The sequence below is a fragment of the Quercus robur genome, chromosome 11 (assembly GCF_932294415.1).
Source record: "Quercus robur chromosome 11, dhQueRobu3.1, whole genome shotgun sequence".
NCBI lineage: Eukaryota > Viridiplantae > Streptophyta > Magnoliopsida > Fagales > Fagaceae > Quercus > Quercus robur.
This window is the reverse complement of record NC_065544.1, coordinates 6,236,459-6,308,547: the sequence shown is the minus strand read 5'-3', so window position 1 is coordinate 6,308,547 and position 72,089 is coordinate 6,236,459. Positions and strand designations below refer to the sequence as shown.

Below are 72,089 nucleotides of genomic sequence, written 5' to 3'. Positions count from 1 at the left end.
TTTTTTTTACAAAATAATGTTGAAAACTAAAGCCCTGTTCACGTGGGTCCCAATGTTGTCCAATTGCTCGCCTTGAGCTTGGACCAACACAGCCATGTCCAAGAACACCTGGTGTAACTCTTTGAGATTTTTCTCTATATCTTTCACAGCATCATGTCTCTTTTGAATCTCTTGTATCGTGTCCAACACCCTACCTCGACCTTGCTCTTGAATGGCTTTTTGCAAAAATGTCTCATTCTCACCTGTATTCATAAGGCATTTCTCTTAATATTACTATCTAAAGATCTGAAAATAACATGTATACATATAAAATATAAGAGGTTAATACTCACTAATATTTGTCCACAAACCCACATATATATATATATATATATATATATATATATATATAAAACAACAACAACATCAACAACAACAACAACAAAAATACACTTTACAAATTAATGCCAAGTGCATGTTCTTCCCAAATGATCTCTTAGGCAACCCCTTTTATGTTGACCATAGACTAACCCAATTTCCTAAATCAAAACCAATCCACCACAATATTAAAACCTAAGTCATATTTAAAATCCAAATTTTAAAAAGGAAAAACAAAAACCTTACTAGTGGATGTATATAGTGGGTTGTATATAGAAATGGACCCAAATTAGGGTTTCAACCACTATAAAAACCAATTCTAATTCAAAACTAAATCTACCACAATTACATACAATGCATTTAGTGAGTCATTGTGGTGGAATGTGTGGACTTGTTTGATAAAATATGTCAAAGTATCTGTGTGGGATTGGGGGAAGGAGAAATAAATTGAAAGCAATGGGATAATGTTGCTATATTATTTTCTTGGACACCTGTCATGCTTGGTTAGTTAACAGTCAATAGCATTTTTTTTTTTTTTTTTTTTTGTTTTAATGTAGGATGAGAGCACGGGTGGTGTTTCAGTGTGTTGGCAATTCCTATGACAACCAAAACCAAGAGACACAAACCATGAAGTTGACTTAAAATAATACGAGAGTATAACTATCAAATTCTAAATAAATATAAAATATAAAATATAAAAAAATAAAATCAAGAGGGAGTGAGATAATGCAACGTGTGGCTTTTTGAAAGGCCACACATTTATTAACAGCTGTTACTTATCAATACAAAAGGTAGGGAAAGAAACAATTTTATGGTATAAAAACACAAGTCCTCAAGCAAAGCCTAAAGCCTCTTGGCTGGTAATTTCTAACAAAATGGAACAACCTCAACATGCATAAAAAAATTCAACACCTAAAATAATAGAGCAATCGTTAGTCAACTCAACAAATCAACCAAGCCTTAATTGTAATTGTAAGCTAACTTCATAGATGTAAAGATTACAAACAAAAAAATAAAATAATTTATGCTAGTACAATTTATGCAATACTAATGTATAATAAATTATGAAAAGGCAACAAACAACAAAATTAAAACTTCCAATGTTCAAAACCTTACATGACATAGAAGCATTAACTCGATTTCTTTTCACTTTGCTGCAAAATATGAAACAGCAAATACCAAACCACATAACTATTTATACCAAAAAAATTACAAACTTGTTTTTCCATAAAAATTAAAAATAAATTTGGGCATCCCAAATTCACCAACAACACGAAATTTAAACTCTAATCAACCACCAATCTATCCAAACCTACTGTATCTGAAATTTCAACTGCTACATACAATCTAGAAGAAACCAATACCGAAAAAACTCATTCTTTGCTTCATCTCTATGTAGGGTTGTAGGTGTCTTCAATTGTGCAATTCTTTTCATTTTTCTTCATCATTCAACCTTAATCAAAACCAATAACCCAAATACCTAAATCAAAGACAATCAATCCAAAAAAAAAAAAAAAAATACTAAAATATTCTTGGTGGTAGACTAAAATAAAAATTTCAGCTTATAGAGATTTACAAACGATGTGAACTTTACATTAGAAGCTTTGTTTTCCCCAAAAGAAAATAGATCTTTTCTAAGCACAACTCATTTTGGCATAAAAGTAAACCACAATCAAGTGAACAATCAGAAGTTCTCAAAGCTTTAAATCAAGGCAGTTAAAAACTAAAAACAGAGTTCAGAAAATATCATGTCCCAAATCATTTCATTAAGCAAAACATTGAAGCCAACCACACAAACACAAAAACCTAGTCACAGAATACAAAACCGATAGAACAATATGAAACACATTGCATTAATTTCAGCGAAGCTTAAATACATACATAGTATGTACACATATACACACAAACAGAACACAAATATACATACAGATCAAACGAACTCAAAAGCAAAATCTATTCAACAGATCAAATGAGTAGTGAAGACCAAATGGTTCATCGAAAAAATCCAACAACAAAAAAAATTATCAAATCAGAATCAAGCTGAACAGTAACCGAACAAAATTTACAAAACCCAATTTAAATTTCTAGTCCACTGAAAATCCATAGAGATTATACTCAAATCAACAAATAGTTTTACAAATTTGAACACACACACACACAAAAGTCGAAGTACTCAGCATTAATCGATTGCTAATTAATCGAATCAAACCCTAGGTTTGATAAAGAAAAAAAAAAATCAACTTTATGCAATTTTGATCGAAAATCTCAAAAATAAGAAGAAGAAAATGAACCCTAATTTTCTGAAACAAAGTTCTAATTCAACCATCTAATGCAATCTGTATATTTTTTAATAAAAAAAAAAGCAGAAAATTTTATATCCAATGTGAAATCGTATAGATTACCTGAAAATACACCGAAATCGATGAAGAGCGAGCAAAGCAAGCTGAGATAAAGCTTTAAACAGAGCAAATGAGCGATTGGGGATGGCTTCTAAGGGAGAGGTTTGAGGAATAAAGAGACAAAGCAGAGAGAGAGAGGAGAAATTATAAAGTCCTCTGGTGGACCACGTCACTTGTCCACCATTCCACTAAAAAACTTCCACTTGTTTAAAATTGCTAAGTCAATAATTAATTTCTGTTTAAAAAAATTTTCTAACTAACAATTTTAAACAGGTGAAAGTTTTTTAATGGAATTGTGGACCACGTCACTTGTCCATCATGTGGACCTTATAATTTCTCGAGAGAGAGCTCAAAGGTTAGGGTTTCGAGTTTTAAGAATGCGTCAATGCGTATAGGTTAAAGAGAGCGAGTTGCATAAAAGATTGGGGAAAAAAATAGAAATTTAAAAAATAGAAAAATAAATAAATAAATTCTGATGTGGAAAATTGTGAGAGTTTCAGAGGCTTCGATTTTATATATATATATATATATATATATATTGATAAAAAAAATTCAATCCATCTCCTTCTATACTCTTCTGATAAAGTTTAAAATTTGAAATTTAAGAAAATAAGAGTATCCGCATCAGTCTCAACAAACTAGTCTGAGATTAAAAATGTAACTAAAAACCCACAAAAAGACTAGACATCAATCTAAAAAACTACCCAAAAAAAATTTTTAATTTAATTTTACATTGCTACAACTAGTGGGACACCATTCTTCACTACGCTACTACTAATGAAATCATTTTTTTTTTTAATAATCTTCTCTCTCTCTCTCTCTCTCACTCATGAACCTATCAACATCAATTAGTAATTGGCGATGATGGATGGGTCCGATTTGGGTTTTGGTTGGGTTTGATAGTGGCTAGGTTTTGGCTAGGTGGTTGGTTGGATCGGTTGCATGAGGTTTTAGGTTTTTGTGTGGTGGTTGCTAGGTTTAGATAAGTATGGATGGGTCAGTTTCATAAGGTTTTTGGGTTTTTGTGGGAGGGGTGCTGGGTTTTGTGGGTTGATGCAGCAGCGGTGGTGTTGTGGTGGTTAGGATGGGCAATTGCATGGTGCTTTTGGGTTTTTGTGGAAGTGTTTGCTAGTTGTGGTGTAGTGGTGGTTGGTTGTGGTACAGTGGTGGCTAACTAATTGGTTTGGTGGTGGCTGGTGGTGGTGTGGTGGTGGCTAACTGATTGGTTCGTTGGTGGCTAGTTGTGGTGTGGTGGTGGTTATATATGCTAAGATGAGAGAAATTAGTCAGGAGAGAGGAAAAATAAATATTTAAATGAAGTAAGAGATACTGTATTAAGTCTAATGTGTGTGCCTAGGAAGCACATACACTTTATTTGGGATGTCATACCTATGTTGTAACAGTGTCTTATCTACCGTATTATGTTATATTTTTTAATAATTGCTTGTGTCATCATATCGTACCTTTAATTGTGTTCGTGTATCTTAGGCATGTACATAAAAAAGATGGATAGAAAACTAGAAGAATTAGAATTTTTTTAGGTTAATTTAGCTAAAAAATTGAGAAGGCTGATGTGAATACACTGATAAAACTAAACCCAAAGATCAGGACACGTATATCCTTTATTAGAAGATTTTACAATCGGATACAAGTTGTCTCTAGTCCCTATATGATACATCCTTATAATGTCATGGGCAAAGTAAATTTTGAGAACCAAAAATTAAAATAACAAAAGCGATAGTTAATGATCTTTGAATCAAAACAGCGTCGGGCTTAAAAGGGAATCTATAGATTGAGATCCATGCAATAGGCAACAGCGCTTTTGCACTGTGTAATTGTCTTTCAAATGCTGAAATTGAAAATTATATATATATATATATATATATATATATATATTATGTTTAATCTCAAGTGTTAGATCATTTTTTTTTACTTCTTATTATTTTATTTTATATTCATATCTTTTTAACTTTTCCCTCGTTCAAATATTCCAATAGTCCAATCCAAGCTATAACAAAAAGTTATTCTAAGACCACAACCAATTTCATACCCATTTCATAACTATTCTTTGTGACTAATTGTATGTCACTTTCACATGAAACTATCACTCATTGTCAACAACATCAGATAAATGTGAAAATGGGTGTTAAATTAGTTGTGGTCCTAAAATTTTTCACCTAGGAAATTGAGACTAAACTAATCAGGAGAATAAATAAAGAGAAGTGATATATCCACAAAATTTTCACAATACTTTTACAATAAATCATGGTGCTAAGTTGTTACTGGTTCTAATTGGAAGAATTCACCACTTCAATTATTTTTTTGCCCATCTATGACAACCAATAACAACTTATCACTTAAAATTTATTGTAAAAGTATCGTGAAGATGTTGTTTATGTTACATTTCCCATAAGTATAAAATAATAAGAACAACCACCGCATGTAAGAGTTTTCAAACTATCATATTTATGTCCACCAACTATATACACAATCTTCATTTTTTTCTCCTTTTTTTTTCTTCTCCTTCCCACCCCCATTTGACCAAAATAGAGTATTATACCAACCCCAGCAAGCTTGCAAACTTCTGTACGTGGTTCATGGGTCAAGGAAAACTCTTTCCCAGGTAATATAAAAAATATGCACGACACACCATGTCCACTAGCTCTAACATGAATATCCCTACAAAGGAGCCATTGCATGCATAACATAAGATAAATCAAACAGTGCTTCTATTTCAATCTTCCTACTGGAACCAGGACAATACTAACAAAAGAGCTGACTTTGTAGTGGAAAGCAATTTTTTCTCAGCAGCATCATCCAAAACGGATCACAATGCAAGATATATCATCTTTACTATTTTTCGCCAATGCTTCAGTTGTCAATCGCTTTGCTGCTGCTTGAGGATCTTTTATGTGTTTCACCAAATCAACTGCCTCTTGATTTTTAATAACCTGCCAGCCAGAGCGCTTCAACTATCAAGAGAAAACATTAAGGGACAAACATGGTAACTGAAAAAACAGAATAGTCTCTTTTGTATTATTTATATACATTCTCCCAAATAGATTCAGTATTGATACCACAGTGAAAGTAAAAGCAGTTTAAACATTCAGTGAAACGGATGGGAAATGAAGACATACACTTAAAAGAGAAAGAAAAGGAAATCAAGTTCTACCCTTAAGCTGTTAGTCCTTCTATACTATACGTGCAATATGAAGAAATAGACATAGTAGATACATGGAACATTAGTATAGGTCATTTATTTCATCTGGTTGTGAGATAATCCTCAGTGCTACATAATTTAACAATGGCAGGTAAACAGCCATTATTTACTTAGTCTGCCAGAGTAGGGAGGCAAAAAAGAGGAAGCCTCTTTCCCCAACGATTCATGAACTAATACTGTGATCAAGGTATTGCACTAGCCCATGACTCAGTAAGCAGGCTCCTTTAACTACCAGCCTTAGGCTGTAGAGGAATGCAGAAATTTCACAAGTCCTAAAGAACCTTAGTTCCACATGTGTTACACGTTCAAGGTGGCGATCACTTTACAAAGAAGATAATAAATTACTAGATGAACTAACATCATCCAACTTTTAAAGGTTGCCAATGTCTTGTTTATATACAATCAGAACCCTTCAATGCAATTGAGAGCCTGTGAATAAACTCTTCTTTGAACCATGGTATAAGAATATTGTTCAGGAGGTCATACCATTTCCAAATTTTGATTTTTTACCATCTAGTCTTTAGTTTTACATGATGCAGATTGGGGAGTAATCACTTTACAACACTATAGAGGGCACTTCTTCCCACCATGACATTTGCTTTGGACAGATCCTAACAGTAGAATAAGAACTAGGGAGTTCTTGAGGTGGCTAGGAGCCAGTCTAATTGTGCGTTACCTCTTTTTGAAAGAAGATAAAAAAAAGGGGGGGGGGGGGGGGTGTTGTTCCTGGAAAAGCCCCTAGAGAAGCTCTTTAAAGGGTCCTTGAAACTGAAAAGGTTTAAGGCTAAAAGCAGAAATATGGAGCTTTTAGAGGAAAAAAACCTCTGCAATTCAGTGTTCATGTTTTATAAATCCAGAACTTTAAAGCACTATTCACTATAATTTGCCAAAAACTCAAAATAGTAAAGAGCTTTTCAATTTAAAAGCTCTACGTCCTACAACAATGCCAAACAGGCACTAGGTCAGCCAATGAGGATGACAACTTTCAAGCCTAAAGAAACACTGTTATTTACAGCTTTGCAGAGTACGCTTTTAACTTGGGGTCTGGAAATGATATATGGGAGGTCCTCTGTATTTGGTTCTATACCTTTAATTTCTTTCAATCCTGGGTCTTAGAAATGATACATGAGGAAGTTTCAATTTTTGATAAGTAAAACTAAGAGAGAAAATGTGCTCCAAAATATTTTCATTTTCTTCATTTAGATGGCCTTAGTAAGGAAACTCTTAAAAAAAAAGACACAAGTGGATTGCATGTCAATAAAGGATTTCTGCAAATTCTATTTGAATAAGTTTACTACAAAATAAATTTATTTGAAAGTGAACACTTTTTCATCATCATTTACTTGAATGTATGAATTCATTATTTACAATACAGTCAATATAAAATCAGTCACCACAACTTGATATAATATCTTGATATCTTGTTTGGCACAATCTAAATCAAAATCATATTATAGACATTGCAAAAACACACAATTTGGTTTATGTGATGTTAACAAAAGAAAGTCATTTCAAATACTATTAAAAACTGAAATGATTTTTTTATGTGTAAAATTGAAAATTGAAATATTAGAAGCGCACACCATTTGGTAAGATTAAACATTTAAACCTAAGCAAACCAATGTTTTGACATATTATGGGATATGATGAGGAAGATGAAGAAAATGAAGACAAAAAACAGAGAATGGCAGAACAATTTGTCATCCATAAACTACTATAATAACTGACCTTCCATAATCCATCACTTGCCAATATAACAAACTCAATGGTTGAGTTTACGGGCACATGTCTTACATCAGGCTCTGAACTTAAATGAGCTTTGAGGCTTTGATCCCCAAAAGCACGTGCAACTGCAAGTTGGCCATTAACCCTGGGTACATCTCCTGGAAAAAGTTGTAGTTTTTCAGTATTGCAGAATCCTCATAATAAACAACCCTATAACCAAAGCCAAGATCCCCAAAGAAGAAAAGCCTATAATAAAGAGTAATAAGGTTATATTGATTTTATATTGTAGGACAAAATATATCACCAGGCAGAGTAGTCACAAAGCCACCCTGCTTCTCGATCCTTCTTCGTTCACTATGAGGTTCGTGATCTACTGTAATTTGATTAGCAGCGCCCCTCTCACACACAACAGCTCTTGAGTCACCAATGTTTGCCACCCATAAGTCTTTGCCATCAATGACTATTGCAGTTACTGCAGTTGAGCCACCAGGCCCTAATTGCAAGGAGTTATCCAATATTAACTTATCTGTGGAGCGGTAAGCATTCCTTATTGCCGACTCAGGATTGTTCCAGAAAGTTGGCTGCATTATACAGTCAAAGCAGTAACTAAAACAGTTAATTGTATATGTATTGCTTCTACAAAGAATGAGAGCCTAAGTATACAACATACTGAAGTTTTTTAAGTAGTAGTTGACTGCCATTATTGAATAAATAAGGACACACAAACATCGAAGTTATGCTTTGGTTTAACTTTTAGGATCACACTTGGAACATAAAGACCTCATGATTATCTATCTAGGTTGACGTTTGATTATCAGTCAACTATAAATAACAGGCAAAATTCTAATCTTCCAAACAAATGAAGAATACATAACAAAATGCTTCCGGAAAGAAAAACAAAGTTGGAATGGTCAGGAAGGGATACCTCATCAAGTATTCTGTTGAAAAGGTTATCTCTCAAATAACTTGGCACACGATCACCTAGGTGGCCGTCAAATATGGCAAATAATCCAAGCACGTGATTCTTCTTTTTTCTGTATTCAGCAACATGGTAGTCCTCCATATCATGACCAGATTTACCTTCAACTAAGTGGAATCCATGAGACACTGTATTAGTCGATGACTTGCTTTTCCCCTTCCCAGAATCAGCCGATGAAGATTTAAGGCAAGTAGCATTCTGCAATGCTAATATTAGTTAAAAGAGCCGATTTGCCTAGCTCAACTGGCACCTCTCCCTTGTAAAAGCAAGGTGAAGGTGAGGCCGTAGGTTCAAGACTCACTAGGCATGTGTGCAAGTACCAATAAAAAAATAAGTTTAAAAAAAAAAAAATACATGAAGACTATCATCATCTCAGAATCCTAAATGATCTCAGATTGATAACTAAGAAGAATTCCAGTCCTCTATTAGCTTTCTACTATTTGGAGTCCAGTATATGAAAATTTAAAAATCCCAAAACGGATTTTTATTTTTATTTTGTTTTAAATTTAACATAATTTGAAATCCAATGGTTCATAAGGATCACAAACAAGGTATTTATAATTGGGGTTTAATCCACGCCTACACAAAAAAACCACTTAGTGTCTTGATCTGATAATAAAAAAAAATCATCATGAGGGAACTTCATGAAGTTATCTCTAAAAAAAAAATTAACAGGGGACCCGATTAAACTTGTAATCCTGCAATTGAAATTAAGCTAAATTACTTTTTTCTTTTTTCTTTTTTGAGAATCAATTAAGCCAATTACTAGTAATTCAAATTAGAAGTCTAATAGTATGGTGTATACAAGAAAAGACAGGAAGGGATTGGTGCATGATTCATTTGGTTCAAATTTAACAGCCACCAAATAAAAAAGTCAATTCCCAAAACACATCAGAAGAAAATTCAAACCACGTGTTTTAATTTTTAATCAAAGAAACTGAATTTCCAAAACCAAAAATAGAATTGAATCCAAGAAATATGAAAAGGAAGAGACAAACCTTGATTTTTTCAAAGAAGCTGGGGGATTTTGCTGTGTTAGAAGCACTTGCAACTGCCTGATTACTCATATCTCAAATTCCTGAATCATGTATCCACTATTACCCACCTTAACAACTTAACCAAAATCCAAACCAACTTCTGTCTCTCTATCTATCTGCCTCTTCTTCTTTCTTCTGTATCTGATAAATCCAAAAGGGTATATGTATCACCAAAAAAATTAGTGCTTTTTTTGGTTGCTTACCATATGGGTCTGGCCGTCACCAGAAGATAAACTGGTTGGGGTTGTTGGTCTGAACAAGAACCTATATAATAATAGTCAAAATAAAAACTTTGGGCTGATCTTTTTATTGGTTTGGTACTGTATATTGAAAAATATAAAGGGGTAGAATAAATTTGGTATAATAGTGAGCACCTGCACTGCATATAGTTTATCAAAGATATTGAATGATAAGAGATGATGGTGGATGTGGATGGAATTTTCTGGTTTTTGACCATCAAAATGACGACCGTACGCGTTTTTGGAATTTTCTATATTGCTTCTCTTGTGGGGTTCATTCATTCATTGAGCTGGAAAGAAAGTATGAACTAAAGTTTGCTCTTATATTCAATATTAGTACCATATGTCAGAACTGTACAACAGTAACAACACCACAAATATACTGTGTTTGTGAGTGTGTTTTTCTTTTCATTTTCTGGAAGAGAAAAAAAAATATACATATATATCAGAGAGAAAGTCTTGAGTTTGAAACGTTGAATATCAATAGTGGTCGAAAATGTACTAATGAAGATTTTAGACCAATTTCCGTGTGGGGTCCACCAAAAAAAAAAAGCAAAAACAAAACCAACACCGGCACAACTCAGACAACCAAACCCAATGTGCTTCTTCTTCCTCGAAGGTTCCGAGGTTCTTGTGGACTTTTGTGGGGCCCACCCATTCACGAAATACACAGAAACACTGTTCGAAAGTCTAAAAACTAGTACAACAAAAAAACCCGTAACCAATAACCATTAACCACACGCGTAGGATAGGAATAGGACATGAATATATATGAATATGAGAATATCTCTCACCTTCTTTTCTTGTTTCTTTTAAAGTCAATTTTATAAAAAGACAAAGAATTGGACCAAGTCAAATCCATATATACAGCTATTTCGTTTTTCATATTCTATTATTTGTAGATCCGTGCAATCTAGGTAAGAGTTTAATAAAGCAATATAAGTATAGGACGCATCAAATTGCACACCCCCCATTAATGTGTGAAGTTTTTGATTGGTGTATAATAAGCTGATTGCACGTAATAGATTATATGAAAGCGTTGTTATTCACATCATAGTGTGAAATTGGATGTACCTGTTTGTAGGAGAGTATTGTTAATAAAAATATTGTACATGTGTTACCTGCGTGGTAGATTTTTCTTTTTCCTCTTTTTGCCTAATCCATCATTTTATTTAAAATTACTAACGGTTTAGATGTGTAAAATGTTTTGAATGTTTTAGTACTTATAAAATATGCAATATGAAGCTAGGTATGTTTAAGATATTTCATTTGACAACATTACCACTTATCTTTTTATTTTATTTCAAATTGTAGTTTGCAAAATTCTATTTTTTTTCCTTAATTTATATTTTTGGGAAAAATAAATTTCAATTAAATGATAAGGATAATTGAGAAAATAGTGAAAAGTAAACAGTAAAAATTTTTATTCTAATTGTAGGGTCAAAAATACAAACTGAAAGAAGCAGGGCTAGAGCTCTTGATCAACACAATTAATTTCTAAGAAATGGTAAAAGAAATTCACAATGAAAAGATTAAACAAACAATTGAAGGACAAAGATGGAAGATTAAGATAGTTTGATTGAAAAAAACTAATTCCCGAGGTACAATATATAAATCAAAGATGAATACAAATTCTTGCTCTCTAAACGCAAGTTCTTGCACTTTCTTTCTCTTTCTAGCTCTTCTTTCCCAATTTTTCAGGATCCTTCATTTTGTTGGCTATCTCCTCCTTTTATCCTCCCCACATTCTTCCTTTCTAGCTATGTATCTCTTAGTTGAATTTATGGAGTTACTTGTCCCATAAGGTAGACTTTTGTGGTGTCTCTACTATTTAGGCAAGTCATTTATCATTTAGTGAGGCTAACATTAGGTAGGAACACCTAATTAATGTGAAGGTGACCATTACGTTGGGCTTTGCGTAGTCTTCTTCGCGCTCCTCGAGAATGGAGACTGAAGTTGTGTCCTTGGTGAATCCGTTGATTTCTTCTCGGTTAGGCTATCATATCTCGGGATAAATCTGTTCCTCGACAGCCAGTCCAAATGGTCTATATTTTCTTGGGCTTGAGCTTTTCTATGTTGAGATCTGGGTCGAGTTCTTATTTCAGGAGTGTCTCTTCGGTCTTTCTTCTCTAGCCCTAAGTTGACGGGGCAGCTATATTCCAAAACCCACACTAATTATATATGTATATATATAGATTATATATATTTAATTAATAAGACTAAAGTCTTTTGCTGAGGTGGTTGGTAATGTGGTTAAAAAACATTGCACCATTTCGACTAAAAGTTTGGCATTTTACTGTTTTAGTATAATTTTGGATTTTAATAAGAACCATATTGGATTAAGGTCTAATTCCAGGTTAAACCAGTCAAACCAGAATGTCTAATTTGATTTTTATGGCTCGGCCTTACACATAAAAATAAATAAATAATAATAATAATAATAATAATAATAATAATAAACCATTGTCACTACTCACTGCCACTACTCACTACCCAATAGTGATGATCTTGAACACTCAAGGTCACAGTTTGATTATATTCAATTTTAATATTTAAACTCAATATGTGTATGCATGTACTAACTTATCCACTCATGGTCCAATTTTGAATTTAAGTTGGTCCATAAATTCATATTTTGTTCAATTCGCCTTTATCCGAACTAGAAACAACTCTTTTAAAGGTTAAAAAGTTAACAATGGTGCACAGAAACATGATGTAAATTGTCACTCTCTTTTGCAAAAGATATAACCAATTCATGTATGAGTGCAGCTACGAAATTGATACCAAATTTTGTAAATGGACCTTGCACAACGATCTCAACGAGTACATTTATAATGGTGTATATAACCATGTTAATAGAGCTAAGGAGAAGAAATATAAGAAAAACAATGGTTTTTGAGCTCCAAACATTATCAGCAAAATACCGGCTGCCATACTCTGTAGTCCAACATGCAACAAATACCGCCTGACAAATAAGAGAAATGATGATCCAATAATTTCGTTTCATTATACGTTCTTGTTCTTGAGCTGCTGTGGTATCCTAAAAAAGAATAGAAAAAAAATAGTATAATCTTAGATATTTCTTGTTCTTGAGCTGCTGTGGTATCCTAAAAAAGAATAGAAAAAAAATCGTATAATCTTAGATATGTAGTTAGGGAATATATATATATATATATATATATATATATATACCCTAAAATCTTTAACATCCAAAGCATTACTCTTCTTAGGAATTAAAGTAAGAAAAGAAGTATTCATAGACCATTCAAACACAGTGTGACAATGAAAGTGTTCGAAAAAGTTTATAACATCCTTTTCCACAACACTCAAACATTTATGGAAAAAAGCCGTAGTGAATCAGTCGGGACCAGGGGTTTTATCCCCTTCCATTTCCTTTAAAACCTGGATGACTTCCTCTTTAGAGAACTCCCTCTCTAATGACAGACTCTCTTCCAAAGAAGGGCGCCTCGTTTCAGTCTCCTAATACAAAGCCTAATAGAACTGAACCACTTGAGAACGCACATCCATCTCATCCTCATAAACAACCTCATCCACTTCAATACTATTAATTTGATTAGCTCTTCTATGGGAATTTGCTAATCTATGAAAGAAATGAGTATTATTGTCTCTCTCCTTCACAAACAAGGCACGAGATTTTTGTCTCTAAAAAATCTCCTCCAAAGAAGCTAAATATTCAATATCCCCTCTAATCTGTATATGGTGGGATTGTTCCACATTTAAGAGACCCCGCACCTTTTTGATAGCATCAAGCCCCAACAATTCAAACAGCAAACTTTTTTTTTTCTAAAGGCCAAGTCTCCAAATTCCTCCCTATTCCACTTCTTGAGATCAACTTTAAGAGCCTTTAGTTTTTGGGCTAAAATAAAACTACGAGAATCCACAAAGCAGTACCCATTCCACCATTGTTGAACTCTCTCAACAAAACCCTTAGCTTTCAACCACATTTTCTCAAATTTAAAGGCACACCGGCCCTTACAAAAACCACATGCTTCCAACAAGAGTGGACAATGATCATAAATAACCTGGGGAAGCATCCTTTGAGATACATTCTCAAAATGACCTTCCCAATCCAAAGATACCAAAACCCTGTCAATTCTAAACATAGAAGGTGTCACAGATTCCTTAAACTAGATAAAGGAAGCCCCCTCTAACAGTAAATCGACATGATAATTATTCTTAATAAAATCAGAAAAAGCAAACATAGATGGGCTAAAAGAATCACAATTAAGTCCCTTGCTCAGATAACTAATGATGTTAAAATCACCTATTAAGCACCATGCCATGGTCCACAAAGCACGCACACGTGCCAGCTCCTCCTATAAGCAGCTCGCTGTCTATTGTCATTAGGGCCATAAATCCTTGTACAGGTTCGTACAAAACCATCCACAACCCCCTTCAGTAAAACATTAACAAATCCAAATCCATAGCATTCAAATAGACCATAAAGAAACCCAAAATCCCACTTTCCCCCAAACTTTCTCATAATAAACATACTATATAATTTATTGCCCTTTTCTTTTTTCCCAAAACCGCTCATTCCAAATGTGAAAGGTCAGAATTTCATCTGGTTTCAAGTCCTACTGAGAGGTCCACTAGAGATTAGAAATTGTTGAATCTCTCCCGCTGTCTTGCATTTCACTAGCTTGAGGTAGAAGATGGGAAAGAGAATGAAATTGGGTAGTTAAAAGAACAACAATCATATTACGCACAAAATATCACAACTTATGGGTGTCAAGTTACAACTAAGACAACATCACTTTCACACGATCCTACTAAAATATATGATTTTGATTTATGCATCAATAACAATAGGTTAGGTAGACTATTATGAAAAACATTATTCATATCATTAATGTATTGATTTTTTACTAAGTAAAATTGTATTGATAATATTAGTTTGTGGCCACTGGATTTTATATGAATATATTTTCTTTTGCTTTCAAGGAATATTTTAATATAGATATAGCTTCATTTTTCTTTTGAATATATTGGTTTTAATTAACTCTTTTTTTTTCTTTTAAAATATATTTGTTTATTTAAAAAAAGAAGAAGAGAGATTGTGTTTTTATATTACTTATATATATTTTAGAATAATTTTAGTAATTCTTTAACATACATTATTAATATTGATGATTTTTCATCTTATTATTTATGGAAAGTAGAATGTTACGATTTCTAATGTGATCCAGAGATAATTTATAGGATTTTAATCTTAACAATATTAAAAAAAAAAAAAAAAGGATGGCAGAAGAATAAGATGAAAAGAAATATTGGAGAGGTTATTTATTATTAGAAAAAAAAAAGGAAGACATTTAAAAACAATAATAATTCTATGAACAAGGGGGGAAAGAGGATTTCAATCTTGGATCTTCTATTAAGAAGAGTAGGCTATGCTAATGAACTACAAGAAACTTGCAAATGGAGACTCATTTGAATTCCATTATTCTGGTTAAAAGTTTAACATTTGATTAGCATATATAATTTTTAAATGAGGTAGTAAGGTCAAAACCCTTGATCTTTTTGTAGCCAACAAATGAGAATTTTCTATTTTAATTTGACTAAGGGTTGTCAATGGGCTGTGTCGGCTTGGCCCGGCCCATTTTTACTTGGCCCATAGGCACAATGGGTTGGGCATATAAGGCTATTAACTATTTAATGGGCCTAGTCGGGCTAGGCCAAAAAAGAAAATCCCAGCTCATGACTCTGCCCATGGACATTCGCATTTTGTCTTTAGCGGGCTGGGCTACTAGATTGGGCCTAATTGGCTACCTATGGGCTTGCCTTAGGATCTTATTTTATTATTTTTTACATGGAAATAATCAATTTTTAATAAGGGAATAATCAATCTTTTTTTAATGGAAAGTGTGGTTGCACGATTTTCCTGGCCCAACTTATGTTGATTAGGCCTTGGCCCAAAGCGCAACCCACAATAATTATTTGTAGAGGATGGGTCAAAGAGTTTAGCCTCAGTGAACTTGTTCGGTCTAATGCATGGACAATATTGTTTGCAAAAAGAAAAATAAAAACACCAGAATGGACCTTTCTCAAGTCTGATTTTATTTCTTTTTTTGTTCCTGATACAGTTCTCTCGTCCCCTTCTTTGAGGGACTCCACTACATTATATATTTCTCTTCTTTTCATCTCAACCTTACACCTGTTAATCATCCAAGCATCCACTTGAGCACCTGTCCCATCAGACGCCCTCATCAGACCCTTTGTGAGTTGCAGAGGCCAAGGCGGTACTGTTCAGGAGTCTTTTCCTCATTAATGCGGCCAAGAGGGTGGTTGGGGCGCAATTAATGTGGTGGTAGCCTTCCATGAGATATTTTGGATTTAATTCATTTTATATGTTGGGAAGATGAGCTGAAATGGCTGGGGAAAGTTCCTCGTCTGGGCTTCGTGATGTCCGAGGAGGAGTTACTCCTCGGACAGTTTTCCTTGGCGCTATTGGGGTTGAGTAACGCTTCATATGAGGCTTCTCTTCGGACAGTACGCTCCTCGGACGGGCCTGAGTTTGGAATAGCCCATCATTTTTGGGCCGGGCCCCACAATAGCCCCTCAAAACTCCGGTTTTTACCTCCCTCCGAGGGGAAAAGCGGGGTTTTGATGTTTGTGAGTGGAGGGAAATAAGGAGATCGTGGGGCGCGCGTGCGGACCGTTACTTTTGACGCGCTACAATTTACGAGGCGTGGCCATTAACTTCTGGAGGCGTTATGTTCCCTTCATCCAACGGCTTGGCGTGGATCGAACGGCCATCGTTTTTTCCCGTATTTTTAGGCAGGGATGATCTTTTCTCTCTCCTCCCGGCTATATAAGACGTCAGAGGGGTTCAGTTCCTTCTTTCATCTGCATTTCGCAAACCTCAAAAGACTCCAGAGAACTCCATCGAATCCCAGAGATATACGAACACTTGTGTCCGTTACGCCGCCGTAGCCGTTTTTGTGAAGTATTTCGTCCAAGAGAGATTTCCAGGCGTCCCCTTGAGCGTTTTGTGAAGGTACCAGTACATTTCGCTTTTCTCTCCGTTTCAATTCCCTCCTCGGACTTTACTTTTCTTCGTGGTCTCTACTTTCATTTCCCCCCTTTCAGTTCAGATGGGTAGATTCGAAAAATTAGTAAAAACTCCAGCCGCTATGGAGGCCTTTAGGGCTAAATATCACATTCCCCCTGGGGTTGGGCTGCGGTACTGTCCTCTGGAAGGAGTATTGACAGATAGAGTTGTGGGAGAAGTCGTTATCCCCATGATTGCTTTCATAGAGGGAGGGATGACACTTCCCATGCGTAGGATCACGAGGGAATACCTGTTCAACCATAGGTTGACGCCGTATCAGTGTGCCCCGAATATGTTCAAGATACTAGGCTGTGTAGATGTCTTAAACGAGCGGATGAATCTAGGCCTTACTTGGCACGATGTGGCTTATCTGTACGAATGTCACCGCCTCGGGGATGATGGGTATTATCTTAAATCCCGGAACGAGGACGTTAGGTTGATCTCTTGTCTTCCAGTTTCCAATAAGACCGTGAAGAATGACTTCCTCATTGCTTCTGGGGAGTGGTTCGACGGTATTCATTGTCCAACTCGGGCAGGAAACCCAGGTGCGGCGCTTTTAGGATTGATCCTTTTTGGGGAAAGGATTTAGTGTTGAGGGGTTATTTTTCTTGCTTTCTTTGTAATTGGAAAATTTCATGGTCTAACCTCACTTTTCTTGGTTTGTTTGCAGACAAAAGTCACGTTGCTCCTCGGATAAGCCTTGTGAACGTGCCAGCGCTGAACTATCTTCTCAGGTCGGAGATTTACGTCGCCCAGGACGGACAGTTGCGTGCGGCCCATCTGGTTCTGGGTTACCAACCTCTGAGCAGCGCTTTTCAGGCAGTCGGTCACGCTATAAGGGCTGGCAGTCCGAGGCTGGCTAGAATTGACGTGTCCCAAGACGGATTCCTAGCTGACCACGATTTGCCACCAGTTGTGTTGCCAGGTGTCAGAAATCCCTACTTAGCAGAGCAGCTACCTCCGGTAAACGAGCCTGGCGCTGCTGTTTTGGTTGAAGAAGAGGCTGAATCATCTCGTCTTTCCCTTGAGGAAGAGATAGATAAGTTTTACTTCGAGGAGGAAATTCAGCAAAACCCCTTGGTGGAGCTTTCTAATCCCGAAGCAGAGCAGGACCAACATTCCGCAGTTGGTATTCCCTCAATCGTTATCTGCTCGGACGATACTTCAGACGAAGAGATAGAGCCCATGGCAGGAAAGGGAAAGACTCTAAAGGAGCTGATGTCCTCCCGAGGGAAAGGTCAGTCATCGAAGAGTCAGTCATCGAAGGGACCAACTCCTCCACAGGTCAAAACCCTTCCCCCTGTGGTCCCTCTGGGCGTCTCGGACCCTGGTCTTAAGGTTAATCCGGACCTGAAGAAGAAGAGGCCGGTTGACACTACTGAGGAAGGTGAGGTGATTGCCCAGCCGACCAAGCAGCAAAAGACCATGCGGGCGCCAAGGAGCAGAAGGGGTAACTTCTCGGAGAGCCGGGATGAGGAGAACGTTGCTGAAGTGCGCGCTGCCCCTCGTGCATGGAACCCCAAGTTGGAACTGGATGGGGTGGCCATCCTTTCCAATGCTTCGGTCCGAGAGTATAACCGAGGCCGAGCAGGGTACTTGGCTGACGCCTTAGAGCAACCCCTACTCCTTCCTCAGGACATGGAGGCTTATAGGCGGTTCTCTCAGCACGAGCTCTTCCTATCCCTAAAAAGGGATCTCGCGTTGGTAAGTAATCCTTTTACTGTTTTATTAATTTACCTATCCCTGCTAGATTTCTTTAACACTCTTGTTTCGTTCGCAGATTACCCAGCAGGTGTTCGTGGCTGATGAGTTTTGCCGCGATAGCCGTAGTCGGGTTGAGGCTGAGACCCAGGCTCGGGCAGAGATGGAGAAAGCCTTAGGGTCCCTCAAGCACGAGCACCTTAAACTCACGGACGAGTTCAAGGTGTCGGAGAACCGGCGCAAAAGTGCAGAGGCTGGTTTAAAGAGTGCTGAGACCCAGGCGGAGGACCAGCGCAAAGAGCTGTACACGACGCAGCTTAACCTCATCACCGAGAGGCAGGCAATGCAGGATCTCAAGATTGCCCTGCAAAAAGTAGAGGATGAGCTGAGGCAGGTAAAGGAGGAGGCCCAGCTGATCCGAGAGGCTACAGAGGCCGAGAAGAATGCTGCTCGCCAGCTCGGGGCTGAAGAGACGGAGGCCAGGCTGTCTGAGGAGATTCCCGAGGTATGCAGGGAGTACTGTGGCATTTCATGGGCTCATGCTCTCGACGCTGCAGGAGTTCCTGCGGATTCCGCACTAAGACTGCCCGAGAGCATCTTCTATCCTAGGGAGATCCGTGCGAATCCTGAAGACGCCCAAGTGGCCTCGGAGCAGGACCTGGCGGTGCCTGATGCCGTCCCTGTGCCTGATATGGCGAAGGATCCCGCCGCAGACTCTACCATCGAGGTTCCTCCTCCTCAGCCCGAGCAGAAAGAAGATCCTCCTGCTCAAGCTTAGCCTTTTAGGCTTTCAATCTCTGTAAATAGTTTTTATTTTTTATTTTATTTTATTTTTCTTTTAAATGAGAGTTATCCTACTTTTCCCTTTTTTGTAAGGACCTCTCTTTCTAATGTACTCGGAATATTAATATAAAATGTTCGTTTTGCCTACTACGGATGTGCGTTAGTAGCACTCTTCTTTAAACATTTACGATCGATGTGGATATGGGTAATCGGTCAAAATAAAAATGGGTTTTTGGCGCTGCGCATTTGACGATTGCGATGGTACTAAACTGCGCGCACGCATTAAAATGATTTCCTTTAAGTAATAATCTCTCAATCTATCACAAGTAATAATCTCCCCAAAAGTCTGTGGTCCGAGGAGCCAGGCAGGACTTAGGTTCTGCTTAAAACTATGAATTGTCATGAGTAATAATTTCCCCAAAGTCTGTGGTCCGAGGAGCCATGCAGGACTTAGGTTCTGTTTAAAACTATGAGCTGTCATGAGTAATAATTTCCCCAAAAGTCTGTGGTCCGAGGAGCCATGCAGGACTTAGGTTTTGTTTAAAACTTATAAATAGTTGGCTTAAGTATTAATTTCCCCCAAGTCTGTGGTCCGAGGAGCCATGCAGGACTTAGGTTCTGTTTAAAACTTATAAATAATTGTAATGTAGACTGGCAAGCGGCAAATAGTCATAAAAGAAAACGTATGCTAAGCCATTCTTATTAATAATAATACCTCCTGAGGTTATTTACATTCCATGGTCGAGGTACAGCTTTTTCATCCAAATCTTCTAGGTAGTAGGCGCCTATTCCGGCCACGGATGTGACACGGTATGGTCCCTCCCAATTGGGCCCCAACTTGCCCCAAGAGGGGTTCTTTGCGCTGCCAAGAATCTTCCTCATCACGAGATCACCTGGACCCAGAGGCCGCAATTTGACGTTAGCATCATACCCTTGTCTTAGCTTCTGGTGATAATAGGCCATGTGAATCGTGGCCTTTTCCCTTCTTTCCTCGGCTAGGTCCAGACTTCTTCCTAGCAACTCATCGTTATCGCTTGGGGTAAACGAGCTAGACCTCAACGTGGGGAAATTGTTCTCGATCGGAAGCACAGCCTCAGCCCCATAAGTCATTGAGAAGGGGGTTTCACCGGTTGAACACCGCGGCGTTGTCCGATAGGTCCATAAGACGTGCGGTAGTTCTTCTACCCATCTCCCCTTTGACTCATCCAGTCTTTTCTTCAATCCGTTCACTATGACCTTGTTTACGGCTTCGACTTGCCCATTTCCTTGGGGGTATGCGGGGGTGGAATATCGATTAATGATCCCAAACTCACGGCAATACTCCCTAAAATTCTTGCTGTCAAACTGAAGACCATTGTCGGAAATGAGTGTTCTCGGAATTCCGAAGCGGGTGATAATGTTCTTCCAGATGAATTTCTGGGCGTCCACGTCCCTGATGTTGGCCAAAGGTTCAGCCTCCACCCATTTAGTGAAGTAATCGGTTCCGACTATTATGTATCGCTTGTTCCCCGCAGCCTTGGGGAAAGGCCCGACAATATCAAGACCCCATTGCGCGAACGACCATGGACTGGAGAGTGGGTTGAGAACCCCTCCGAGTTGGTGGATATTCGGGGCAAACCTTTGACACTGATCGCACTTCTTAGCGTATTCCTGGGCCTGTCTCTGCATGTTCGGCCACCAGTATCCTTGGGTGAGTGCCCTGTGCGCCAGCGATCTTCCTCCGGTGTGACTTCCACATGCTCCCTCATGCAATTCCTCAAGAAGAGACTCGGACTCTTCTGGATGTACGCAGAGCAAATACAGTCCAGAGTAGGAGCGCCGATAGAGTTTGCGGTCCTCTGATAGCCAGAAATGAGGAGCATTTCTACGTATCTTCTCGGCTTCTAGTTTTTCTTCCGGTAGGATATCGTCTTGGAGGAAATTCCTTATGGGGTCCATCCAACTGGGACTCTGTCTAATCTGATGGACTTGGATCGGGTTTCCGCTGGTGGGACTGGCCTTGACTAGATCTTCGACTAGGATCACTCGTGGCAAATTACGTGCCGAGGACGTGGCAAGAGTGGCCAGCGAGTCTGCATGAGTGTTTACGCTCCTGGAGATGTGCGTTAGACTGAAGGATTCAAAGCTCGCCTGTAGCCGTTTGACTTGTCCCAGATACTCTTGCATCCTAGTATCTCGAGCTTCTAGCTCTCCCATCACTTGTCCGACCACTAATCTGGAGTCCGAGAAGGTTTCTATTACTCTTCCACCCAATCTTTGAACCATTGCCATTCCTTGAAGTAAGGCTTCGTATTCGGCTTCATTGTTCGTAGCCGAGAATCCGAGTCTTAATGACTTTTCAATGACAGCGCCGTCCGGCGATATTAACACTATCCCAACTCCTGATCCTCTCTGGTTGGCCGCGCCATCCACGTAGACCTTCCAATGTATGGTCTCCTCGGCTGAAACTGCGCCAACCAGTTTTCCACCCAGGTCTTTCTTCTCGGTCATCGTTTCTATAGAGGGCTCAGCAAACTCCGCTACCAAGTCTGCGAGGACCTGTCCTTTGACGGAGGGTCTGGGCATATATTTAATATCAAAAGCCCCCAAAAGAGCACTCCACATGGCGATCCTACCTGTGTAGTCAGCGCTTCGAAGCACGGCTCGAAGGGGAAGCTGAGTCAGAACGATGACCGTATGCGCCTGAAAGTAATGAGGAAGCTTCCGGGTTGCATGCACTATCGCCAGAATTGCCTTTTCTAAGGGTAGGTATCGCACCTCGGCCTCATGTAGTGATTTGCTCACATAGTACACCGGTCGCTGCACCCCATTATCATCCCGTATCAGTACCAGGCTTACGGCGTGGGGAGCTACGGCGATGTAGGCAAACAGCACCTCGTCTGCCTCCGGACTGGACATGATGGGTGGTCGGGACAGGTAGTCCTTAAGCTGTTGGAAAGCCTGAACGCAATCCTCCGACCATTTAAACTCTTTCCACTTGTTTATCAGGAGGTAAAAAGGCCGACATCGATCCGCCGATCGCGATATGAACCGGTTTAATACCGCAATCATGCCAGTGAGCTTCTGCACCTCCTTCGGGTTCCGAGGAGTCTGTAGACTGTTAATGGCTTTGATTTGGTCGGGACTTACTTCTATTCCCCTATGGGTGACCATGTACCCTAGGAATTTCCCAGACCCGACCCCGAATGAACATTTGGAGGCGTTCAGCCGCAACCGGTGCTCCCTTAAGATAGCGAAGACTGTTCCAAGGTCTTTCACGTGCTCGGAAATCCTTTTACTCTTCACAACCATATCGTCTATATACACTTCAATGATCTTGCCCAGTTGTGGCTCGAACATCCGAGTCATCATCCTTTGGTAGGTTGAGCCCGCGTTCTTTAGCCCGAATGGCATCACCTTATAATGATAATTTCCGATGGGCGTCATGAAAGCCGTTTTCTCTTGGTCCTCTAGTGCAAGGGGTACCTGATGATAGCCCTGGAAGGCGTCCAGGAAGCTCATTCGGGGGTGCCCCACGGTTGCATCCACCAATCGATCGATTTTGGGTAGAGGGAATGGGTCCTTGGGGCACGCCTTGTTCAGGTCCGTGAAGTCCACGCAGACCCTCCACTTCCCCGTCTTCTTCCTTACCACCACTGTGTTCGCCAACCATTCGGGATAAAAGACCTCTTTGATAGCCCCTGCTCTTTTCAACTTGGCCACCTCGTCTCTTACGGCGCTAGCGTGTTCCTTTGAAGGGCGTCAGGGTGGCTGCTTCCTCGGAGTGGAACAGGGGTTGACGTTCAAGTGGTGGCAGATGAAGCTGGGATCAACTCCAGGGGCATCGTAGGCGTCCTAAGCGAATACGTCGACATTTTCTCTGAGAAATCTGACCAGTTTTTCCTTTTCTTGAGAGGGCAATTCAGAGCCGACCTGAAAGAACTTCTCCGGGTCATTGCTGACAGCAACCTTATCTAAACCTTCACACCTTATCTCCTCGGCCAGCCCCTCGTCTTGCTTTGTCGAGGAGGCTGGTTGCTATAAGCTCTTTGGGGCCGAGGACTCGACCAAGGGCCGATGTAAAATGGCGGCCACCACACACTTCCTGGCCACGGCCTGATCTCCTCGGATCTCTTCCATTCGTCCTCTGGATGGGTATTTTACTTTCTGGTGAAGTGAGGAGGTCACGGCCTCTAGGCTGTGGATCCATGGCCTTGCAACTATCGCGGTGTAGGGTGAATAAGCGTCGACCACAATGAAATTCACCTCCACCACTTCCGCCCCAGTCTGTACGGGCAGTCGGATTTGCCCCTTTGGCGTAACAAGCTTCCCCTCGAAGCTGAGAAGGGGGGAGTCATAAGCTGTCAAATCTTCCGGCTTCAAATTCAGCCCCTTGTATAGGTCGGGGTACATTATCTCCACCGCACTTCCAGAGTCTACTAATACCCTTTTCACATCGAAACCCCCAATCCGCAAGGTGACCACCAAGGCGTCATCGTGAGGTTGAATTGTTCCTCTCTTATCCTCATCCGAGAACCCCAGTATCAAAGAGCTTCCCTTTTTTAACTTTTTGGGCTCCCTTTGCCTGCCTTCGGAGGGAAGGCGATCCACGGCTAATACCCTGGGGATGGGTGGCCCAGTTCTTCCCGGTGCAGCGAGGATGACATGTATCGTCCCGGTGGGGGGTCTTAAAGACACGTCCCTTCGAGGTTCTTGTGTTGCTTGGCCGGGATGGCCGCTCGATGGGTGCAGCAGGTGACGTAGCTTTCCTTCTCGGACCAATTGATCCAGGTGATTCCACAGATTCCTGCAGTCCTCAGTAGTATGCCCGTGGTCCTGATGATAGTGGCAATACAAGTTCTGATTACGTCTGGCAAGGTCTCCAGCCATCTTTCCCGGCCATCTGAAATAGGGTTCGTCCCTTACTTTCTCCAGTATTTGTTGTACCGGCTCTCTGAATACGGCATTCACTGTTTGCGGGTTGCTCTGCCCAGCCTGTCGCGGAAAATCTCTCCTCGGCTGACCAGGATTGTGACGTTCCGTCCTGAAATCATTTGCTTTAAGGGGGACAACCTTCTCCTTTCCCTTCCCTTGCAGCTGATCCTCCTCCACTCTTTTGTACTTGTCGATCCTATCCATTAGCTGTTGGACGTCAGTAACTGGTTTTTCGGTGAGGGATTTCCTTAAGCCATACCCGGTGGGGAGGCCGCTTTTGAACGTGCTGATAGCAACATTATCATGGTTGTCATCTAAATCGTTATACACCTCCCAATACCTATCGGAGTACGCTTTCAGGGTTTCTCCTTCATGCATGGATAAGGACAGTAGCAAACTGAGAGGTCGAGGGACTCTGGTGTTTGTAATAAAACGGGAGCAAAAAGCTTGAGTGAGCTGCTTGTAGGAGCCTACGGAGTTTGTCTTCAGGCTGTTGAACCACCTCATTGCCATCGATCCCAAGCTGGATGGGAAGATCTTGCACATTAAGGCTTCGTTTTGCGAATAGATCGCCATTTTTTGGTTGAACTGACTCACGTGCTCTACCGGGTCTGTTCTGCCGGTATAGATGGCGAATATCGGTTGGTTGAAGCGTCTTGGCAGCTTAGCCCCTTCGATTCTATTCGTGAAGGGTGACCTTGAGACCTGATCCAACGCCTTCTTCATGGCGTCGCTCCCCGAACCTTTGCTGGATGGGCTCTCATACTTCCGTACTGGGCGTGGTTCCTTTTCGTAAGAAAAGGTCTCACTTGGGGGGGTCCTTGACCTTCGTCTGTAACTCATGTCCTCCGCGTTAGAAGACTCGCCTGAGTCAGAGGGAGATCGCCTTCGCTGTACACGTCGTAACTTCCTTTTTAAGTCATCTATCTCTCGCTGCATGGCCTGGTGACTATTTCGCCTCTGAGACACGTGACTTCCTGTCTGAGTGTGGCTCTGGCTCGTCCGGATAGTATGCACACTTCCCTCACGATTCCCCCTGCCGCCTGGGTTGGTTGGGTTATTTTGCCTCTGGGACTCGGCGGGTCGTGTCCGTTGGGAGTTAGCTTGGTGAGGATCCTCCTGGTGCGGATCTAGTTCTGCCATGCTCGACCGTTGCACTAGCTGATGCCTTAGCTTTTCCCACAGACGGCGCCAATTGTGGTTGCACGATTTTCCTGGCCCAACTTATGTTGATTAGGCCTTGGCCCAAAGCGCAACCCACAATAATTATTTGTAGAGGATGGGTCAAAGAGCTTAGCCTCAGTGAACTTGTTCGGTCTAATGCATGGACAATATTGTTTGCAAAAAGAAAAATAAAAACACCAGAATGGACCTTTCTCAAGTCTGATTTTATTTCTTTTTTTGTTCCTGATACAGTTCTCTCGTCCCCTTCTTTGAGGGACTCCACTACATTATATATTTCTCTTCTTTTCATCTCAACCTTACACCTGTTAATCATCCAAGCATCCACTTGAGCACCTGTCCCATCAGACGCCCTCATCAGACCCTTTGTGAGTTGCAGAGGCCAAGGCGGTACTGTTCAGGAGTCTTTTCCTCATTAATGCGGCCAAGAGGGTGGTTGGGGCGCAATTAATGTGGTGGTAGCCTTCCATGAGATATTTTGGATTTAATTCATTTTATATGTTGGGAAGATGAGCTGAAATGGCTGGGGAAAGTTCCTCGTCTGGGCTTCGTGATGTCCGAGGAGGAGTTACTCCTCGGACAGTTTTCCTTGGCGCTATTGGGGTTGAATAACGCTTCATATGAGGCTTCTCTTCGGACAGTACGCTCCTCGGACGGGCCTGAGTTTGGAATAGCCCATCATTTTTGGGTCGGGCCCCACAGAAAGGATCAAAAAATTTAATGCTTAATTAAAATTTTTTAGTGTCAAATCTATTTAATTATTTTTTGGTTGATGGAAACCTATTTAATTTATTTTATTTAGTCTTTAAATGGTTTTTTTTTTTTTTTAATTTAAAAAATTTCATATGGTTAATTCAGGTTGCTATACTTCTAGAAAACTAAATATTTAGTTAACTAAATTTAACACAAATCACTTAATGTATTTTAGTGATTGGAAGAGTTTTCTTAAAAAATTCATGTATAATGTATTAAGATCAATCATTCGTACCCATCCTATATAACACCAACTCTCGGAGTTGTAGCAGTTGGAAGCTATAGAGTAAATATTAATACGCATGACAAAAGAAAGATAAAAAAATAACTTTAATTAATGTACGTACCCAAAAGCAATCATCGCCAGATAGACTCATATGCACGACAAAAAGTGTCTTCCTCTCTTACACTCACAATGATGGAATTTTGGAGAATTTACAACACGTCTTAAAATTCATCGAACACACCACATTGATCAACAAAGGAGTAAGTGGGCTATGGAAAATTGAGATGAAGACTTGATAGCGATCAGGTAGGAAGCCTGATGATGAAGAAACCGATTGGCAAAAATGGCATTTCCAACGGAGGAGAGAGAGAGAGAGATGGAGACAACCACACAATCAATGTGGACTCCTCTGAAGTTGTCAAAAAACTCATAACTTGTTTTTCTTCCACTAATAGACTAACCTAGACTTTGGTGGCTGAATGCAAGGTCATGCTTCAAGCTTTCCATCAGGTACGTCTCTAGCACTGCTTTGGGGGGAGGCCGACAAAGCTGCTTATTCTTTGGCAAAAATTGGTAGCTTGCAACAGGAGGTTTTTGCTTATTATGTAACCCCTCTATCTATTTTGGTTGTTTTAGCTTTTACCTATAACTGACTCTGTATCTGACCTCCATTAATTTTCTCACTCATAAATTAAAAAGAATCTCATGCTTGTATGGTTTCGTATAAAAATCTTATCCATACTCATTTTTATAATTCAAATTAAGAAAAGTGTTTTCACATAAAAAATTTCACTGATTTTTTCACATCCCATCCTGTCTTAATATGTTGCGATGGACCAGATCAAGACGAGTTTTCTGTCCGAAGCAAAACTGTCCAAGTTACTAGTAGGGCTCAATTTTGTCAAAGTCAAGTGTGTGTATAACTGTATATATATATACACACATTATTAAATAAATAAATAACCGCTCCTATATTTTCTTTAATTTACTGAGTCATGTTATTTCTTTACTGGAATTATGAAAACGTTAACTTTCTGGCCAATTTTTTTTTTTTTTTTAAATAATTACTTCAAGAAGAAATAGAAATGCCATAGCTCGCGCAAAACTTCCACAAATGCTTTGCATTACTTCCAAATTAACACGCAGGGAACAAATCCAGAACCAATTTCTAAGTCAATCATTTTTCCTATTAATTATTTATTTATATATATATATATATATTTTTTTTTTAAAAAAAAAAAAGGAATGAATTAAAGATCAGCAACAAAGTACAACTTTGTTAAAACTATATTAAAGATAAAGACAACCACAGACTAATACTAGAGCCGCCATTGAGAGGTCAAGTATCGTTTCTTTTCCCTTACTCTCCCACCAAAACAGTTCAACAAATTTCTCGCACATCATATTTTCCGAATAGGAAAAAAAAAAATCAGCAGAACAATGAGATTATCTGCTTTGGGATGTACCATGAGCCAATGAATTCAAAGAAGAAACTTTGATAAAATGGCTAATAGAAAAACCTATGGCAAGAGAGCTTTTAATTGCGCCTTGAAAAGATCACCAAGAGCTCCTCGAACATCCATCTGAAATGCAAAATAATGGAGATCATCAGTCTATTCAAAATACAACCGATTCTCTAATTAGAAATTGACACCAGGTGAGTTGCAAGTTCATTTAGTAGCAGTAAGAGCATTATTGATTCTGAACTAAATGGAATACACAAGTCCATTAAATATGGTAATAGAGATGGTGATAATACTTTCTTCAATTTATCCATACAAAAATGATTGCAGCGTAATGGGGGAAACCCAAAAAAAGTTCTGCAATCCTGTGGATTAAGGATGTTTTGGTAGTTTAGCTGAGTCGATAATTTTTTAGAATATCCTAAGCATCTTAGGTTTAATTTTCTCTAACACTCCTTTTGTTTCAACGATATATATATATATTTTTTTTTGGAAAATAAGCCATTTTAAAAAATATTTTCTAGAAAACTGTCTCATTTTTCTATATTTGGTAGCAACTTGGAAATAAGCTAGAAAACGTTTTGTGATGAGATAGAGCTGTTTTATGAAAAAATTTAACAAAAAACCTCGTAAAAACAAGTCATATTTTTAATAGGGTTTTTCGTTGATTAAAGATAGTTTTTCTTTGACCTATTTTTTCCAATGCTACCAAACACCAAAAAACAAGGAAAACTATCTTCACATAAGATATTCTAATTAAACAAAGAAAGCTAAATTAGTCTTTTATTAGGCTTTTTGTTTAGTAGTCAAAGTACTAGTTCTAATACAAGAAGTACAGGAAAAGATATTTATATATATTTATATTCAATATACACCAATAATAGATTGAGTTCATTGGCCTTATTGTTCTTTTTCCTCCACTTCTCCCCTCTTTTCTTTTTCTCTTTCTTGTTCTACTGTTCATTTGTACTGTTCACAGAATGTGGACAATTTTAATTTCCCTTTTTTCACCTTTTTTCAATCCTAAATCAAATCTTATCTCTTTTCTACAAAACCTTTCTTAAAAAAAAGATCTAAACTCTAGATCCACAAATCCTTCAAAACCATAACCCACCACAGCACACATAGTCAAACTGGACATTCTCCAACTTGTCCTACAGTCACCTTGATATTAGGCCAAAATACAACCACAAGTTGTTCGTTTAAATTTTCTCCTCCAATCACTTGACAAAATTTATCATTCAAGATAGTAGCCACCAACACAGAACTAGATTCAAGTTTTCAAAAATTTTCTCAAAATTTTGATGAGACCAAGAAAACCTTTCAACAATTGAATGAGAGTGTGTGTTCAATAGAAGTAAAGCTAGAACATTAGTCTACTATGTGTGGAACTTCAGATACACCGGGAGCAATGGGCAAAATATCTTGCCAGAACAGCAGCTCATCAAGAACTTAGATACCCAAAGTTAGACCCAGGTTTATCCTCACCCTTGTTGGCAGACATTGCATCCGTTACCCCTTCAAAATCTGATGGATGCAACCCTGCCAGTTTGCTGCCACAACAACCTTAAGTGGGTGCTAGTTCAATGCATCAAGCCTTGTTAAAGAGAGAAATCTAGCCTTACAATTTACCAAATGTCCAATTTCAACAAAAGCCAAAAGAAAGCATTATAAGGATAATGGAGACCACAAAGGAGCAAGGTGAACACAAGTCTGATAGCGTAAGGTAAAGGCCAAGGAAGATATTGATGTTCTGCTATGGATCAATTCAAGACTGGATTTTTTAAGATAAAAAGCCTTCCAAGCATTGATTTTATCATTCCAAAAAAATTTAAAGATATGACGGGAAAGATAAATTTGTTATCCTTAATGCTTCCAAAGATGATTGAAGAGTTGGAGTAGGTTTCAAATTCAAAGGTTCTTAGGGGAGAATGATGCAACCATACAAGATTATTTAAACAATACTTTGGCAATTCATCTATTCAAGATTTTTTTTTTTTTTTTTTTTTTTTTTTAATATTTGAAAATTGAGGGAGGATTTGAACTTTTGACATCTCCATTGGAAACAGTTGGTGCCAGTTGAGCTACATGGCTCTTGGCGTCTATTCAAGATTTAGTTTATGGGTTCCATTTGTCCATGCGTTAAGTTCAATTAAAATAAAAGTCAAGACTCAGGAGTGGCTTTAAAGGTCTCATTCTAGTTACTTGTGTCCTAAGTTTGAAAGGGATTTTAATTTGGGTTTTTATTTAAAAAATTATAGTCAATTTTGTACCCAAGGGGCAAATTGTAATTTTTGCAATCCCTGCAAATTAACGTTATTTTGGTAATTCAAAATTTTGTATGAGATCCCATGTATCTTAGTTTTATTTTCTTGAGCACAAGTTACTCTATTATTGAGTTTTTAGTTTATAGGTCAAATTAAAAGTCCTAATAATAGTACAAAAGAAAATTCTTATATGCTTAATGTACTTGGAAGAACAGATAGATGAACAATAAAATAGAGTATTTTGAATATTAAAACACGTTGACCATATTGTTCCCTTTCCTCCCTTTCTCTTAGTATTGTTCATATAATGTTCAATAGCATTGTTCACAAATTGTGGAGAAATTCAATTTTCATTCCTTCTTACCTCTTTTCAATCCTAAATCAAATCTTTTCTCTTCTCTATGAAGTCCTTCCTTAAAAAGGTTTTCAAACCCTGGAATCACAAATCCTCCTAAATCATAACCCATTACAAGCACAACCAATTCTCCAATTTCCTAAATCTGCTGAGATGTGAAAATACCCCTTTTTTAAGAAAAAGGTTTACTTACTTCCCTAGCATAATAAAATGGCTTGCATTAATAAAGGCTAAGAAATCAACTTTGAACATAGGTTGCAAGATGCTGTTGCAGTCATACCAACCATCTACATTAAAAACCAAGACTAAGTTGCACAATCCTATTCTAGTATTCCAGGTTTCATCAATATAACTTATATAAGGATCCAGCTCTTCTTGTGGCCAACAGAGATCCAAAACAGAGTAATTAGAAATAATATGGCATGATGGCATAATTTTATACCTGTAATCTAGAAATAGATAAAATAATTTATTATATAGAACTTTTTTTTGTAGTTAATGAGGGTGTCATTACAGGGCGAAATCCCATGGAGGTGGCCCCAAAATGCTAGTGAGAGGTTTCAAACCCAAGTCCTCAACGATCTCATGAGACCCTAGGAAGCACTAGGCCAACCCATAGGGGTTTATGTAGACTACAGTAGATATAATTCTGGGAAAGAACTATTGCAACGGCCGGGAAATTAGCATTAAATCACTAGCTGTTTTTATAAAAGAAGAGGTTTCACCACAAAAAAAAAAAAAGATCCATGGAAGATTTACCTGGTCGCAGCATACAAGTTTCGTAAGTAAAGGATAGAAGTCTCGCAGGTTTCTTTTGAATATCTGATTGTTCATAAAGCACATGCTTTTTAGCACCTGAAAGACCGAGTAGAAGAAGAAGATATCTTAGTTATTACAGCAAATTATAAAAGTGATTATGGAAAAGAATCAAGTAAACAGTCCTGTCTGTTCATACAAGAAGAAAAGTATTATGAAGGTATGGCTGCATTAATTATGATCAAATGAGAAAACAAAGCCTGTACATACAATCATAATAATCTAACAAATTAAGCACAGTTGGGTGAATCCACGAATCCAGTCAAATTATAATGGAGAAAGACCACTGGTTAGAGAAAATAAAAGAATTTTTATTATTGCTTGATTAATCCCAGATACAGAAAGAGGAGTTTTCTAACTATCAAAGCAGGCAGGTGATAAAAGAAGAGAACGGAGCAAAGTAGCATTTCGGCAAGCAAACGACTTGTGATGAGATGCCATAGAAACTGAATAACACATGTTTCTCATAAAATATGGATGCGCAGAACATTTGAATCCTGGACCATCTAGTGACCCAGAAATGCAACTGGATCACCAAATGGACTGCTGAATCGAACCAGGTTAACTGCTGAGATCAGCATGAAGTAATAAATTTTTAATCATTAATAAATCTAAGGCTATATGCACCCTCTAAGTTGAGGTAGCTTCTAAATTGGTCCCTCGACTTTCAAAAATTGCAATTTACACCCTCAACTATTTCAATGGTACCCATGTGCCCTTTCTGCTGTGGTCCGTCACATTTTTTATGTTAACCTGGATAAAAAAAATGTTTTTTTTTTCCTAGCTCTTCCCTTTGATTTATTTGTATTCACTTCAAGTGCAGTGAGTTTACTATCATAAACACATTGTATTTTTTTTTTTATCAATAAAACTTCTATTACCTATCAATTTTTTTTTTTTTTCTATTTTCTGTCTAAAACGTCATTTTGGGGGAGGTTAATGGAAAGATTCTAATGGATGTATACAGATGGGACACATTGTATATTGTTGTAATAGTCGAGGGTATAAATTGCTAATTTGATAATCAAGGGACTGATTTAGAAGCAAACTAGAGGGTGTAAATAGTATTTCTTGCCTAAATCTAAAAGACATAAGAAAAATATCATATAACTGATTACTCATGCAGTCATGCGTGCATATTTGAATAATAAGTGTATCAGAAATCTAGTGGTTAGGGCTCATCCTTATGACTTGAAAATCAAAAGTCTGAATCTCCACTAGTGCATCAATTGATTTTTTAAGAGGAAAACAACCCACCTATAGCATATGCTGCTTTGAGAAAATTTTCAACTAGAGCTATCTATAACACTAAGACGGAAGTAGTGTAGTGGTTGGAGGCACTTTTTATTAGATCATGAGTTCAAGGCCAGCTAAATTTGCAATTTCATTGCCAAGTCAATAACCTAGACTGGGTCACGTGACCTGTGAATTGCATTAAGTTGGCTGGCAGACAACATGGGCCAACCAAATTTTTGCAGTGAAATGGTCTAACAGCTGTAAGCAGACTAGAATGATGTCATGGATGGTTCAACTAGTCCAACTGGCTGACCTGGTTCTGATTTTAGAATGTTGCATATGTAAAGAATAGAACACAGAGTTGTACTCCCTTAAAAGTGAACATAAAGATGTCGCATATCTTATTATAAGAGGACCAAAGAGGCAAAATAGCTTTATAAATCAGGAATGTGGTTTGCATACTTGCAACAAAATTATATATTAATATATAAAGAACACTTCCCTAAATCAGCATCTGCAAAGCAATGTGCACTGAAATATCAGAGAAATTTGAATCACTCCCAACAGGCCTTTCAGTTTTTATATAAATAACAAATTATATACCTTAACAATAATTGGAGAACGTAACTCCAACACTCGATGAATCTCCATATTAGTAGTTTCCCCAACACTGGTCTGCAGATCAGATGCCTCCTTAAGTACCTGTTCACATAAAGATACCAATTTCTCCTCAGCTGTTCTTTCAAGTTTCTTTTCTGGTGTAGAATTGTTGCCTGGAGTAGTATCAACATCCTGAGAACTATTGAGATCTCTCTCTTTGTTGGCATCGTATCCTGAAGTTGCCTTCAGTAAGATGTCCAAATATATGCATAATGCTGCTAATTCCTGGCGCAGAAGATTCAAAGGTGGCCTGTCCAGAAATGAGATAATATTGAGCCTCTTCCAGTTCCAGAATAAGAAAATTTTAGGCAATGGAGAAGGAGAAGAAAATGAATGCGAGTACAATTTTGTTGCAAACCTTTCATCAGTATTTTGGTGCATGCGCAATCTCAGGTTGGCGTATGAATTATAAGAAGCAGCAAACTCCAACAAAGAAAACAAAATGTCCATTACAGCAATCTTTTGTGGTGCTTTCAACTTGCTCCAGTATTTCTTCTGCAAATTGTCATGGAAAAGAGTTTTCAGACACCTCCCACACAACTAGATGATGCATAAGAAAATCTCTCTCTCTCTCTCTCTCTCTCTCTCTCTCTTAGGGAGACTATTTATTTCTAACATCCCCATAGTCCCCCAAAATTCGTGCGGGATAAGAAAAAAAAGGGTATAACCTAGTGCACAAATCTCATTTTTGCAAGATAAAGATGTGGTTTAAACTTAATCCAGAAATCACTCCACCTCCGTATCTCCTTTTCGTGTGCAGGCCAGAGATATGGAAGAGCTCACCATGTGAGATATTTATTAGTCACATCTGAATTTTCAGATTTTATTTCAGAGGAGACTTTAATTGATTTGTCCTTAGTAGGTGGTAATTACACTTTGGTCAAATAACCAAGATCCATTATCTGTCATGCTAGATTTCTACTTTCAGCAAAATGAGAAGAATTATGCAACGATACTGTGCAACACCAACTTTCTGGAATGGTTTCAGATCATTATCCTTGGTGTTAGATTGTGGAGGTCTGCATAGGGGGGGAGTGCTTGATGCAGAGAGTGCTAAGGCAATTTTATTTTAATTTAGGTTTGTTTAATTTTGGAAGTCAATTATATTTTTATTGTACTCCTAAGAAGACAAATTTATGATGATTAAAATTTCAATTGGAAAATTTTTCAATGATGTGGTGCAAATTCCAGCTAAACCTAAGTGTTGATTCCTAGGTTTTGTTCTCTCTTGCTTGGTGTTGATTTCAAGCAAGCCTAGGTGTAATTTCCTATGTTTATCTTATCTTTCTGTTTTATTTTTCCAGCAAATTTTGCACAGCATTGGTTTTGGAATCATGCTTGTTTTGCATCAGTATTAGTAAAAGTGAGAGGCGCACTTAAGCGCAAAGGCCTCTTAGAGCCTAGGCGCAAAGCACAAGAGCAAGCCTGATTGAAGTGAAGCTCACAATTTTAAAAATAATTATTAATGAGAAATGCAACAATAAATTGAAATAATTTTTTTTTTATATAATTCATATAACATTTAGATAAGCCCAACTTTAGCAATTTTAACACAAAAATTGCAAGTCAAACCATTTTATTTTTTTGGGTTAGCTCGATATGAGTAATTCCATGTAATATCCATAATGTCCTATGACTAATTAGTAATATTAGTTAATAATTTAATCACTTAATAAGTCTATAAGAACTAGTTTGCTATGTTCAACATCAACCACTAAAGCAACTAAATAATTACCACAAATATATTATATCATACTTCTTTTTTTCATGAATGAGCTAAGAATATGAGGACATAGCAATATGGTAATTGCTACCAAGCAGATATCCAAAAGGGAAAAAATAGAATAAGGAGAAGAAGCTATCCTTATCTTATCCATCTTTCTATCCTTCCTACCAAACACATAGGATGGAAAATTAGTATCTTCTCTGTCCTTATCTTATCCATCTTTCCATATTTCCATCCTTAAGAAGGAGGAAGTGACATTTGAGCTAGAGCTCATTAGCAATTGTCATTGAGAGTGTTGCTTTAATATATATATTGAGATCTTTTTCTAATTGTGGTGATGATAAGGATCCATCCTGGTGATGATAAGGATCCATCCATTAGTTCTTACTTGGACTCTACTGGAGACAAAAGGTATCCGTGGAATCTTAAGCTCAGTCATACTTTACATGATTGGAAATCAAGCTCCAAAGACTCTCTTGAGTCTACTATATTCCAACTTCCCTACAAGAGATGGCAAGGATAGATTGATAAGGAAAATTAATTGAAGTGAAAAGTTCAGTGTTTGTCTTATTTTAAGAGGCATTGAGAGGGTCTAATGAGATTTCGCCCTTGAAGAAAGCACATTGGCATAGAAAAGTCCCTAGAAGAGCTGCTCGTCATTGTTCAAACAGCTGCTTTTGGCAATAACTTAACTGTGGATAGTCAAATCAAAAGTAATATGATATTTGTAAATTGTTGTTATATGTGCAAGTCTAGTGAAGAGTCAGTTGACCATGTATTGAAGTTCCTAGAGAAATAAGATCTTTTTCCTTTTCCTTCTTCGGGGTTTAAAGGGCGATGCCTAAGGAAATGGCAATAGGCCCAATAAAGGTATTTAGAGAACTAGCAAATCTTTCCAAATGTGTCCGCCTTCTGGCTGAAGATAATTGCCTAAGAGATCAATTCAAAAGTTCATTATGGTGAATTATCAAGTAGATCTTCACCAATTAAGAGAAAACAATCATGTATTTAAGGTAGTGTGTATGGCAATATGAAAATATACAATAATCACAAACAAACCTGGATACTATCGATGGCACCCAGCAGCAGTAATTGAGTGATGCATTTGCCCCTAACAGTTCCCAATAGTGGACTTTCTACCTCATCTTTGTCATCAGGCTCCACAGCATCAGGAAGCTAGAGTAGCATTGGATCAAGAAAAGAAAAAAGATATGTGATTTTAGATATATCACCCCAAAAAAAGGGGAAAGATATTATGCATTGACATTTCCCTCAATTATCCGTTACGTGGAAAACCTTTAAAGAAGGATATGGAAATGCCACAAGAACACCATAGAAAAGTCAGTATCACCTGAAAATGCTTTAAAACCAAGAATAGCTGCTATATGAATGCAAATTGTATAATTAACAGTGTACTTGCGTTGTTGAGATTGCTTCTGATAGCAAGTCCATCTACAAGGTTCAACCTCCACAGAATAAGGTTAAGCTTGTATTACTAAGATTGTTTTCGATATGGTGTCCTTATAAAATTTTATGCTCTCTGCTCCTTCAAAGTTATAAACGACTTAGCTTTAAGAAGTTAGCTTCCCCTTCTTTCTCAGAAGTTAAATTTTCTATTTCCCACTCTCATGTGCTTCAATCTTCTTTTCTTTTTCAAAAAAGAAGAGGAAAAGTATACTGTTATTCCATATGTCTACATGTAGCCATCAAAATTACATAACCAATCATACATTCGCAATACAAGTGCCCAGCAAACTACAAGCACCATATGCATCAAATTATAGGATATTTGAATAGACAAATCATAACTTATAGAACGTAAGCAACCAGGAATTAAATATGAGGAGGTGGTTATTTCTAAATTGGCAAGTAATGAAAGAATTATTAGGCTTTGTAATATCTTTAAAATACATATATTTTTTATGTCATTAGTCAAGAAGCAGAATGAAATTTCCATGCACAAAACAACTGAAAACATGCACTCTTTGCCCTTTGTTTGTTGTACCATGATTATAAGAGAGTTTAAGAGCCTTGGCCATTAATATGCATATAAAAATGATTTAGGCTTCATAAAAACAATATACAACAAAAGAACAGCCTCATCCTCTTACCCCAAAGCTTATAACTAACACAAAATTCATGGATACCCATTCATATGTGCCTAAGACAAATAAATTGCCTAACAAACACAAATCTGCTTCCAGCCTGATATGAAGTTCCACCAAAAACACACCTTAACTTCAAGGAAACTTTTAAACAAAAACTGGCAATCCCAGCATATCCAAAAAGCAGCAATGCTTTTAAGTAAAATTATGTTTAGAAGGGGTTCTCCTGTCTCACAAAAGAGTCTCTCTCTTACTTCTTTTTTTCTTTTTCTTTTTTCCTTTTTCTTTTTTCGGGGGTGTGGGCCGGCAGCAACTGTACAGCAGACAATTCCTTAAATCTAAAATTGGTCCCAAAGAAAACGTGGAAATTTTGTAATTCAATTGACATATGATGATCACAACATTAGAATTGAAAGTGACAAAAATAGCCATGAACATTGTAAATCTAAAGTAGATATCACATAGACATTACTACATGATTATTTTCAAGCAAGATACCTGGACTGGAGAAGATGGCACATAATCGTCGGACACACGGTTTTTAGATTTAGAAGTAAGATTCCTGAGAAAGAGATTGTCCATAATCCTTTGGCCTATTGTTTGATTCCGTTGGAGGCCTCCAGCATCAGCAGGTTTGTCAGCTCTTCCTGAGGGTGATGGAATCCCTTCAAGAATAAACATTCAATTATAATGAGTTTCCATTAAACACTTTTTGTTTTTTCATTTGCATTCACCCACCCAGTGGGTTTTAATCCACAACCCCACCCTCCACCTTGCTATTACAAGGGGAGGAGAAGCCATTTGAGATAGATCTCATTGGCTTTCCATTAATTACTTTCTTTTTCATTATTTTTACATTTACTTGCATTGTCCCAAAATAGATTAACATCTATTCTTTTCGGCTTTTAGAGTTGCATCAAACTGTGTGAAGCTTTCCTCAATTATGCTTATCTTTAAAAAATAAATATAAATAATAAAAAATAATTTTTTTTAAAAAAAAACCTCTTCTTATTAAAAAATACATATAAAGTGAAAAAAAAAAAAAAGTTTAGGAAGATGGCCACTATAGTTTGACCTTTTTCATTAATAATCATCCCATTTTAAAATTTTGTATATTATGAAGGAGTATTTTTTAAGTTTCACGTTGGCCATTTCAAAGGTAGCAGAATTAACCATTCACTCATAATATGGGAAGGAAATGGAAGAAGTGATTATTAGATTCTTGTTTCAATCTGTTGGAATCCAGATTCTTATTTACCTGAATGTCATTCATGAGCAATGCTATAAACATGTATTTCAATAAAAAAAAAATATTTATAGCTAACCTTCAGATCCTTCCAGATTAATCTGTGAACCTGATTCTCGACTGTGATCCATTGGGACTGCTGAATTAGGGTTCCCTGCAGTGCCATCAGGACCAGTATTTGAGAATGGAAATGGAGATACCTTTCCATTGTCCCTGATTTCAAACTGGCCATCCACTTCATCATAATTAAAAGCACTATCAAAACCTAAATCATTGAGCAGCTCAAGTGGTTGTGTTGTATATGAAGCATCTCTGGTGGTCAAAATAAAAGAATGATTAGTTAAAAGAATAATTGCAAACAATTTTCTGGAAATAAGAGATTTGTACCTTATGCTTTTTAACAGCATATCCCAGTCACTCTCACTAAATTGGTGTCCTCCAACTTCTATAAGATGCACCAGTGCACCCAGAGATAAAGAAACCACTGATTGATCTGTCTGTTTGGCGCAATCCAACAGCAAGCTCAGTAATGGTGGAAGCATAAAACACACCTCCTGCACAAAAATAAGTAAAAGAAATTTACTGTCAAAGAAAAGTTTTTGGAAATAATTAAAGTCAGATAATCACATGGCAGAATTTAAATACCAACTGCCCAACACAAAAACAACTTTACTCGATAACATGGTCAGATGTGTCAAATAAGATATCAATAAAAGTGATAAGCTCACCAACATTTTGATATAATTATTTATGTAAATGGGAATCCAAGTAATACCACATATGCCCGAAAACAATTCTTAACAAGCAACAAGAAAAACTTCAAATAGAAGTTGAGACTAGCATTAACAATAAAGATTGTCATTATATCCATTGATAATGTAAATGAGATTAGTGCATCCCTGTCAAACACTCTAGATTACAAATTGTGTTTGTGGTGCATCATAACAATATTCAGCATTTGCTTCAAACAAAACATGAACTTTAGCCAGACTTCATCACATCATTTCGGTTTTAAAATGTTTGCATGAATAGTGCTCTAAAACATAATGCTACATGACACATATTTTCTTGTCTCTTCAACATCATGTGTTACATATGCAGAAAACAATATCAAGAGTTAAGACTAATAGAACATTTTTTCTTGACAACCAACACATGAATTTTGGCATGCATCTTTACTAAACAATAGCAACAATATTTTATTTCTCAACAAATTGGAAGTAAAAGGGATAAATTTTAAACAACAAACATTAAATACCTTGTAAAAAGTGTTGAAAAGGTTGCACAGCAATTGAAGGGAGTGAATGTTGGTTTCATGAAGCAACTCATCATCAGAAGAAATGCCTTCACTTCCAGCATGCCTTACATGATCAAAAATGGGAAACAAGACCCGATGGAAGATGCTTTCCCAAAATGATGATGAGAACTTGCTACCTCTCTCATTCAGTAAATCAAACAAAACTTCCAGTGCACAGCTTCTGACCTCTGGCCTTGGATCTGATGTTAGATCAGATAATCCAGCAAGCATTGGGAACCAATAATGCTCAGTCACATCAAAAGTTGCATCACCATTGGCATCAATTGGTTTCAATGCACCTCCAGGGATGAGGCCCTACAATTAACACACACCAAGACACACAATAACTTGTGATCAAAAAGCCAAGTGACAACCTCTCTGCGGGAGATAAATAAACAAACTTCTACCAAACTAGTTGAAGAAAACAACGAGACCAAATGAGTCTTGCAGGCTACCTTAATATCCGATACAACAACATGCTTTTTTGTGAGACAGGAACACCACAGTAATTAGTGAAATTTCTAGTATATACAGAATATGCACAGAGATACACCCACATAAGTTATTAAAAGGTAACATGAATAAAAATTTGCAATTTGAGGGTCTTTTCCTAATCCTAAAGGTCCCAAGGAATTCCTAATTGGAATTAGACAATCTATTAACATTCTGTTTGTTTAGAAGTAATTTATTTTCAAATGTAAAATATTTTACTTGTAAAACATTTTCAGTAAAACATTTCATTTTATAGTGTTTGAATGCGTACTTGAAAATGCCATGGAAATCATTTTTCAGTGTTTGTTTCTCTGTAAAATTTAAAAAATATATAAATAAATAAAACCCTAGTTCTCAAAACCCACCAAATGCAAGCACAGTTGCACAAACCACCATCCACCACCCAAAATTCCAGATTGGGAAGAAAAAAACAACCACCAAAACCACCACCACCAACCATTCAAAAAACAGCCACCAAAACCATTACCAACCACCCAAAAATCCAGATCAAAAAGCCAAAAATAACCACAAACCCAAATCAAAAATCCAAAAAGAAAACCCACAAACACAGAACCTAATCAGAAAATCTACAGCAAATCCAGCGGCGGCAAGATCAAAGCAGCCACCAAAAACCCAAGACCCGCCACTCATCAGTCAGATTCCAATGGACTGCAGGAGAGAAGAGAAGAGGGAGGAGAGGGGTTTGTGCGAGGAAGAAGGTAGGTAGCGCCGATGATGGTGGGTGGCACCGCTGGGTTGTGGGAGAGAAGGATCAGTAGGTGAGGCAGTGGGCTGGGTTGGAGGAGAGAAGAACCGAAAATGAGAGAGGGGGAGAGTGTCGAGAGTGAGAAAGTGTAAAATGGTTTGCCCTTATTTCAAGCATAAAATGTTTTCCAAATTTTTTCCCTGTTTCTTTCTTTGACCAAAAATATTTATTATTTGACCTACTGTGAAAATATTTTCCTACAAAACAAACATGATAAAATGTGAAAATATTTTCTTGAAAATATTTTACTTCAAAACAAACAAAGCATAAATGTCAAAACAAAGCTTTGCATATGTAATAGAATTCAGAAGATACCTATTGATCAAGCATTTTTCATTTCTGACATGCTGCTACTGTATACTAGGAAAAGTAGATACATACAAGTATACATTTTTTTAATCTACAAATATTGTGCATTCAAATATTTGATGCAGTTAAAAGTAATATGACGGACATAGAACAATCTCATGGCAACCTTTCATGTTACACAATTCTTGCATGCTTTTCTTTGACATATATGCTTTACCTTCTCTAGATGTACTCCTTTCCAGTATAAAAAAAAGGTTATTGCGAAAGAAAATAGCAAGTAAATATAGAAAATCAAGTGAGAAAGGACATAATGATTTTGTTTTTAAAACAAAATGAAAAATATAGCATCCAATGCCTTTAACACTGTATTTACATCAAATAGGTAACACTAAATGCATTCACCAACCAAAAAAAAAAGGTAACATTAAATGCGACTTTAGTCCCATATACTTGGGGTAGGCAACAATAATCCTTTTCACTATTTCTACCCTTTGTTCCCAAAAATAGCCCTTTTCCTTTAGCTACATTTTCAGAACAAGTGAAATACTAACAGCATAAAGTCTTAATACACCACCGAAAACACCTTCCAACTCTACATTCAACAAAAAAGTTTGATTCTGGCAATAGAATCTCTCTTCTATGAGCATATCCTAAATGTCCCCAATACCCAAACTGAACATCTTATGTTGAAATGGATGATCAAGGATAAAGTGACAAGGTCATGTAACACAACTCAGTAAAATTGCTTTTGTATAACTCAGTAAAAATAAATTAACTTATTTATTTTGAGAAGAAAGATAGAAGTTAATGGTTAAATTTCACCAAGTTCAGCTGTTTGTTAATGGAGTTAATTCTCCAATCATTGGTGGCTGTTATCCAAAAAAAGGTATGAATCATTAAGTACATATCAGTTTCAAGAAATTTATTTCTTTTCCCAGACACTGCCAAAGTTAGACATTATATCAGTTTCATCTCTGTCTCCAATGGATTTACCATTAAACAAATCCATCAAACTCATCCTGTCAACAATTTAAAAGTATAACACCAAGATGGATTTTGTACTCTATTGAAACATAAGTGATTTGCTCAATGAAACTGAAGGGTAGCTAACAAACCTCTGCCAGGCGATCCTCGCATATACGCAGGAGTGCAATGGCCTTCAAACTTATACGGTGCGAACTTTTATTATTGGCAAACCTTATAAGACAGTTGACGCAATCCATAAAACAGTCACCAACTACTTGATCAAAGTGTTCCAAGATAACTGTAGATGTGCATGTTTGGCGTTAGATATAACGAAGTTCAGTAAATACCTAGTATTACTTTCCAACAGAAACATCCAAGGATTGAATCCCCTCTCCCCCATTATAACTAATGAATTATCAAGAAAAAAAAAAAAACCAGTATTACTGCAAGAAGAATGGTTCTTACCCTGCTCAACATTTTCGAATGCACTTTCAACAATTGATTCCAATTCATCATCTGCAGCAGCTGTGAAAATCATAAAAACACTTCGCCATCCAGACTTTATGCTGCCAACTTTAGACTTTATCATCTGCAATACACACCAAGAATTAATGTTTAATAATATTACCCACTACTGTGTAATATAGACAGTTAAGCTTTCAATTTATAACAGAGTTACAGAAAGCTAATCAAGAAGACATACTTGAACAATGCAGTCAACAATTAAGCCTCTTATTGATTCACTTCGAGTATTTCGCATAAGAACAACAAATGGTTTTAGAATGTCATTCTGGAAAGTGAAATTGGCAAGTTCAGCACGTTCCAAATACTTCATACCAAGCTGCCTTAAAGAATCTATGGCATACATTGCAATTTTCTCATCTTGATGGCTCCCAGCTGAAATAAAGTGATTTGCTAAAACAGACCATATTCTAGCCCAGACCTGGAAGAGAAATCAGCAGAAAATTTTAGGTTGTAATTCAATAATTCACAGTAGTATGCAACATGTTATCACTTCATGGAATGGAATTAAAGATGTTCATATCATTTGAATGTGACTGTTGAAAAGTTGTAAATATGCAGACACTTGAAGGTATGCTTGTCTAGAGCATTCACGCGAAAAGATATATTAACAAGTGACAGAAATCAGGCACAACTAGCTTTCCTATGGACACTAAAGCAGTAAAGCTTGCACAAAATGTAAGCAATTTAGCTAGATTCAATTAATAGAAACCTGTATATCAGAATTTAAAAAGCAAAAGAAATGGAGGGGAAGAAGAAGATTAAAATAAGAGGAAATACTAGATATAGAGCCAATCAAGAAAAATGAGAAAACAGTCAATCAAAATCCCTGAGAATAATCAGCATCCCAACCAGCTGCCATCACAGGGCACAAACTCTCTTCCAGCCAAGGTTTTCCAAAAAAGAAAAACTTAAATCGCAACAGTAGAATTTTATACCACAACTAGCCAAAATAAAGCATATCCAAAACAATGTTACAACGAGGGAAAATATGAAACTGGGAGCTTTTAAAAGAGCATTGAAAAAAAAAAAACACATTGGGACAAAGACCAAATGGTTGAAAGCATAGAGCATAAGAAAAAACTATGGTAAAAAAAAAAATATATATATATATATATATATATATTTATGGAAAGGTTGATCTTGATACAGTCCCAACTTTCAGCATTTCAAAAACCTCCTCTCAAATTTGTTCTAGGAATTGAAAGTCGGGCTCTTCAACCAAACCCATCTGACATTCCAAAATGGTCAGCTCCGAAAGCTAGTTTTGTCAGTAGAGGGTTGTGAGAAACCTGGCATGATCAGATCAAGTATTGGGTTTCCATTTCCCCAATACCCAACCGTCCGAAGTATTTATGCCCAGTACCTTGCCTGACCTATCACTGTCATGTCGTTCCTCTCCTCATCCCCACTTTGCCTGCCGTCATCCCTCATTCACCCCACTCCAGCACCATGGCTCTCAATCTTCTTTATGTTCCCTATTCCTGTCAATCTATTGGTGCATTTGTGGGTTTATTAGGTGTGAAAAGCAATGGCTTAGCAAAAAACCTACTAAAGGGCGTAGGTTAATTACTCTATCGTAGCACCATCAAGAATACTCTCAATCAGTTAAGCACTTTTTTTTTTGGTAAGTAATAAAAAATTATATTATGAAAAGAAAAAAGGTGTCACCTGAGTATACAGGAAGTATACATCAGGGACAAAGATACAAATCAAGATCGTAAAGTACAAAGGTCCATAAACCCATGAACTGAAAAAAATTCATGAATAGAAGAGAAAGAATGACAGCCTAACACTGCAACCCAGTCCAGTAGAGTGTAGAAAAAGAAAAGTTTGAGATCTGGAAAAGCAAATTTAGCTGGTTTTTCATTAGATTGAAGATATACCATGCGTATACGAGCCATGTTGTAGTAGCTGATCTCAACAAGTTTTTGCAAGCTGAAAACACGAGCTGGAGTTTGTTTTAGTTCTTCAGCTGATACACCACAGAGAGCAGTAAAGAACTCCACAACAGAATCACTAGGCAGTTTAACACTATTCACAAATACTTGTTCAGCAGGTTTCCCAGCCAGTTCTCTCAGGGATTGAAGAAGAGAATCTCTCGAGATCTGATTTGATCCAAGCATGACAGTAGCAGCAATAGAAGGAGTTGATGTGATAAATTCAAGTCGAGAAACACATTCCAAAACTGCATTCCATGTGTCTTGAAGGGAGTCAGTCTCTGAGTTACAAAGAGACAGCAATGTCCTCAATGCTTCCATATTTTTACTGCGCATTTCCTTTGGGGCATGCAAGAAAGTAAATCTGAGATGCAAACCAAAAGGCTCAATTAGCATGTTCAAGAATTTTTGCTCGCGAGATTAATAATTCCATATTGTGCTTCCATTAAAAAAAAGTTTGTCACACTTGCCTAACAGATTACCAATAAGAATATAAAGGGGAAAAAACACATTTATTATGATTGAACAAGCCAAATAAATCAATAAGAGAGAGCGGGAGGGAGTGCAAGAAAAGATTATGTTACCTGACCAGAGATGTTAAAAAAGCATAGCGCATGGTATCCATCCCAAGAACATGAGTAATGTGTATTCCTGCTTTAAATCCCTCCATACAGAGAACAACCCTTGGCTTATTCTCTCCTTCCTCCATGGTAACCGAGAAAGTAGCAAGCAAAGGCCATCCTACAGCTTCAACCATGGGCCTTACAAGTTCAATTTGCTGTGGAGTATAGAAAACTCCTCTTTTTGCACCTTGACTCCGGAAAATAGCCTGTGTTTGCTTTATAATAGCTTCACTCTCAGACTTGGTATCTGTCAATGACTTGCTTCTTGGGAGAGCCAGATTAAGAATACCAACAAGCCGGCCTCTCTCTTCCCCCTCTGGCTTCTGTCTGCTGCTTTTTTCAATACCAACTGAGTCATCTTTCATTTTTATCTCCTCTTTAACAATAGAATCATAAATCTCTTCCAAGAGTTCTGTAGGGGCACATTCTTCAGCATCATTCACGGCATTCATACGAATGAAATCTGACTTTGACATTTTAGGCCACACCATTGGGTTATGTGCATCAGTATTCAGCAATATGACCGCATAAGCAAGAACATATGCAGTGTCTGCATTTTTGAAAAGATCCGGATTATCTGCACAATATCTGCCAGACACGACACATGCAAGACTAGATCGTTAGTTAGCAATAAAAAAGGGCAAATGGTATCTGTAAAAGGCGGATACCTAGATGATACTTAGTTCTATGTTTTTCTTTTCATTTTACAAACTAGATGGAACACTTCATAGGTGAAAGAAATTCCAATCTACAATGCCAATCCTACAAAAGAGACAATAACTGCAGCTTCTAGCTCAGATCAAAAGTACCAAACATCATTTTAATTATAACTAACAAGAACCAGAGACTATTGGATATTGTAACTTATGAAACATTACAAACAACATTAGGATGTATATAAAACAAGAGGTCAAAGTCAAACTTTTCATGGATGACATACTCATGTACTATGTGTCCACATAGACTTCTTGTAGTTCTTTTCACTTTGACATTAAAACAATTTTGATATAAAAAAATCTTCTGAAGAAAACTTACAAAAATAAATGCTAAGATCCATATCATGCACATGAAGTTATTATGCATAGTTTAAAATAACAGAATATCCCATTACATTAACAGCATAGACAAATATTCTCTCTGCACCATTTTATTGGTCATTCTTCAAAAGGCCAACTTCTTTAAAGGACAAAGCATTAAATGCTTTCACATGCAAGATCAGGTTACCACCTTTCCAAATTGCACTTTGCTTTTTATTTCTATTTAGTGTATTTATCTTTTTAAATTCGAAGTGTAAGGGTAATCTAGGATAGCAATAAAATGGTACACACTGTTTTTAGGATGTAGACACACAATTTGGGAAATCCAGAAAAGGAATGAGGAAGTACATTTTAACACAGAAATGATTGCATACATGCACACAAACCCACATATGCCTTCACCTTCATGCGCATACATCATGCACATACAAATAAGCACATACACATAAACAACATGGAGACAACCCCACTACCTTTCTGCAAACTTTTCCATGATGCGATCTATCTTTTGAGCTTCCCCTGGAAGTCGGAATCCTTTAAGAAATTCACGGATTGCAACATCAAACTTCATTCCTGAAAACTTCATTGAATCTACATAAGCATGCATCACAGCAAGGGGGAAATCTTCATGCTGACCCAAATAATCACCAATCATAGCCTGAAAGATCAAAATGGGATTCAAAATCCTACATCAATGTTGAAATAGAAGGGCTTGGCTTGAAAAGAAAATGAAATACGAACAATCATGTTGTTCATAAGAGATACACTTTCATGCTAGCTCTTGCCACAGCATGAAAATTCCTCGTGTTAGATTAAAGAATCCACCTTGTCCAAGCTGTGAGTGTTTCTCAGAAATTGCGCAACCGAAGCAGGCGTATTCTCCACCAACTTATTTGATATCAGATACTCTATAGCCTTTACTGGTTTCCTGTTAAACTGAAAGATTATTAAGACTATAGGTCATTCCCTGACTGCAGCCCATAGCAAATAAGGACAGGTAAAAAAAATTCAAAAAGTTATAGCATTGTTTTTTTATTGGTTAGTTATACTGAACCCAGTGACTTGACCTCAACCTCCATTTATTTCCTTACAAAGGGAGGAAATGCTATTTGAGCCAAACCACATAGGCCAAAGTTGCATCATAAAAAGCTTCCAAGCTCCAACCACACATGCTAAGTTTTTATCTAAATATGAACAATTACCTCAGAGATGGCAGCTTCCATTGTAGATTTGTGGGCCTTTGCCTTCTCAAAGTTACTGGTGATGTCTTCCCTACTTTTTATCTCAAGGCCTTCTTTAACAGAAACCTTTTCTTCTGGAGACTGACTGCCTTTGGTCTGCTTTTCTGATTCTCTATGTGACTTCTCCCAATCAACCAGTGACTTAAGTACATTCACAAGGCACTGGAAAGGTCAAGGGAAAAGGGGTCAACCAGAAACACTGTTAATACTTAATAGTATGACTAGATAACTAATTTCTAGGAAGCAAGCAATAGATAAACCAACCTGAAGCGATGACCCTTTGATGGAAGTTGTCTGTGATACAGCAACTGAATTTGGATCTGCGTTTTGTGCTCCTTGAGATATTCTAGATAGAGTAGTGACCTATATGATATGTCAAAAGATAACATGGTGTTAAATGAATAACAATGCTTCTTATGTGGAACCAAAGCATTACTAAACATCACAATAGGAATTATATGTAAAATTATACCATGCGTTCAAATAAGTTTGGTGCCTCAAGATCACAGTCATAGTTCACAAAAATGTCAACAAGCATCTGAGGATCCTTACATACTTTCTCAAGCATCCTGCAAAACCACACTTGATTGTAAGACTACAAAGGATAAGAACCAAAATAACATCATGACAACCCAATATAAGCTGAAAACAAACTAATATAGCTAAATGTTTATGTTCATGGTATCATAATATCCAATCAATCAGAAAGAACAATGTACCGAAGAACACTTAGTTTTTGGTTAACTGGACATTCCAAGCCATCCAATGATCTTAGAACTATCAAGGGAAAGAAGACGCCAATTTCACCCTGAAAAGAAAATTTGGTAAGGATTAAAAACAAAGGGAATATGACAAAGCAAATAGTTTCACCATTGAAAGACGTTGCTGTAATAATCCGTCAAGATAATATGCATACTTTAAGACTCTCCCTGAATCGCAATAGAAGCACTGAGAAAATTCCTGTTGCATACTGCCAGGAAAGAATTCCATGATCAGAAACAAATTTCTCATAGCAGATTCAGATAAAATCAAAGGAAAGAAAAAGTTAGATGCAAGTAAACCTGAAATATGACAGGGGATTGTGAAACAGAAGCACGCAGCAAGGCATATGAAAGATATGCTTTTACTGAGTCAATAAAATGGAAGTTCTTCGTAAAAGAATGGCTAACTCCTTCCAACAAACCCTGAAAAACCATATTGCATATTAAAGTAATTAAATAAACACTCAAACCATATTCATCTTTCTATTTTTCTCTTTTGATAAGTACTCAAACTAGATTAAAAAAAGTCCTTAAGGAGGTCAAATGTGTATCAGCTCAATGATTTACATATGACATGTTCTCCTTTCCTCACTGTATTTTAGAAGGATAAAGGCTAGTTAATTGTATTGTATTGAAATACAACCAATATAACAGATATTCAAAAAGAAATACAAATCTAATCGGCTCTGCAATCGAATTTGATGGCCCAAGCAGCCCTGAAAGCTCAAGCCTGCTTATAGCCCATCAATCCCAAATAACCTTAAACTCTAGCTTTACGCGGAAAAGTACAAGCCCAGAATAATGTATGGACTTAACATCACCTGTATAATGTTTTAGCAGGTTTATTTCTTGCAATTTTCCTCCAAAATAAATGTCCTTAATGCTTGGGAGCAAATTTTATATCTTCGACCTATCTGTTTAGTCATACCAACCATTAAAATTTATTCATAAATGCAAAAAAGGAGTAGTAGGCGCATTCCCTTTTAACATGTTTATAGATTAATTAATCTCCATTACATCTATTTTTGCTAGGACTTCCCCTTTGCAATCAAGAATAAGGCTAGGACAAATTGACAAGTTCCCTGCTCAGTGATCCTGAATGATTCCACCTCCCTTGGTAAAAAATCTGAGGGTTAATTTCTGTCAATATTTTAGTAGATATTACCTCTTTTTCTAAACCAATTGTAAAATTGTCACTATGCTGCTTAATTTACAATTCAGCAGGTCCTTAGCCACCCAGATTGCAATTTTTCATTTATAAAATAATATTTACATAGCACCCCAAGTAAAATAACAATCCAATGCATTAGCCCTATCAACCAATAAAAGTATGCAAAGAAAAGCACAGATAAATTCATAAAAATTAACCTGCAGAAGCTCAAGAGACAAGATTCTTGTCTTAGTTGTAACCTCATCATTATCTTCCTTCATGCCCATCTGCAGACATCATACCTCAGGAAATTATAACAAAACCCCAGAAATGTTAAGAACAATTTGCAGAGTATAAACGAGAAAACCAACCTTGCAGAGGGTGCGGAATACCAGTAAAGCATCACGTTGTCCTATGCTCATGCTCTCAAGGTCAATCCCTCTTAAGAAGAGTTTAGAGTAACAATTTTGAGCAACCAAATATATATATATATTTTTTTTGATTAGTAATAATGATATATATTCAAGAACACTACCTTATGCAAAAAATACATAAGGCAGAGAGAAAAATACAAAGGGAAAAGAAAGAGAAGAAAGAGAAAGAGAAAGAAAAAAAAAAGATACTAATGACACAAAAGAGAGCTAAGAAAACTAGGGAGAGAATCACTAGAGGTGAGTCCCAAGCCCTAGACCAGTCAAACAGAGAGCCACTAAAGGAAGCCAATAGCTGGTCATCCAAACTATCCATGTGCTCAAATGTCCTCCTATTTCCCTCCCTCCAAAGACACCACATTAAGCATAAAGGAGCTAAATTCCAAATGCTAGACGAATGCTTTCCAAGCCAATTCCACCAACCAAAAAGAGTACCCGCAACCGATCTTGGCAAGACCCAAGAGATCCCAAAAGATCTAAACACTAAACTCCACAACCGATTAGCCTTACCACAATGAAGAAACAAATGATCCACCGTCTCCCCATTACTCTGGCACATGATGCACCAGTCAACAAAATCCATCCTTCTACCCCTCAAATTGTCAACGGTAAGGATCCTATCCCATACAGCAATTCACACAAAGAAGGAAACACACCTAGGAACCTTAACCATCCAAACGCCTTTCCAAGGAAAAACAATGGGCAATGGACTTCTCAACTTATTGTAAAATGATCGGATATCAAAATCCCCATTCTTTGTCAACTTCCATCGCATAGGATCTCCATTCTCAGAGGGAGGTAGATTTGAGTACAAAGTACGGAGAAATTCATCCACCCCACCCATTTCCCAATCATTAGATCTCCGAATAAAATGAACATCCCAGCTTCTCCGTTCCTCTATCCCCAACCATTCAAGAGAAGAGGCCACCGATGCCTCTTTATTGGATGCAATCCCATACACACTCGGGAAAGTCAATTGAAGTGGAGAATTCCCACACCAATGATCTGTCCAAAGCTTAACTCTATCTCCCACCCCCACCTCAAAGCGAGTACTTTTGCTAAAGTCCTCCCAATCCATGTGGATACTTCTCCACAAGCCACACCCATGTACCCCTCTACCTAGCTTGGATGACCATTCCCCCATTCTTCCCCAAACTTTAGAGCTACAACCCTTCTCCAAAGCCTTGTCTCCTCAATCCCAAACCGCCATAGCAACTTCCCTAATAAGGCTTTATTAAAAGTAGTTAATTTCCTTACTCCTAACCCACCATTGTTCAAAGGTGCACACACCTTGTCCCAACCCACCAAATGAGTCTTGGAGTCCTCCCACAAGAAATCCCTTTGCAACCTCTCAATTTTATTGGCCACATGCGTAGGGATGGTAAAAAAAGATAAATAATAAGTGGGAAGACTAGATAAAGTGCTTTTAAGCAACGTTAGTCTTCTGCCTTTAGACAAATACATCTTCTTCCAACCGGCCAACTTACGCTCAAATTTCTCCAAGATAGGATTCCAAATAGTGGGAGACTTATGGGACACCCCCAATGGTATACCAAGATAGATCATAGACAAAGACCCAACCCGGCATCCCAAAATCTCTACTAGGACAAAAACATTAGGGACCTCTCCAATGGGAACCATCTCACTCTTCAATGCATTAACCTTTAAACCTGTCACTGCCTGGAAACAAAGAAGCATCCGAACATGTAGAATCTGCTCCACATTTGCATCGCAAAACAGAATCGTATCATCCGCAAACAAAAGATGCGACCCCTACCCCTCCACCCTATCTACTAGCAGCCCTAAACCCTCGAAGCAAACCAGCCCCTTCAGCTCTTTTCATCATCTTACTTAAGACCTCTATCATAACCAGAAACAACATGGGAGATAGCGGGTCCCTTTGTCTCAAATCCGAGAATTGGCCACCTTGTGGAAAAATTTGGTATTGTTGTCTCCTTCCTTAATGCAAAGCATCCTCGATTTCTGTCTCCACGAGACTTCTTCCAATGAGATAAGGTTCTATATTTGAGATCTCAACAAAACCCTCTCACCTAACTCCACTTCAGAAAGGCCAAACTCCTCGTCCTTAACATCCAATAATTTCAAAGCCTCCAACAATTCTTTTCTCTGACGCTCTACATTTCCAAACTCACTTCAGTTCCACTGAATTAGATCTTCCTTCAGTGCCTTCAGCTTCTTGGCAAGAACAAAACTAGGAGTACCTGAGAAGGAATATCAATTCCACCAAGAGTGAACCCTATTCTTGAACCCATCCATCTTAAGCCACATGTTCTCAAATCTAAAAGGACTTTTCCCCCTTAAAATCCCTCCTGCCTCCACTAAAAAAGGGGAGTGGTCTGAAATAGGGTTAAGTAAAACCCGTTGGGTCACATCCGAAAAGTGATCCTCCCAATCATAACAAACCAAAGCCCTATCTATCCTAGACATCGAAAGCTGATCCGAACCACTCAACCATGTATAACTCCCTCCTTCCAATAGCAAATCTATCAAGCTAAGCTCCTCGATGAACTCAGAAAAATTCTCCATAGCCGAGGTAAGACATGATCCCCCCAACCATTCGCTTGGGAAAGGAACAATGTTGAAATCCCCTATGTAACACCAAGGAACTTCCCAAAGTTACTGAATTCCAATCAACTCATCCCACATCTGCCCCCTCGAGTTATTATCATTCAGGCAATAAATCCCAAAACATGCCCAAATAAAACCATCCCCCAAACCCTACCACCGAATTGATACGGAAAATTGACCTACCATAACCTTCAACTTTTCTAAAGCCCTCCTATCCCACATCATCAAAACCCCACCAATTGTCTGATCTGCATCCAAGCTACCCAATCTACATAGGAACAACTCCACAAGCTGCCAATCAACTGTCTATCCATGCCCACAAGCTTAGTTTCTTAAAGGCAAACTACATCACAATTCCATTCCCGTAATAAATTTCTAACTATCAAACATTTCCGCAGATCATTCAATCCTCGAACATTCCATGACACCATTTTTAACTTCATTGAAACTGTAAACTCCCTACTACAACCTCAGAAATGCAGTTAAAGAAAACTATCTTCCATCATAATTAACCGAGGAAATCAAATTCCTCAACTCCCTTTTCCCTTTATCCTTGGAGACAGCTTTTCGGTGGGCAGCATCTTTCCTATGCACTAGATTGGCCGTCTTAAACTCTGTCTCAAGTCTTTGTAATAGCATAGTACACCTCTTCTTATGCCGACACAAAGGGAGCCCCATCATCTTACTGAAACCGGGAAGTCTCTGTTTCACCCAATTAGAGACATTCGATGTGTTATCAAACCTTATCACCTCAGAATTACTATTCAATTCAGCCATCACAACCAACCCCAGAGGATTAATAGTCATCAAGGGGGAAGAACTGACCACATCACCCAGGCCCTCAGTCAGTGTCAACTCCAACTGGTTAGCCTACTGGGAGGTGTCTAACCCCTGAATATCACTAGCACCCTCAACCCGACCACCTTCATCTCCACCCGACACACCCAAATCCTCAATCCCAACTCTCGGTGAACTCAAAACATAATTGGATAACACGAGACCTTTTAAGGCCCTTTCACTCTTTGTATCTGCCTTACCCATTGTGATCAGAGGCTCATCGGCATGAGACCCATCAGAAACAATCTCCACTGAAGTCTCCGCAGGGCAACCCAAAGGCTCGGTTAGAGGAATAGACATCAAAACTATCCTCGTGGTGTTGAAAAGATCAATATTGGCCCTACCCAGTGTCACCGATGAGTCCCCGCCATGAAACCCATCGGACATAGGACATCGGAACTCCACCGATGCCTTCACAGGACACCAGTTCATCTCGGTTTGACCCACCAAGTTCATCACTGTCATCGATGCTAGTTGTCGCGCAGTACCGGCCTTCTCCGATGGTGCCAGTGACACCTCAACATGATATCCAACAGCACCTGTGTCATCCTGAGCAACCAAAGCTTTATGAGATGCTTTGAACCTCGCTAGCATGTGGGCTTCCTGAATTAAAGGTCTCTTGACACCCACATTTGGGCTAACACCCACTACCAACCTACTTGGGCTGGTGGATTTTGGAAAAGGGATCACTAGAAGGCCCACTTGTTGGTTTGAGCCCACCACAGGAAGTGTGTGAACCCATGACCCACTAGGACCCACCACGTGCTCCCTCTGACCCCTAGAGACCCATATAGAACTCCTCAAACCTCCTTTCTTCCATGCCACACGCATTTTTCCTTCTTCATTCACCTCTACAATCAAGCCTATTCCTGTCCAATCAGAATTTCTCAATTCTCCTTTATTACCAGAAACATGATCAAACCAATTTGATTTGAAAATCAACGGGGATCACCTTTTATTTTCTACCGGATTTGTCTTTTCAAAATTAAATTCCTCTATACTGCATCGAGAGCCCATCAGAACCGGAAAGCTCACCGGCGTTTCGCACAGCAATCTTTGTTTAAGTATTGGGTTCTGCTTCTCTCCCTTATTATCCCCTAAATGCAAGTTCCTTTTACCATGGGCACTTAACAGATGTGGCTGAATTCTGTCCCTGACCTGCACCTAATGACCATGCACCGTATCGGTATAAAATTTAAAAGGTTGAACCCCTGAGTTATCCTTACGAAACTAAGCCACAAATTTCAAATGCCTACCCACCATTCACATAGTTATCAGGTTCCAACAACTTCCTTAGCTCTAACCCAAAAACCCTCCATCCATTCTTTTCTCTGCCTACTGGAATGATAATGGACCTCCTAGACCCTCCAACTTTAAGTTCAGTCAAAAGTAGGAACAACCCAAAAGAGTTGGAGCTCCGTTGGAGGGTGTATGCTACATCACCATCCCTAAACGTATAAAAATACTTCGGACTAAACCCCATGACAATCTGTTCTATACTCTTCATTAGCCAATGTGCCACATTCTTTCCCATGAAGACCAACTTCATGAAGTACCTACTCCGCTCAAAAATTCTTAAGGAAAAATACCGTCCCCCCCCCCCCCCTCTACTAACAGTTGAAAAAATTTGGGTTCAAACAAAAACAGTGAGAACCACCCATGTCTTGCAGTGTTTTGCATTAAACAACTAAACTGGATGTTCTTTATAGTATATAGAATCAAGTGTTTGCTGTTTTGTTTGGTGTGGTTATATAAACTAGTAGAGAGAGTTACTGATCACCATCACGATACTTGAGACTAAAATGAAGTAGTAATCATGTTAGCAGTGCCCCAACCAAATATATGCAAATACGTTATCATTCAAAAGAAAGAATGTGGAACCTAAAATACAAATGATATTCATACCGTGTTATCTTTTTACCATCTTCAAGATGCACAGCTTTGTCAAGGACTGCCTCTAAACCCTACACAACACATTATAGTACAATGTTAGGGTCAGTATGAACCACAAAAGAAAACTTGGTCAATCCCAGCATGAGCTACATCCAAAATATTGGGAACTTGTTAAGTGGTGGCAGAACTAATACTTAACTAACTATGTGGAAGATAGAAGAAAATATACTAATTAAGAAACAGAAGCACCTTGATATCAGCACCGCCTGCAAGATTATGAAGTTCCTCAACAGATGCAAGAGAGGAGTCTTTAGCCTGGTTCAGTGCCTCTCCTAAAGTCACTCCTTTCTCATCTGGGTCCCCCGAAGAAGTTTCCTCAACTTCTGTATTTGAATTCTGTGTTGAAGCAGCATCTGATTCTCCAGCAGTATCAGCTATCTGACTTCCCTATTATACATTAGTAACTTTCTACTATACATTTGAAGTAACTTTTGCTCTCTTCTTTTATAAGAGAATAAATATAAAATTTAGAACTGAGGGACTAATTTCACACCGGATCAGTCTCCATTCTCCTGAATATAATGCTAATCATCTGTGTCAACATTGCCTTTGATGTTGCTTGGTTTACAGGGCTCTTGCTACACATTCAAAGTTTTCAAATTACAAACATGAGCACTGCATCATGTTGATATCAGATACCAATGAAACAAACCCAAAAATTACCTGTTAAGAGCAATATTGTAGCATACTCTGATAACCCCCAGCAGGGGCTCCCCATGTACTGCATTTGAGACAAATTTTACAAAATGGAATTATTTGCCAATTATAAACATAACAAATAAAAGAAAACAATAAAACAGAGGCAAGAAAAAACACAAATATTTACACATGTAATGAACAAAAAACTATGTATTTGCATGCAAGTAAGCAATAGAATCCTAGTCAACTAAACCTTAAACAGAATTCTTTGGGGTAGCCTTAGTAGGACCCAAAGCAGAAGACCCTTTTTTTTGGACAGGTAAAGCAGAAGACCCATGATAAGGGAATAATGAATAACAAACCCTATGGACCATTCTTAATTGCACAAGCATAGATGTAAAGAGAAATAAAATCACAATGGTATGATATGATGATTGCAAATATCGATAACATGAAACATTTCATACACCCAAGTTTAAGCAGAAAATCCGATGTTATAATGTGCACGAATATTTATGTAGGAAAAGGGGAGAAAATAAAAAAGGTGGGATTATGGTTCCTCCCTTTTTTTTGGTTAAATCTTCTTCCAAAAATGGTATTGTAAGACATTTTGTCAAAATCCATGGAACTAATCAGCATCCCAGCCTTAGTTATTTAAACATGAACCGGCTGCTGTCATAGGACACAAACTCTTTTTTTTTTTTTTAATGAGTAATAAAGTTTTATTGAAAGGGAAAACTACTTCATGTTCACAAAAATGAACACAAAATATCTAACAAATTACAATAAATCAAACAGAAAATAAGTGGCTGTTGGAACTCAAAAATATAATTACAATGTGTAAAACCCCACACATGAGACCAATCAAACAAAGTGCAGATTAACAAGGACTTTAGCTGATCCAGCAGTCCCTCCCTATCCTCAAAAGTGAGACTATTGTGCTCCTTTCACACAAGCCATATCACACATAGCAGAGTAAGATTCCAAACGTCCAGGAGTGCTTTCCAAACCAATTCCTCCACCCAAACAATAAGTAATCCATTTTTGAGGGCACCACCAATAGAACCCCAAACATCCTAAAAACACTCCACAAAACATAAGCAATCTCACATAGGAGCAACAAGTGATCAACATTTCCCCAGTACAGCAACACATACAACACCATCCAACAAAAAGAGAGGCCCCTCTTGGTAAAATTATCATAAGTAAGAATCTTACCCCAAGCTACAGTCCATACAAAGAAGGAGACCCTCTTTAAGAGTTGGTATGGAAAATTTATTCTAGGTGAAATAAAAATTTGTTTAGTTTGGGTTTGTAATGGGTTTTGATTGTTTTTTTTTTTTTTTTTTTTGTCAGTTTATAGGTATGGTTTGAGAAGTTTGATTGAATTTGTTTGTTATGCATATTACAGATAATATATTTTGGTTGACATTGGTCATGGATGTAGGCATTGAATTTACCAAATCATGTTAAACTTTGTCTATTGTGTGAATGTTTTTAATTCTTGTATTGTGAATGCACTTCTGCAGTTCTACTTGCCCCAAATTCCGATGATTTGTTCCCCATGGGCACTTCTTATACAATGGTGCATACCCTATTTCATGAACTCTCAAGCCTCAACTGTATTATGTCCATTAAGATACAAAGGTTGAGAATTTATTATTAGTGAGATAGAATACAGCATCAAAAGTAGTCAAATCTGTCTACTTGTGAATTTAGCGGGCCTAGGATTAAGAAAATTTATGAATCTAGGGTTTAGAACTTTAGAAAAAAGATGGTAAATTACATATTTAGTCCCTAACACTTTGGTTGTGTCATTTTGGTCCCTGACCTTTCAAATGTGTCAGTTTAGTTCCTAACCTTTTGGTATTGCGTCAAAAGGGTCCATTTCGTCAAGTGATGGAGGAAAAATGCTGATATGGCTAATAGCCAACATAAAAAATTATTTTTTTGCCACGTAAACTACCACCTAGACTGCCATGTCAGCATAACCTTTAAAAAGTAATAATAATAATAAAACTTGATAAGTCACACAACTTCACTAGGCTGCTTCACAAATGGGTTTGGTATTATCCTTCCGTGTGTTTGGATTTGGAATTTGTTAATTGCAAGGAAATTAACAAATAATGGGATTTATTCTCCCATCATTTTAAATTCCAGAATTTATGAATTTCATAGTTTGGATATCAAACATAGAAAACTAGCCAACTCAAACCACAATTATATTAACTCCCTTCTTTTTAACCATTTAATTAAATATTAAAAAAATTACGCAAACACCCACAGGTCATTGCTTGTTTATCTAATCTCCATCAATTTGTTCATCTAATAAGTCTCTCTCTTGCCAACGCCAACTATGTCATCTTCTCCACCATCACCACAAGCCCACAACCACCCACAAATATAAATATTAATCTCCATCAATTTGTTACAAGAAGCTACCAGAGAGATGGATATCATTGATCTCACATAGTGGTGGGGCCCCTTGGGTTTGTTTAAGATGAGGTGGAAATGGGCTAAGCTAGAGCCTAGAGCTGAGGTGGACGACAACATTTGGGGGCTGATCATAGCGTTGAAGTTCATCGCCATGGGTTCAATGCTCTGCCTCTTCATCATCGTCTTCTATGGCAGAGGTCTGGGCTATGTTTCATGGCCGTCAAGGAAAAATAAATCCTAGAAATTATTGATTCATGTACAGATGTCTATTTTGGGTTTCAAGAACTCTTTTGCAGGAAAAAAAAAAGGGTAATCCGGCTTTTTGTTTTGTGTGTGTTGGTGCCATTTTTGGTGTAATATGTCTGAAAGATATCGGGCAACAAAGAGAGAACACCGCTTGAAATCTCCAAAACTGGGTTTGCTAATCTAATTATTCTTGGATTTGTTGTTGTTCAGTGAGTTTGCTAATCCAATTACTCAAAATCAACGTGAAGCAGCCCAGTGAAATCATGCTGACTGTTAGGGATTTTGATCCCAAATTGAGCAGTTACTCACTTATCAGGTTTCTTTTAAGGTTATGCTGATGTTGCAGTCCAAGTGGCAGTTTATGTGGCATGAAAATAATATTTTATTTTGGCCGTTAGCCACATCAGAATTTTCCATCCATAACTTAACAGCAGAGGCAATTTCGACACAATACAATGAAGTTAGGGACTAAACTGACACATTTGAAAGGTCAGGGATTAAATTGACATATAGTGTAAAGTTGGGGACCAAATACAAAATTTACCCCAAAAAAAAAAATTAAGTTCAAGGATTGACTAGGATTTTGAAACAATGGTGAAATAAACACAAGAGCACTGTTTCTTGAAGCATACAGATTGTGGGACCATTCTGGACAATTATTGTGATTGGGAAGTTAAGAATGGTTTGATAGGTTATTTGGTAGTTATTGGGGTTTTAGCGTTTTAAGATGTAAAGAGAAAGGCTTGATTAAGGGTTATAAAAAAGAAGTTAAGTAGATAAGTATGTTGCAGTTCAAAGACTGAGCGAAAATTGATATGACTATTAACAGTGCACTAAAGAAGAGAGACAGAAAAGAACGCTCTATACACCCAAATTCCATTAATCAACTCACCATTTTTTTTTTTATTTTTTTTTTTTGAGAAAACCCTTTTTAATACATTGATTACATAATACAAGAACTCTTTCTTGGGATTCTTAATTTGACAACCAAATTTTCTACTAACTGAAAATAATTTCAAGGCACTTAGAAACTTCAAGAAAGTTCTAGACTGGAGTCAATTACTAATATACCCTTTCTTTTTTGTTTGACAAGTACTAAGATACCATAATGTGCAGGAAATATATACATATTGCCCCTGATTAACTAACTATAACTCATCAAATAAAAACCCAATTTAACCCCAAACTCCTAAAGAGTTGACCTTCAAAACCATATTGTACTTTGAGCCAATATGAAATTTCACAATAGCTACAAAATAAATCTTGGAATCTACAAATTGTGAAGTAACAACTATCTTTCATGTTGTATCACTCTCGTGAGGAAATTCACTACCACAGTACCCAACTCAACCATCCATAATAATGAAAAGTATAAATCCATTAGATCATTTCTTCACAGTTTACACTCATCAGCAGGTATGTTGACTTTATTTTTTTTCAACATTTCATGTCCTAAATGTACATCATTTTAATTGTCCATGTGCACCCAATCAATGGCCGTGATTACTCTAGCAAATGGAACAACTAAATGAAACCTGCACGCTGTCCTAGACCAGAACAACTTCTCCGAATATTGGCAGCTACAACACAACTCATCAAGAATTTGAGCTATCTCAGAAACAGTGAAGTATTTTCCGTTCAAGTTAATGTGTTCAAACAATAAACATAACGCACCAATTGAACACCACTTTGCAATCTACAACTCCTAAACCACATTTCCCTTCTTCTTTTTTAAGTGAAAAGTAATTTATTGAAAAAAGCGGAGACAGATCAAATACGTTTTTTTTAATAAGAGTAGTTTTATTGATAAAAGAAATAGAAAAAACAATGAGTTCACGATGATGAAAAAAAAGAAAAGCAAAGAGATCAAGAGGCTATTCTAAGAGAAACAAGGAATTCTATGCTAAAACCGGAAAGAACAATCCAAGGAACCCCAAGACTGAGACCAAACAAAAAGAGTTCGCTAGCACAAATCTTTTAATTGATCCAATGATTTTCAATATCCTCAAAAAAGTGACGATTCCACTTCATCAAACAATCCACATCAAATAGCCTGGAACCAAATTCCAAATATTTTATTTATACTTCCCAAGCCAGTTTCTCCAACAAAATAATAAACTTGCAATAGAGCACAGCATGACCCATTGAATCCCAAAAATCTGAAACATATTCACCCACAATGTATGTGCATCACCACACTGAAGAAGGAGATGGTCCATGGATTACCCATTACAACAGAACATACTGCACTGCTTCACCAAAGGGAGACCCCTTCTCATAAGGTCATCCAAAGTGAGAATCCGACATAAAGCTGTTGTCCATATAAAGAGAGGAACACTTTTAGGAACCTTTACTTTCCAAATACCCTTCCAAGGAAAGATGGAGATAGGAGCATCCCAAATCTCTTGGTAAAAAGACCGAGTATCAAACTTACCACTTCCCTTAAGGCACCAACGTAATCTGTCACTCCCCACACCACTAGGAATCCGAGAGTGAAAAAAGTCAAGAAAAAAGAAAACTGCCTCTAGTTCCCAATCGTGAAAATCCCTATAAAATCTCAAGTTCCAAACTCTATCATTCCCAGACGCCTAGTGACTCAAAACATCAGACATACAAGCTTCCTTATCAAACTCATATAAATCAGGATAATGAATAGAGAGCTATCCAGGTATTCAAATACACAAAATTCATATCAAATACCAATTAAAGAACTAAAATCTCAAATTCAATAAATCCAAATATTCTAATAAAAAGTAGATGAAGGGATGCTGACCAAGACACATCTTTTTAGAGCCTCACTATTCTCAATTCAACCACACTTTAACCAAATTTTAGAAAAATGCCAAATGATCCTGTGCCAAAATCATTCATTTAACACAGACAGTTTGATAACACAATTAGGGTGTTCAACTCCTACACCACATTTCAAAATGCACTAAACTCCAGAGCCCAATGCTTCCACAAGAATAAAGTATAAAGCCAATGGTACAATAAAAGATTGCGTACCTCTGAACTTGGCGGATGCCACAGCAGTAAGAAGTACCTTCAACACTTGCAAAACGGTACTGCACATCGATCCCAAAAAAAAAAATAAATAAACAACCATAACAACAAACACAATAGCAAAAGGCACAACCAACACGCTACACTCGCGTACCTATCAGGCGATGAATTGTCAACACAATTGCAAATCATGTTCAAAATGTCCGTAAACAGCGGCACATTTTTACCGCCTTCTAATCCAGGATCTCCTTCCAAATGATCATATGCAATCAGTTTCTGCATCAAACAGCAACATTAGCCACCACACATAAACTACCTACAACACTTTAAACAATAACAAACAATCAAACATACATACATGAAGACAATCCAAAGCAGGTTCAATGAGTTTCAAATTCTTAGTTTCGAATGCAAGACGAAGCGGATTCAGCACAAGCTCAGCTTGCGGTCCTTCGAGTGTGTTTCCAGCACTTGACAGGACGGCATTAACAGATCCAGCGCTCTCAATTTCGCCCGAACTACAAAATTCAAAAGGTGTGATCTCAGAATTCAGAATTTTTACAAATTTGAAAATTTTCAATCCATTACCTCTCGTCTTGAGGAGGCGCTGCATCCGGCGTCTTGCAATTATCTGAAAAAAAGAGAAGAACACGTTTGAAAAAAGAGTAGAAAGTGAAACAAAGGAAATGAAATTTGAAGAGGAGATCTGAGAGGACCTTGAAAGGTTTGAATGGCTTTTTGAAGGTCGGGAGATTTTTTGGTGAAGGAACATTCTTTGAGCATAGACTCGAAGGCTCGACTTAGGAAACCACCAGCTGCTCCGCCTGCCATTTTTGATTTTTTTTTTCCTGTGAAGAAGTGAAGAATGGGGATCTAATGAGTAGATGCCTGATCGCTCTGCGAGGACCAGATCGAGATGGCCGATAGGCCAAGGTGCATCACCGAAATTAGGGAACTAGTAATTCCTTTCTTTCCCTGTTCAGTTCATTTCATTTCCGATTTCCGATCTCAGTATTGAGCAATCTTCTTGGGTTTAGTTGTTTTTGTTTATATGGAGTGGACTGGAGCCACTTAATGATCCGGCCCGATAAAATTCTGGTCAACAAAAAATAGGGTCGCATGCCTCTTTTCTTTTTCTTTTTCTTTTTTTTTATAAATTCAATAAAAGGTAAGAAAGCATGCAATTTGTTGGATGAGATCCAATACCAATACCAATACCAATACCATACCGAGGCTATTACATCATGTGCAATTACCCATCATTCTTCTTCTTTTTTTAATTATTTCTTCACTCTTTTTTTAAATATTAACAATCATGCGACTAATGATTGTTAATATTTAATACACATGCACACTTGAGTAAAAGAAAAGAAAAGAAAAACAATAATTCCTAATCTGACAAAACTAAAAAGCGGTGGAAAGGCCTAGCTATATGCCTATATATGAATCTCTCTCCTCCCCAAACAACCAAAACTAAAATAGTGTTGTGGTGTTGCAAATCCAAAGCTAGCATTTGGAAGCAACTAATTAAGAACACAACATAGGAGAGGAAAAAAGAAAAAAAATGGGTAGTTGTCATTTGCTGCACTTGCCATTAGGGGATTGCATCACAACATTCAATCTAGAGGATGCCGTGTGCAACCATGGCTTTTTCATGATGGCTCCAAACTCATGGATTCCATCTACTAAAACTCTTCAACAACCATTACGACTTGCAAACTCCACCACCTTTAACGACCATATAACTTCGTTAAGCTCCCTACTCCAGAAGAATTGAGAGAGATTTGCCTCATCTTTAGTTGTTCAATAAAATTCAACATCAAACTCAAGAACGGGTACCAACCTTTTGATGTCAAGAATCATGACAATAGTCTCAACGCCATTTTTTAGCAGCACCCCTTTTGATGTTAAGCTCTCTAGTTAAGAAGTTATATAGTTCGCTTTTCTATGCTACATTCCCTTTATTAGATTTTCATTGGTTGTTGTATTGTTTTTGTTTTCAGTATATGTGTATATATGTACTATACTTCTCTTTAAGTGTTAGACAAAACATTCCATGAAAATGAGTTGTATCAATTTTGTTTTCAGGGTGTACTATACTTTCAAAGTAGTACTATACTTATTTTTAAGTGTAAAAACCATTCTATGAAAATGAGTTGTTGTATTGTTTATGTTTTCAATATATGCATGTATGTACTATGCTTCTAGAATAAAACATTTTATGAAAAATGAGTTGTTGTATTAATTGTTTTAGTTATATATATATATATATATATATATATATATATATATATATACTATTTTATACTATATTTCCAAAATAGTACTATATTCTTTTTAACTAAAAAAAAAAAATCTATAAAAATGGGTCTTGCATTTAATGGAAAATCCACAATATTATTGCAATCAAAAAACCATTGCAATAACATTAGAGTCATTGTAATATTTGCTACAAGGTGTTGCAATAAAATTTAAGGTAATAAGTTTGATGCAATAAAAAATTTTTTTGCAATAAACTCCAAATATTTTAATAACAATTTTGATGCTATATATATATATATATATATTGTTGCAATGAATTAACGTTTCGAATATCTTGTAGGTATAGTCTATTACTTCAAGAAATACCATATAAATATATCAAATTATTGTGCCCTATTAGGGGTGTTCACATTAGGATCGAGCTTGGTATTGCACCTAGTGCAATTACCTTATTCTCCTCTCACAACATCGTTTTAATATAAAGCACAATTCTAAAATTTCTAACATATCTAAAAAGTAGAAATTATATTGCAAGAACAAATCATACTGTAAAACATAAAATACTTTAGAACATATAAAGAATAGAAGAATATAAAGAAAATGAATAAGAGAGAGACATATTTAAACCCACTTATTCAATAAAATCCAACCACTTAGACATAATATAAACTTCAACAGATAATAGTTAGTAAACTAATCAAACAGTAGAACAGTAATTCCACTTCATAGTCAAAAACTCAAATAAACTTGAACAGATAATAGTGCATTATACCAGTCAAGTGGTAGAATAGCAATTGAAAGGGCATTGACAAAAAAAGGTAGACAAATATTATGGACTCTCATAACTGCAAGAAATGTAGTGAATCCTACCCATCCTTATTTGTGTAGAAAAATGATACCTATGCATCCCCTCTTAGCTCAGATTCTCACCATCATGCTATTGCTTCACATCTTTTGGCTGTCCTGGTTCAATGTGAAAGGAGTTGAAGATGTTCCAGTAACCTAAAAACAAACACAATACAACAACTAAATATATAATTAAAGAAATACAGTATGGAGAAGCAAACTTTACTATTGTTAAGCTCTCTAATCAAAATCTAAAAAAATGCAATACAATGAAACAAACTATATAACTTTGTTAAGTTCCCTACTCCAAAAGAATTGAGAAAGATTTACCTTATCTTTAAAGTTTTTATTAACTTAAAAACTAATGGTTAATAACTAAAATTATAGTATTAATAAAATATTTAATGAGACTATCTTAAAAAAATTATTAAACGCAACGCGCGGGTATGCGACTAGTGATTGTTAATATTTAATACACATGCACACTTGAGTAAAAGAAAAGAAAAGCAAAACAATAATTCCTAATCTGACAAAACTAAAAAGCGGTGGAAAGGCCTAGCTATATGCCTATATATGAATCTCTCTCCTCCCCAAACAACCAAAACTAAAATAGTATTGTGGTGTTGCAAATCCAAAGCTAGCATTTGGAAGCAACTAATTAAGAACACAAAATAGGAGAGGAAAAAAGAAAAAAAATGGGTAGTTGTCATTTGCTGCACTTGCCATTAGGGGAGTGCATCACATCATTCAATCTAGAGGATGCCGTGTGCAACCATGGCTTTTTCATGATGGCTCCAAACTCATGGATTCCATCTACTAAAACTCTTCAACGACCATTACGACTTGCAAACTCCACCACCTTTAACGACCATATAACTTCGTTAAGCTCCCTACTCCAGAAGAATTGAGAGAGATTTGCCTCATCTTTAGTTGTTCAAGAAAATTCAACGTCAAACTCAAGAACGGGTACCAACCTTTTGATGTCAAGAATCATGACAATAGTCTCAACGCCATTTTTTAGCAGCACCCCTTTTGATGTTAAGCTCTCTAGTTAAGAAGTTATATAGTTTGTTTTTCTATGCTACATTCCCTTTATTAGATTTTCATTGGTTGTTGTATTGTTTTTGTTTTCAGTAATGTGTATATATGTACTATACTTCTCTTTAAGTGTTAGAAAAAACATTCTATGAAAATGAGTTGTATCAATTTTGTTTTCAGTGGGTACTATACTTCCAAAGTAGTACTATACTTATTTTTAAGTGTAAAAACCATTCTATGAAAATGAGTTGTTGTATTGTTTATGTTTTCAATATATGCATGTATATACGATGCTTCTAGAATAAAACATTTTATGAAAAATGAGTTGTTGTATTAATTGTTTTAGTTATATATATATATATATATATATATATATATATATATACTATATTATACTATATTTCCAAAATAGTACTATATTCTTTTTAACTAAAAAAAAAAAATCTATAAAAATGGGTCTTGCATTTAATGGAAAATCCACAATATTATTGCAATCAAAAAACCATTGCAATAAAATTAGAGTCATTGTAATAGTTGCTACAAGGTGTTGCAATAAAATTTAAGGTAATAAGTTTGATGCAATAAAAAAATTTGTTGCAATAAATTCCAAATATTTTAATAACAATTTTGATGCTATATATATATATATATTGTTGCAATGAATTAACGTTTCGAATATCTTGTAGGTATAGTCTATTACTTCAAGAAATACCATATAAATATATCAAATTATTGTGCCCTATTAGGGGTGTTCACATTAGGATCGAGCTTGGTATTGCACCTAGTGCAATTACCTTATTCTCCTCTCACAACATCGTTTTAATATAAAGCACAATTCTAAAATTTCTAACATATCTAAAAAGTAGAAATTATATTGCAAGAACAAATCATACTGTAAAACATAAAATACTTTAGAACATATAAAGAATAGAAGAATATAAAGAAAATGAATAAGAGAGAGACATATTTAAACCCACTTATTCAATAAAATCCAACCACTTAGACATAATATAAACTTCAACAGATAATAGTTAGTAAACTAATCAAACAGTAGAACAGTAATTCCACTTCATAGTCAAAAACTCAAATAAACTTGAACAGATAATAGTGCATTATACCAGTCAAGTGGTAGAATAGCAATTGAAAGGGCATTGACAAAAAAAGGTAGACAAATATTATGGACTCTCATAACTGCAAGAAATGTAGTGAATCCTACCCATCCTTATTTGTGTAGAAAAATGGTACCTATGCATCCCCTCTTAGCTCAGATTCTCACCATCATGCTATTGCTTCACATCTTTTGGCTGTCCTGGTTCAATGTGAAAGGAGTTGAAGATGTTCCAGTAACCTAAAAACAAACACAATACAACAACTAAATATATAATTAAAGAAATACAGTATGGAGAAGCAAACTTTACTATTGTTAAGCTCTCTAATCAAAATCTAAAAAAATGCAATACAATGAAACAAACTATATAACTTTGTTAAGCTCCCTACTCCAAAAGAATTGAGAAAGATTTACCTTATCTTTAAAGTTTTTATTAACTTAAAAACTAATGGTTAATAACTAAAATTATAGTATTAATAAAATATTTAATGAGACTATCTTAAAATAATTATTACACGCAACGCGCGGGTATGCGACTAGTGATTGTTAATATTTAATACACATGCACACTTGAGTAAAAGAAAAGAAAAGAAAAAAATAAATTCCTAATCTGACAAAACTAAAAAGCGGTGGAAAGGCCTAGCTATATGCCTATATATGAATCTCTCTCCTCCCCAAACAACCAAAACTAAAATAGTATTATGGTGTTGCAAATCCAAAGCTAGCATTTGGAAGCAACTAATTAAGAACACAAAATAGGAGAGGAAAAAAGAAAAAAAATGGGTAGTTGTCATTTGCTGCACTTGCCATTAGGGGAGTGCATCACAACATTCAATCTAGAGGATGCCGTGTGCAACCATGGCTTTTTCATGATGGCTCCAAACTCATGGATTCCATCTACTAAAACTCTTCAACGACCATTACGACTTGCAAACTCCACCACCTTTAACGACCATATAACTTGGTTAAGCTCCCTACTCCAGAAGAATTGAGAGAGATTTGTCTCATCTTTAGTTGTTCAAGAAAATTCAACGTCAAACTCAAGAACGGGTACCAATCTTTTGATGTCAAGAATCATGACAATAGTCTCAACGCCATTTTTTAGCAGCACCCCTTTTGATGTTAAGCTCTCTAGTTAAGAAGTTATATAGTTTGCTTTTCTATGCTACATTCCCTTTATTAGATTTTCATTGGTTGTTGTATTGTTTTTGTTTTCAGTATATGTGTATATATGTACTATACTTCTCTTTAAATGTTAGAAAAAACATTTTATGAAAATGAGTTGTATCAATTTTGTTTTCAGTGTGTACTATACTTTCAAAGTAGTACTATACTTATTTTTAAGTGTGAAAACCATTCTATGAAAATGAGTTGTTGTATTGTTTATGTTTTCAATATATAAATGTATATACTATGCTTCTAGAATAAAATATTTTATGAAAAATGAGTTGTTGTATTAATTGTTTTAGTTATATATATATATATATATATACTATATTATACTATATTTCCAAAATAGTACTATATTCTTTTTAACTAAAAAAAAAAAAATCTATAAAAATGGGTCTTGCATTTAATGGAAAATCCACAATATTATTGCAATCAAAAAACCATTGCAATAAAATTAGAGTCATTGTAATAGTTGCTACAAGGTGTTGCAATAAAATTTAAGGTAATAAGTTTGATGCAATAAAAAAATTTGTTGCAATAAATTCCAAATATTTTAATAACAATTTTGATGCTATATATATATATATATTGTTGCAATGAATTAACGTTTCGAATATCTTGTAGGTATAGTCTATTACTTCAAGAAATACCATATAAATATATCAAATTATTGTGCCCTATTAGGGGTGTTCACATTAGGATCGAGCTTGGTATTGCACCTAGTGCAATTACCTTATTCTCCTCTCACAACATCGTTTTAATATAAAGCACAATTCTAAAATTTCTAACATATCTAAAAAGTAGAAATTATATTGCAAGAACAAATCATACTGTAAAACATAAAATACTTTAGAACATATAAAGAATAGAAGAATATAAAGAAAATGAATAAGAGAGAGACATATTTAAACCCACTTATTCAATAAAATCCAACCACTTAGACATAATATAAACTTCAACAGATAATAGTTAGTAAACTAATCAAACAGTAGAACAGTAATTCCACTTCATAGTCAAAAACTCAAATAAACTTGAACAGATAATAGTGCATTATACCAGTCAAGTGGTAGAATAGCAATTGAAAGGGCATTGACAAAAAAAGGTAGACAAATATTATGGACTCTCATAACTGCAAGAAATGTAGTGAATCCTACCCATCCTTATTTGTGTAGAAAAATGGTACCTATGCATCCCCTCTTAGCTCAGATTCTCACCATCATGCTATTGCTTCACATCTTTTGGCTGTCCTGGTTCAATGTGAAAGGAGTTGAAGATGTTCCAGTAACCTAAAAACAAACACAATACAACAACTAAATATATAATTAAAGAAATACAGTATGGAGAAGCAAACTTTACTATTGTTAAGCTCTCTAATCAAAATCTAAAAAAATGCAATACAATGAAACAAACTATATAACTTTGTTAAGCTCCCTACTCCAAAAGAATTGAGAAAGATTTACCTTATCTTTAAAGTTTTTATTAACTTAAAAACTAATGGTTAATAACTAAAATTATAGTATTAATAAAATATTTAATGAGACTATCTTAAAATAATTATTACACGCAACGCGCGGGTATGCGACTAGTGATTGTTAATATTTAATACACATGCACACTTGAGTAAAAGAAAAGAAAAGAAAAAAATAAATTCCTAATCTGGCAAAACTAAAAAGCGGTGGAAAGGCCTAGCTATATGCCTATATATGAATCTCTCTCCTCCCCAAACAACCAAAACTAAAATAGTATTATGGTGTTGCAAATCCAAAGCTAGCATTTGGAAGCAACTAATTAAGAACACAAAATAGGAGAGGAAAAAAGAAAAAAAATGGGTAGTTGTCATTTGCTGCACTTGCCATTAGGGGAGTGCATCACAACATTCAATCTAGAGGATGCCGTGTGCAACCATGGCTTTTTCATGATGGCTCCAAACTCATGGATTCCATCTACTAAAACTCTTCAACGACCATTACGACTTGCAAACTCCACCACCTTTAACGACCATATAACTTGGTTAAGCTCCCTACTCCAGAAGAATTGAGAGAGATTTGTCTCATCTTTAGTTGTTCAAGAAAATTCAACGTCAAACTCAAGAACGGGTACCAATCTTTTGATGTCAAGAATCATGACAATAGTCTCAACGCCATTTTTTAGCAGCACCCCTTTTGATGTTAAGCTCTCTAGTTAAGAAGTTATATAGTTTGCTTTTCTATGCTACATTCCCTTTATTAGATTTTCATTGGTTGTTGTATTGTTTTTGTTTTCAGTATATGTGTATATATGTACTATACTTCTCTTTAAATGTTAGAAAAAACATTCTATGAAAATGAGTTGTATCAATTTTGTTTTCAGTGTGTACTATACTTTCAAAGTAGTACTATACTTATTTTTAAGTGTGAAAACCATTCTATGAAAATGAGTTGTTGTATTGTTTATGTTTTCAATATATAAATGTATATACTATGCTTCTAGAATAAAATATTTTATGAAAAATGAGTTGTTGTATTAATTGTTTTAGTTATATATATATATATATATATATATACTATATTATACTATATTTCCAAAATAGTACTATATTCTTTTTAACTAAAAAAAAAAAAATCTATAAAAATGGGTCTTGCATTTAATGGAAAATCCACAATATTATTGCAATCAAAAAACCATTGCAATAAAATTAGAGTCATTGTAATAGTTGCTACAAGGTGTTGCAATAAAATTTAAGGTAATAAGTTTGATGCAATAAAAAAATTTGTTGCAATAAATTCCAAATATTTTAATAACAATTTTGATGCTATATATATATATATATTGTTGCAATGAATTAACGTTTCGAATATCTTGTAGGTATAGTCTATTACTTCAAGAAATACCATATAAATATATCAAATTATTGTGCCCTATTAGGGGTGTTCACATTAGGATCGAGCTTGGTATTGCACCTAGTGCAATTACCTTATTCTCCTCTCACAACATCGTTTTAATATAAAGCACAATTCTAAAATTTCTAACATATCTAAAAAGTAGAAATTATATTGCAAGAACAAATCATACTGTAAAACATAAAATACTTTAGAACATATAAAGAATAGAAGAATATAAAGAAAATGAATAAGAGAGAGACATATTTAAACCCACTTATTCAATAAAATCCAACCACTTAGACATAATATAAACTTCAACAGATAATAGTTAGTAAACTAATCAAACAGTAGAACAGTAATTCCACTTCATAGTCAAAAACTCAAATAAACTTGAACAGATAATAGTGCATTATACCAGTCAAGTGGTAGAATAGCAATTGAAAGGGCATTGACAAAAAAAGGTAGACAAATATTATGGACTCTCATAACTGCAAGAAATGTAGTGAATCCTACCCATCCTTATTTGTGTAGAAAAATGGTACCTATGCATCCCCTCTTAGCTCAGATTCTCACCATCATGCTATTGCTTCACATCTTTTGGCTGTCCTGGTTCAATGTGAAAGGAGTTGAAGATGTTCCAGTAACCTAAAAACAAACACAATACAACAACTAAATATATAATTAAAGAAATACAGTATGGAGAAGCAAACTTTACTATTGTTAAGCTCTCCAATCAAAATCTAAAAAAATGCAATACAATGAAACAAACTATATAACTTTGTTAAGCTCCCTACTCCAAAAGAATTGAGAAAGATTTACCTTATCTTTAAAGTTTTTATTAACTTAAAAACTAATGGTTAATAACTAAAATTATAGTATTAATAAAATATTTAATGAGACTATCTTAAAAAAATTATTACACGCAATGCGCGGGTATGCGACTAGTGATTGTTAATATTTAATACACATGCACACTTGAGTAAAAGAAAAGAAAATAAAAAAATAAATTCCTAATCTGACAAAACTAAAAAGCGGTGGAAAGGCCTAGCTATATGCCTATATATGAATCTCTCTCCTCCCCAAACAACCAAAACTAAAATAGTGT

The 72,089-nt window shown here is 36.6% G+C and overlaps 2 protein-coding genes across 3 annotated transcripts; both read right to left on the bottom strand.

Annotated features, from left to right (window-relative positions):
- Positions 1 to 5,199: 5,199 nt before the first annotated feature.
- On the bottom strand, positions 5,200 to 10,382 carry LOC126704550 (probable protein phosphatase 2C 44). Of its 2 annotated transcripts, none has more exons than XM_050403524.1 (5): positions 9,679 to 10,382; positions 8,627 to 8,878; positions 8,006 to 8,282; positions 7,705 to 7,859; positions 5,200 to 5,728 (listed from the first exon to the last, which is right to left on the bottom strand). In XM_050403524.1, the coding sequence occupies exons 1-5, from the start codon at positions 9,745 to 9,747 to the stop codon at positions 5,570 to 5,572; spliced, it is 912 nt and encodes a 303-aa protein (XP_050259481.1). In that variant the 5' UTR covers positions 9,748 to 10,382; the 3' UTR covers positions 5,200 to 5,569. The 2 variants fall into 2 exon arrangements, with proteins under 2 accessions (XP_050259481.1, XP_050259482.1); XM_050403525.1 differs by having other exon boundaries at positions 5,200 to 5,707; positions 9,679 to 10,374.
- A 17,471-nt stretch (positions 10,383 to 27,853) lies between these two features.
- Positions 27,854 to 62,742, bottom strand: LOC126705588 (brefeldin A-inhibited guanine nucleotide-exchange protein 5). The gene is made up of 33 exons (XM_050404664.1): positions 62,416 to 62,742; positions 62,288 to 62,330; positions 62,058 to 62,217; positions 61,854 to 61,975; positions 61,703 to 61,761; positions 56,039 to 56,096; positions 55,869 to 55,953; positions 55,565 to 55,753; positions 55,328 to 55,386; positions 49,937 to 50,006; positions 49,784 to 49,852; positions 48,716 to 48,838; positions 48,571 to 48,624; positions 48,374 to 48,462; positions 48,127 to 48,223; positions 47,919 to 48,017; positions 47,616 to 47,816; positions 47,239 to 47,349; positions 46,887 to 47,071; positions 45,338 to 45,964; positions 44,700 to 45,117; positions 42,995 to 43,234; positions 42,757 to 42,880; positions 42,441 to 42,589; positions 39,720 to 40,073; positions 38,849 to 39,015; positions 38,541 to 38,773; positions 37,714 to 37,880; positions 36,170 to 36,286; positions 33,743 to 33,879; positions 33,328 to 33,634; positions 31,432 to 31,527; positions 27,854 to 28,170 (listed from the first exon to the last, which is right to left on the bottom strand). Exons 1-33 carry the CDS (start codon positions 62,528 to 62,530, stop codon positions 28,108 to 28,110), a joined length of 5,187 nt encoding a protein of 1,728 aa, XP_050260621.1. The 5' UTR covers positions 62,531 to 62,742; the 3' UTR covers positions 27,854 to 28,107.
- Positions 62,743 to 72,089: the final 9,347 nt, after the last annotated feature.

Bases quoted from the DNA above. Each gene is read 5' to 3' on its own strand.
- LOC126704550 (XM_050403524.1), bottom strand. From the start codon at position 9,747: ATGAGTAATCAGGCAGTTGCAAGTGCTTCTAACACAGCAAAATCCCCC. The intron at 8,879-9,678 runs GTTTGTCTCTTC...TTAGCATTGCAG, and splicing joins GCTTCTTTGAAAAAATCAAG to AATGCTACTTGCCTTAAATC. The intron at 5,729-7,704 runs GTCAGTTATTAT...TTCTCTTGATAG, and splicing joins CAAGTGATGGATTATGGAAG to TTGAAGCGCTCTGGCTGGCA.
- LOC126705588 (XM_050404664.1), bottom strand. From the start codon at position 62,530: ATGGCAGGCGGAGCAGCTGGTGGTTTCCTAAGTCGAGCCTTCGAGTCT. The intron at 48,224-48,373 runs GTACATTGTTCT...GTGGTTTTGCAG, and splicing joins CAAAAACTAAGTGTTCTTCG to GATGCTTGAGAAAGTATGTA. The intron at 47,072-47,238 runs GTGGATTCTTTA...TTGATCTTTCAG, and splicing joins ACACTCACAGCTTGGACAAG to GCTATGATTGGTGATTATTT.